Genomic DNA, 71681 nt, shown 5'->3' with positions numbered 1-71681 from the left:
CCAACCCAATGAGCCTGGGAAACACCTGCTTACTCAACAGTATCCTGAAGGTGAGACTCCACCCGTTAAAGGTAAAGGATTGTGTTTTTTTTTAATAGTCATGAGCAAGGAATCGATCGGAATGACCAAGTTGATGTTTTGTATTTCACATTCTGTTTCGTTTCTCCTTTCTGAGTTCTGACCTCAGAGAGGTCGCCGAATTCTTGGAGAAGAACAAATACGTCATTCTGAGCAGCAGAGCACCATTGCTCAACCAGGTACGTAACCTGGTTTCGGCTTAACGGTCAAGGTGACTGGCTTAACATCTCAAGGTCTTAAGTTTGAACTCCTGTCAGCTGTTGAATCAACATCGGGTGGGGTTCACTCAGCTTGACATCCTTCTGAGATCAGTGACATGAGCACCAGTGCACTGATAACAGGGGGGCATTGCGTTGGGTAAGCCCCTCGTGTTACGCCAACTTGTCGCCGCTGTCAGATGAGGTGGGACATCATTGTGTGCCCATTGAAGGTTCAAGTCGGGTATCAGACTTTGCTTCAAGCTAAATGCATGTAATTATCTTTACTCAGACGTCACAAAGTGCGGTTCAGAGTCCGAATCCAATTTACCTGACTCATCCCCGGTCATCCACACCGACGGCTGCTGCGTCGTGCACATGTGCAGGAACTTGGATCCGACGTACAAGGCAATGTGAACAAACACGTGCTTCTTTTCCCTTATTGTCAGGTTTTTTTTTTTCAATTGTAATTCAAAGGTTGCTCGAGGATTCCGGAAGTTGTGCCGCTCGTCATGGCGTCGTGCAACGCAGGGAAGCGAGTCCGAAAAGGAGCACGACGAAGGGGGGAACCGATGACTCCGAACCCCCACGGACAAGAGAAGGAAAACGTGGAAGGATCACGTGATGAGCAGACCTGCAGGAACAATGGTGAGGCAACCAGGAAGCCCGAAAGGAAGGGAAATGGCGGATGTGACGGATGATCAATGAACACACGAAACGATGATGAAAACCGTGCCGCACTGATGGGCCTTGTTTGCATTGATCGTGATGTCCCACTCTTAAAATATAAACACACAATGATGCACTTTTGTCCTTTGCTTGTTCCTGTTGTGATATTGATTGTGATTTCTCATTTTATACAAGGAAACGAGACGCAGGTGGAGGCCATTCAGCCCTTGTTGCCTGCGCCACATCAACACCGCAAGGATTCATCGACACAAGATCAGAAGAAGATGATGTTAAATTCATTATTTTATATTTTTAAATAAAGTGGTTTTTTTTGAAGTTTTTGTGTTTTTTTATTGTATATATATTTATATATTTATTTTTATCAGTGGACGTGGCACTGGCTTGGTTAAAACACACACACACAAACATCAACCAGTTTTTAAATTGCTAGGGGGGGAGAAGAAGAAGAATGGAGAAGAGGAAATATATATTTTTTTTGAAAATATTTGAAAATTTTGAAAATTTGAAAATAAAATTTATTTTTTGTAGTTTTAAATTTTACAAAACAAAAAGAAAAGGAGGGAATTAAAACGAGGGCAGTGAATAATGGGACAAGGGGGGTGGAAACTCGGTAAGTGGGTATACAGGAAACAATTGTGGGAAAAAGAAAAACCATGGAGGCCTAAAACTATCCGAGCCCGAGATGCGGGATTGGAATCAATAGAACGACCTGGAAACGGCTCCTGAAATGTTTTCATTTTACTTGATGTTTTATTTTTTTTAAATCAGTGAAATGATTTTGTTTCAATGAAAAATGTACATAAACTTTGTGTTTCAAATAAAGAACAAATAAAAAAAATTCTTCTTTTGTACTTTGCATCACTTGTCTTGATAAAGAAAACAAGCTCAAATGAGCTAAGATCCTCGTCCTCTTCATGATGACGTCATGAAAACGAATATGACGTCATTGTGATGTATCAGGTTTGCGATAAATTATCCGTGCTAATGCCCGGCTTGATTCCTGCAAACAAAATTCAAACAGCTTGCCCAGTTTCGGAAAATAATGGTATAGGCGATTTCTATTCGCGGCGATATTACGACGTCAACTTTTTTTTCTGGGAAGAATTTCCAAAATCGGAGATGGTTACTGCCTGCGCGTGGGCTTTCTGCATATACATGGCAAGTTTCACGAAGATCCGATGAAAACTCTGGGTTGTGATACAAAAAATGTCAAAAAATAGGAATGACGTCATAAAAATTGATATGACGTCATAGTGATGTATCATATGTGCGGTAATTCATCGCTGCTAATGTCCTGTTCGATTCCCGCAAACAGAATTCAAAAAGCTTGCCTCTTTTCGGAGATACTTTTTTAGGCGATTCCCATTAGCAGAGATATTTTGACGTCATAACTTTTTTTCTCGGAGGAATTTTCAAAATCGGAGATGGTTACTGTCTGCGCAGGGAATTTTTACATATACAGGGTGTCCCCAAAAATGTACTCACTCTTTAAATGATAATAAATGTGTTGTTTATTGACTTAGAAACAAGATTAATGGTTAAATGTATAAATGTATGTTTACAAATGTTTAAACTGACGACCATCACGTTCCAAACACAGCCCATAACGCGGACCAATGGATTCAACAGCGTCACGAATCATTTCATTTGGAACTGCAAGACATTGTCTTTCAATTTCCTCCTTCAGCTCATCGAGTGTTGCTGGTTTTGAGCCGTAAACCTTATTTTTGAGATATCCCCATAAAAAGAAGTCCATTGGAGTGAGGTCTGGGGAACGCGCAGGGAATTCAACACTACCTCATCGCCCAATCCATCTGTTCGGAAAAGTTGCTTCGAGATAGTCCCTTACATCACGGTGGTAGGTAATGGGGAGGTGCTCCATCTTGCTGAAAGTAAATCTCTTCGACACGTGGACCGACAGATTCTTGCAGCAAGTTTAAGTAAACATCCCCAGTGACAGTTTTGTCAAAAAAGAATGGCCCGAGGAAGCCCAATGCTGATGTCCCACACCACACAGTAACCCCTGGTAAGTTTAAATGGTGTTCATTAGTAACATGCGGATTTTCAGGAGCCCAGTAGGTGCAATTGTGTCGGTTAATTGAGCCATTTAACTTGAAGCTGGCCTCATCGCTCCAAACAATTTTGGATGGAAATGCTGCATCTTCTTCGCATTTTCCCAGGAACCACTCACAAAATTCAGCTCTCTGGTCAGGATCGTCTTCATTTAGAGTGTGGATTAATTTTGGAATGTAACTTTTCCAATTAATTCGCTTCAAAATGTGATGGGCACTTGATTTTGGGATTCCTGTCTCAAGAGCCATTTGTCGGACAGATTTCCGTGGGGATCGGTGGAGGGTTTCCAGCAATTGATTTTCCTTTGCGGGGGTGGTTGATGACCGTGGTCTTCCTGAACGCTCATTATGGATGTCATGCACAGTTCCATCTGTTTCAAACTTATCTCGGATGCGAGCAATGGTGCGTCGCGTTGGTGGATCTTTGTGAAAATGTTTTCTAAATTGTCTTTGCACTTCCATGATGTTTTCGTGCTTCCAGTAGCATTTTATGATAAATTTTCTTTCTTCAACACCAAGTCGTACTTCTGCCATTATTAAGGTCAATTTGATCTGAAAAAAAAAGAATAATTCAATGAGTTATGAGGAGTCAAAATGTGAGTATATTTTTTTGGGACACCCTGTATATATATATATATATATATATATATATATATATATATATATATATATATATATATATATATATATATATATATATATATATATATATATATATTGTTGTGGTTGACCAAATTCGCAAACCACCATTCAGGTCCCTTAGGTGAGATATCTCGGTAAGTATATGTGTAGTTAGGCCCAAACCCGTTGTCTAGAGGGAATAAATGTCATTCATGAGGGCTGCGACTCTTCAGGATAGCCGTTTTTCTTTTACTATCTTTATTTTGGACCAGCCGCCATTATTACCACCACCAACCACGTCTCAACAGCCATCACACAACAACCACCAAACACAACGCGGCCATCACAACAACAACCACCAACCACAACGCCGCTTCACCACAACCGCTACTACCTTTACCGTCACAACTCGCCACCATCACATCACCGTCATCTCGCGCCACTCGTGGACACCGATGCTGGACTCGTGTAGGGCGCGCACCGAGCAGCGTGTTCAAAAACATCACGGACTTTCCGAAGAAAAACGGATCAAAAACGACTCACGCCCACTTTTGTTCCGTCCAATCGGTGAGCGAGGGGCGATTTGGCCCCGCCTCCAGGGCGTTGGAGGGCGGTCGCTATATGCAAATTCATGGATCAAAAAGCATTCACGCCCACTTTTCCTCGGGCCAATGGGGAGCCAGCAAGAGAGGTGAAGGGTCGGAGGCAGAGGGTCAAGGGTAAAAGAGCGAAGCCACGGGGCTTATAAAAAGGACTGCGTTCGTCAGCAGTGGGCAGTTCGCAGTGGGCAGTTCGCAGTTGGCAGAGTGCAGTTGGGAGTTCGCAGTTGGGAGTTCGCGGAGTCGGAGTGAAGAGGACGAAGCTGTGGAGAGGCGGCGGCGGCGAAGGCGGTTGAGGGGGTGCTCGAGTCGGATTCGGGGAACTGCGGAGGGAGAGGCCGGCGGCGCGACCGAGGTCGTGGTGGAGACGCTCGTCGCGGGACCCGAGAGTTTGTGAAATCCTCCTTTCCCCGAGCATCAGCAACCCCCTCCTGTTTTCCCCCCGCGCTGAGATAGTGCGACAAAGGGGGCCCCCTTCCCACCCCCTACCAGACACTGTCCGCGAGGCCCGCGGAGTTGAGGCGCCACCGCCGCTCTGCGTCACATCATCAGACGGGTAGGCCCGACACGGTCTCGGCCCCAGGCCCGTCTACCCCCCTCATCCTGGAGGGTGGTTCTCTTTTCTTTTGCTTTGGGAATATGTGTTGTCGGCGCCGTCTGTGAAGTAAAATTGTATAAGTGTTGCCGTGTGCCCGGTAGTCGGTTAGATCTGCATTGTTGCATTTGCTTTTTGTGTAATATTGCATTGTCTTCTTCTTTTACATGTGATTTTGGTGGAATTGTATATGTGTGCTTTCCGTTCATCGCGAAATAAACACAGTCGATGTGTGCTTATGAAGTTTAACTGTTTTCCCGCTTCGCTTCGTCATTTCTTTCATTGAATCCCCATCTTGCTTCACGTAAAGGGTTGGCCGTGGGCTAAGAAGCCCGATAATTAATCGAACCGTCGAGGCCTGACAGAAACACTTACACAATGTTCGAAAGGTTCTGTTGTTAGCCCCCTGTTGGACTTGCTCCGAACCGGGGCTTCTGGATTTGGTGTGTGAACGACCGTTGAAAAGAGCGCACAAAAGGACCCTCGTCAGAACCTCCAAACGACCGTTGTGCAGAGCAAACTTAAGGTTATGTTATGGAACTGCACTTAATGCCTTGATTGCCTTACGTGAGTGTGGGAAGACATCGTGTGAAACGACAGTCTGCATTCAATAAAAGTGCGTGTACTTATGTGTGGTGTGAGAAAAGAGAGAAAGATTAACGATAAAGGGAATGTCAGGAAGGGATCGGCACACACCCCGCATCAAATGGTCGCCGACGCCTTGCCGACAACCTTCCATGTGCAAAACAAAAAATCCGGGGTGAATCCTCATCGACCCTTCCCAACGCAGTTTGGATCCCACTGACCCACGTGAAAAGGTCAGGGACTATTCTAAAACATTTATTACGGAAATAACTACACTCAAGGTCCGACGCGTCGTGAGTGCACATTCACAACAGTGGTTTCTCAAAACCGCAACATTATGGTTTTGTGTTTTCAATTCATTTTCTGAAATTTGTGGAATTTGTTTTTCACATGGAACTTGTGGGTTACGATGTGTAAATTCCAGGCTATAAGGCAACGAAAGGTGAACATTTTGAAAGGGGGTTGTACACTTTCTATCGGCGCTGTGTCTCGGGCGCCTCTTAATGTGAACTTTTCCACGTGATGACGAATGAAATATGTCATCCTCGGGTAACCGACGTATCCATGTGCACACTTCCCTTGGGGTAAGTTTCCAAAACCACAACATTATTCTTACCTCCGCCACCAAAGGTGGATGGACGTTATGTTTTGACGCCCTTCTATCTGTCTGTTTGTTTGTTTGTTGGTGACCAAAATATCTCAAAAAGTTGTGGATGGATTCGGACAAAACTTGGTGGATGAGTTGGTTGGTTGACAAGAAGAAGCCGATTGCATTTTAATCCAGGTCCGAATCCATATCAAGCCTCTCAGTGGGATACAAAACGTAAACTGATCCGCCTTGTGTAGGTATGTGCTCCACCGAGTGCCCTTCTCGTTTATACAGCATTTATCTTGTGACTTTCAACAACCAACTCTCCTCCTCTCATCACACCCCCTTCCCTTCCCTTTCCTCATCATTTTAAATCCCCTTTTTTCTTCCTTCCAGTGTCTTAATAATACTGAACAGTTTTGTTGGGCTTGTTATTTTGTCAAGTTATATTTTTTCGGAAACATTCTGGTGGCTATAATGCCTCTCGAATTGTACAATACAGGACTTGAATTAATAGGAAGTTAAAAAGTGCACGCAATACTTATGGTGATTTAATTGTTCCACACTTAAGCTGCTCCACACAGGACCTGGACCTTGGTTGGTGTGAGCAAGTGCAGGCAGACGGTGGCACTCTCAGTGAGATGGTGCGAGAGATGCCCAGACTACGCCGACTGGTGTTAACGGCTAACCGCTCCGTCAGCGACACTGACCTCGAATCGCTCGCCAATTACTGCCCTTTACTGGAACACCTGGACATACTGGGTATGGTAATTGAGGGGATTATGGCAACCGATGTGGATGGATCCAAGAGGATCACAGAGGTTTCTCGATGTGGAGGGAAAATCAAAATTGCAAGTAGAAACGAAAACGGAACTCGGTGGAGTGCGTACCTCCTCCTGGCTGAACAGTTTACATTTTATCGTCCACTGATAGGCTGGATCTTCATCAGGACCTGAACCAAAATCTCATTGGCTTGTTCTTGTCACCGACACAACTCATCCCCCGAGTTTCGTCCAAATCCATCCATATAACGTTTTGGGATATCGTGATATATATATATATATATATATATATATATATATATATATATATATATATATATATATATATATATATCTTTATATTCTTATCGTTTTGGCCATATCTCTCAAGGGTGAAGAATTACTTTGAAAAATTCGAGTATCCGGATCTGGATCTGGATCATGACCAAAATTGAATCATTTCGTCCTTATCACACACCCAACCTGTCTACCAAGTGAGGTCCAAATCCATTGATAACTCTTTGAGATATCCTGCTAACAGACAGACAAACAAATATGCAAAGAAGAAGGTGTCAAGCGTTTGCCCAACAGGTATGATGAAAATCATGCCTGTGACGTCACTGTCACCTTGACCTTTGAACATGGTTGCAATTTGATGACTATATCTTGAAGCATTTCCGAGTTATCATCTTTAACATGGGCGTCTTCGTTGTCATGGAAACGACGTTATACGTCTGGATTACTGCCATTTTGGAAACGCGTCATCTGTCCCCCATCCCCGACAGAAATCGTTATTTTTAATAATGATAGGATTCTCAAATCTGCTCAGAATTTGTAGGTGATGTTTTCCAACTCATTTGTCTCGTTTGACGTCACGTAGCGCAACCATTTTTGGTCACATCGGTTTTATACAAATTATGTCACTGTCACCTTGATCTTTGACATCTGTTGTCAAAAAACATTAGCAGCCTCCCTTTTGTACTTCGGGATCCTCTGGTAAAGTTTGACGAAGATATCAGAAAGTGTTCGCGAGTGATCGCACTCACAGACGTACATACAATACACACATACAAACAAATGAGACAGGCCGACATGATGAAGATTTTCAATTTTTCGTCAGAACAAACAGTGATGAAAACATAACCTCCGTTTACCTTCGTTGGCGGAGGTAAAAATAGACACGTGAAGGACAAATGTTTGGGTAATTGTCCTTTGTTTGCAGTTCTAACATTTCATTGTGATCGTGGTGAGTCTTCAATGTGTCTGCACTTCATCCATTTGTAATAGCTCATCGTTTGAAATCGCTGTGCCATTCCACGGTGTGGTTGTGCACGACCACACAACCATAACATGTATTTTGAAAAAATGTTCCACATCAACATGGTCTTCCACTCTCGTGTCAGACTCTCTAATGGGCCGTGCACACATTGCACTAACATAAAAATGGCAGATACCATAAAAATGGCGGATAACATAAAAATGGCAGATAACATAAAAATGGCGGATAACATAAAAATGGTGGATAACATAAAAATGGCGGATAACATAAAAATGGTGGATAACATAAAAATGGCGGATAACATAAAAATGGCGGATAACATAAAAATGGTGGATAACATAAAAATGGTGGATAACATAAAAATGGTGGATAACGTAAAAATGGTGGATAACATAAAAATGGCGGATAACATGAAAATGGTGGATAACATGAAAATGGTGGATGACATAAAAATGTTGGATAACATAAAAATTGTGGATAACATAAAAATGGTGGATAACATAAAAATGGCGGATAACATAAAAATGGTGGATAACATAAAAATGGTGGATAACATAAAAATTGTGGATAACATAAAAATGGTGGATAACATAAAAATGGTGGATAACATAAAAATGGTGGATAACATAAAAATGGTGGATAACGTAAAAATGGTGGATAACATAAAAATGGCGGATAACATGAAAATGGTGGATGACATAAAAATGGTGGATAACATGAAAATGGCGGATAACATAAAAATGGTGGATAACGTAAAAATGGTGGATTACATAAAAATGGTGGATAACATAAAAATGGTGGATAACGTAAAAATGGTGGATAACGTAAAAATGGCGGATAACATGAAAATGGCGGATAACATGAAAATGGTGGATGACATAAAAATGTTGGATAACGTAAAAATTGTGGATAACATAAAAATGGTGGATAACATAAAAATGGGGGATAACATAAAAATGGCGGACAACATAAAAATGGTGGATAACATTAAAATGGTGGATTTCACGAATATAAAAATGATAGATTTCACGGACATAAAAATGGTGGATAACATAAAAATGGTGGATAACATAAAAATGGCGGATTTCATGAACATAAATATGGTGGATTTCACCAACATAAAAATGGCGGATAACATAAAAATGGCGGATTTCACCAACATAAAAATGGCGGATAACATAAAAATGGCGGATTTCACGAACATAAAAATGGCAGATAACATAAAAATGGCGGATTTCACGAACATAAAAATGGCAGAGAATATAAAAATGGCAGATTTCATGAACATAAAAATGGTGGATTACACGAACATAAAAATGGCGGATTTCATGAACATAAAAATGGTGGATTTCACGAACAGAAAAATGGTGGATTTCACCAACATAAAAATGGCGGATAACATAAAAATGGCGGATTTCACGAACATAAAAATGGCAGATTTCACCAACTTAAAAATGGAGTATAAAACAACTATGGAGGTTTTTTCGTTTTTCTCCTTTTTTTCTGCCAATGAGCTGTATGTTGGAGCCGGCTGGGACTTTGGGAATTAAATATTTCCATTAATAATGGGAATAAAAAGGTTAACGGTTGTTGTTTTTTTATCTTGCCCGAATTTTTATGGTCATGATCGAGTTAAAGAGAATTTTACATTTTTCAACATACTCGACTGAGGTTTGGCCGACCAGGAGGAAATTGCCCTCTCGAGATAGCCGAGATTTCCGCTGAATTTACCTCATACCCCTCCAGGTTAAAGATCAAGGTCAAATGGCGATCTTAAAAAAAAAGTTTTTTTGTCATCGTTTTGCTAATCTCAGAAACCGGATATGAAAAGAAGACGAAAACTCCACAATTAGCACAAGTTTTAACACAAGACTGAAATGGAAACACACAGTAAACACAAAGATAACAAAATAACAGTTAAAACGTGACAAAAACGACCGGAAAACTTATCTTTGAGAAAGTCGGCGGAGACCCTGATGAGGAACCGCCATCATCGCTCAAGAACCGGAACTGGAAGGATGTGACAATTAAAAGTTTTTTTATTAAAGTGATTATCCACCATTGCGAGATGGGGCTAAAAAGCATATAAAACGTGATATTTCAAAAAGTTGTGGCAGAGTTCGAGCAAATCTTGGTGGATGAGTTGGGGAGATGACAAGAACAAGCAAATTCGATTTTGGAGGTCCAGGTCCAGATCCGACCTGTCATTGGGTAAACTGTTCAGCCTGGTGTATGTAAGCGCTCTTCCGAGTGCCGTTGTACTGTAGTTTACAACTGTGTTAACTGTATACAAAAGCTCCAGATGACTGAGCTATTTTCACCTTAGTTTGTCACTCATCGGAGCGATTATATCCACGTGCGTGTGGCAGGCACTCCGCTGGTGACCGCTGGAGGGGTTTTACACCTGCTTGATACCTGTCAGCACATGCGCTTCCTCGACATTTCATTCTGCCTCCAGGTGGATGAGGCGCTGGCCATCCAACTGACCAATAGCTTTCCACACGTCTCCATAAAGTACATCAACACCAGTGGCCGTCCAACTCACAGATAGCTTTCCACACGTCTCCATCAAATACACTGACAACTGGTGAGGTCACGTGACCCGTTCAGAGCTGCAAACACCTGAGCAGCGCTCTGTCTCTGATCCATGTATGAGAAATCGATTATATCATGTCGGTGAGGATCGTCGAATAAATGAACTTAAAGCCGAAGCTTCAAGTGTAATATTATCAGCGCGTTTATCAAATATAATAGTTTTGAGATTTTTTTTGTTTGTTTAATTGGAAATTCACTGAAAGGACAGCTTTTTGTCTATCAGTGTAATCGAGTGAATGTTCAAATAGGCAAATGTGCCAATAAATGTTACCAAACTCACAACACCGTTCTTGGAGTGTTATTCTTTCACCTTTCACCCCTGCAGCTTTTGACATCAGATGCAAAGGCTCTTAGTTTTATTTTCTACATCTGGTCCAAGGTTCGTGGAGAATCTGCAACACCAATCGTGCACACACGTGCAGACAAACACACGAGACAACACCGGACAATTTCGCACAAGCACGGCCACTGAGCTTGGGGTGAGTGACGTCACTTCCCGGGGGCACTGCCATCTTTTTTGACTTCACTTTACTCGCCGCACTCAGTGGGGCAGTTGAGGAGAGATTTCCTCCTCATCATGGATTCCAACCCACGGGTTTGTCCATGCTATATACTTCAAATGCCGAGCGTCCAGCATGGAAAGCAGAGCGTACCATTTTTAGTCGTGTGATTCTGCTACTGTCGGAATTGAACTTCCTACCTGCAGGACTCAGAGCTGATGCTCAAGCTATTATGACACAGAGTCTGACAGTGTTTGTGGGTGAGTCCATATTTCGTTGTGCATGTTGGTGAGAAATTAGCACGGGGGCACATCAAGGTTGTCCTGGACTGAGATCGAGGAGTCGCCGCTTGGAATACCAGGCTTGACTCAAACACACCAGTTAGTTGTGCTTTTAGATTAATTATGCAAATCTCAACTGTAGTCTGTTCTCCGGAAATGAAATAAATAATTTGCTGTTCTGATTGGTATCCAGAAAAATCCAGTATCCGTTGGTAATAGCTGTTATTAACCTTCATCTCAATCATCGAGTCGTTTTCGTGAATCAGTAGGTCGTTGGGGCCTCACGTGCTCCTTCAGTGCTGCTTTTCCTTGCAGTAGATCATGATATACATAGATCCTCGTAGATCTGAAAGAAAAATTGGATTCATTTACACTTGGTGATGACATGTCTGGGTTCATTTACACGTGACTGTGACCTGTGTGGGTCCATTTATACGTGACTGTGACGTGTTCGGGTTCATTGACTGGACGATAAGAGAGACGTTGACGACATTTTTCTCAGAAATGGCCGAACGGATCTTTGTCAAACTTTCAGAAGTTCATCAGTGAGTGATTTAGGGAAAATAATTGTTTCAAAATTTTGAAAAACGAAGTTTTATTTTTGGGGAATTGTTTTTTTAATCACTCTATTTAGTGCCTCGGCCTGGTGTTGGCTTAATGGTCAGGGTAGTGGGCTTGAGATCCTAGGATCCTGAGTTCAAATTCCCCCTGGCTGTTGAAGTAATACCAGGTGGGGTTGACTCTTCTTGTCATCCTTCCGAGGTCGGCAAAATGAGTGCCAGCTTGCTGGTGTCCTGTGTCGGAGTGGCGACCCGTCCAGGATTGTGTCCAACAGCCAAGGACACTGCTTCGGCAGCACCAACGCTCTGCACAGAGTATGGTCCTGATGGATGGATGGATGGATATAGTGCCTAAGCCTTTGTAGTTATATCAAAGGTAATTATTAAATGATCCCGACCCCATTCCTTAGTGGATGTGGGGATGTTTTTTTCAGTCCCCACAAAAAAATATTTTAAAAAGAACAAATTTTGTTTTCTTCAAAATGCCAACAGGATTGGAAGATAAATGTTCTAAAATAACGAGTTGGCAAACCTGCTGGAGCTTCTGATCTTCGATCCGCACAATTAGTGCCTCATCCATTTTCTATCCACGTGTGGACCACGGATTAAAATGTCTACTTCGCCCTTGCGGACGTAGTTCCTGAACAACTTACCTGGATGTTAGCCTCAGTTTTCTTAATGTCGCGCACAAACGACTTCATGCCATCGAACCTCGCGACTGAAGCTGAACTTTCACCTCGAGCCAACCGATCCAACAATTCCATTTCTTGACTTAAAATCATCACTTTCTTCTGTCTCAGTGCACTCGATTTCCCATCACCACTCACTGTACACTCAGGAGGCATGATTAAGGGAATTTTTTTTTACAGCAAATGTAAATAAATTACAAAGAGATCACGCTGGCGGACACCCGGGTACTTCAAAATGTGTACGTGGCAGAGGACGCGTTCCTTCCCAGCCGAGCAGCTCTGTTTTGCCGTGAAAGGACGGCGCATCAAGTGGTGTGCCAGATATACCAACAGATATACAGAGACTACACCTCGGACAAGCAGATCCGCGAGTGCTGAAGCCGTGGATGGTGAAGTTTTACTCCATCCTACGATTCATTTGAAATTGATCACTGACCTCGACACCAACACAATTTTTTTATTATGGACCCTCGGCATCAAAAACCTACACTTATCCAATAAACACTTTCAAATGGAGCTCCTCGCCGCCATTAGAGCATTTACATTGCATCAGATGTGGCAATAAATGCGAATCGTTGCTCCCAGCTTGCCGGCATGACGGAGGAGGCCTTTTGAATTTCCGCAGCGATCGCGGCAGCTGTCTCATACGCTGTTAGGGTTAGTTCTTCAACTTTACACAAGATTTTTACAATTTTTCTTCAACTTTTACACAAGAACAGTCAGGAGAATTATCAGTAGCTGAGAGTATCTATGAAGGAGGTGAGGAAGGGCTTTTACAGAAGATCGAGGTTGGAGTGGAGGAAGTAAAGGAACAGCTGGGTAATCTAAGAGTAGATAAGGCTCCGGGTCCAGATAATATGCACCCAAGAGTATTGATGGAGGTGGTTGAGCAGGTAAGCGAGATGTCAAGGGATATTTTCAACAGTTCCCTGGAGTCAGGACAGGAACCGGAGGATTGGAGAGTAGCTTGTAACACCATGATTTCAGAAAGGATCCAGAGAAGAATTGGGAAACTATATAATTGGCACTTAGTTTGACTTCGGTTGTAGGGAAGGTGTTGGAGACAATAATGAAGGACCAGATGAGGACCCATTTCAATAAATACAAGCTAATTAAAGGGAGTCAGCATGGGTTTACCAAAGGTAGTTCCTGTTTAACAAATCGTTTGGAGTTCTATGAAGCAGTGTCTGATTGGGTGATGAGGGAAAGGCAGTGGACATCGTAAATCTAGACTTGAAGAAGGCATTTGATCAGGTACCACATCGGAGGTTGTTCGCCAAAGTGAGGGCTTGTGGAGTGGCTGGTCAGGTAGCTACTGGATTGCAAACTGGCTTCTTGGTAGGAAGCAAAGAGTGGCTGTGAGTGGGAGGATGACTTGCTCGGAGGATGTAAGCAGTGAGGTACCTTAGGGATCAGTACTCGGACCATAACTATTCATTATTTACATCAACGATTTGGATAATGGGGTAAAGAGTAAGCTTTCCAAATTTGCAGATGACACAAAGCTTGGAGGTGAGGTGGATAACAGAGCGGGTGGTGATCAGATACAGGAAAGTATTGATACTTGTATAGATTTGACAAAAGATTGGCAGATGTAATTTAACCTGAGCAAGTGTAAGGTGTTGGGGATTGGAAAGAACAATGAAAATAGATATTACAGGATGTAAAGGGGTAATTTTGGAGCGTGTCACACAGGAGAAGGATCTGGGGGTGGTAATAGATTCAGGAGGGAACCAGATAGCACACAGTTCCAGGCAGCTTTCGGTCAAGCAAATCGGGTTTTAGGCTGTACAAGGAGGGGGATCAATTATAAATCAAAAGAGGTGGTGTTAACATTGTACAGGAATTTAGTGAGGGCCACATCTAGAATATTGTGTGCAGTTCTGGTCACCGCAACTCAGGAAGGACATAGATGCCACAGAGAGGGTTCAGTGTAGGGCTACTAGATTGATTCTGGGCGTAGCTAGACTCAGCTACGAGGAGCTACTGGAGGAGACGGCTTTATACACTAGAAAGGAGGCGGTTATGAGGAGATATGATAGAGATGTTGAAGATCGTGAAAGGTAAAGATAAAATAAGTGTCGGTTAATTATTCAACAGAGTGAATATTCCTGAGAGTAAAGAAGAGGAGAGTTAAGATGGTAGTAAGGCATGGGACTTTCACTCAGAGAGTAGTTAATGCATGGAATGGCCTCCCTGGAAAGGTGGTGGCAGAGCAGAAAGAGTAGATAAGTTTAAATTAGAATTCGATAGGTACCTGGAGGTTATGGAGATAGATGGGTGTGGGGATGTTGACAGGACTTTTGGGTAGTTTGAGCATTGATGGGTGATTGTGTGCGGAGTCCTGTTGGTGCGGGTCTCTTCAAGGGGGGTTGTGTGGTTGATGTTGTGCGTTTTTTTTACACAAGTCCATGCCCCCTCCCCTGAAAAGGAAGAAGAAAAAAAAACATTTTGTATTTTCTTCTTTTGATCTTGTGTTGATAAATGAAGTGTGGTGTTGATGCGGCAGAGGCATGACGGGCTGAATGGCCTCCACCTGTGTCTGGTTTCCTTGTGATTGGTTCAAGCGGTAGCTCTAGTCAGCCTAGTCAGCCACTCACTGACTCACTCACTCTCACCTGTGGACGCTGCTGGATCCCAGAAGCTCACATGGACTCAAATCCAGGTGATCTCAGAACTATAACATACAATATTAAACGTTTTTTTATTTTTATTGAAATGTCCATATATATATATATATATATATATATATATATATATATATATATATATATATATATATATATATATATATATATATATACAAATTAATAAATGTATTTTGAAAAAAAAACCCAAATCAAATTTTTGCAGCATCTCACAGCGTCTCGCGCAGCGAACACTGCTTGAAGAGAGCTCGGTGTTGTTGTTGTTGTTCTTCTTGTTCTTGTTCTTCTTGTGAAGACAAAACCTTAATCTCTTGGACTTGGCTCTTGTACAGGCAAGATCCGGATCTCCTTAAATACTAAACACATGTATACATCCTCGCATTCATGGTGCCTTTTGAGAGCGTCTATCATGAACTTTTGAATATATTCGGACATTTGCTTTAAAGTTTCGAAAAGTTCATGTTACTATTTAAAGATTATTCCATTTAATGTGTTGTAAATTCGTAAATACATTATTTATTTCGCAAGTACATGATATTTAGTAAATACGAAAATACACTCTGAAGGGTCTCGCGATTGGCTTAATCAAGGCACGTGACGAAATATCGGAAGTTGTTGTTGTTGTTTTTTTCGCCGACAAAACCTTGAGGACGCTGCTCTTGGACACATTTGTCCTTGTTTTTACACGCGTGACACTGGACGAATTTTTCCTTAAATTTAAAAAAAAAAAATCTTTTTTTTCGCTCAGCTTTGGAGAACATTTGGTCGGTCGATCCGTTCGAGGGTTGTATAAACAAGTTTATTCAGCGCAACTAGCGTTCCCCCGTTTCAAACTTTGAAGTAAAACATAATTCTAAATTAAAGACTCGACGTTAACACTCTACGTTTTAGTTCGACTGCATTCGATTAAAAAAAACAAAAATAGGCTTTTACTGCGAAAATAAAAGGATCGGTTATGAGTCGTCGCAGCACGCGCTTCACGGAGAAGAAAGGAAGATGGCGGATTATGCTTATCGAACGAACGGCATTGCTGGTCCCGTCGCCAGGTACGCGGCTCACCTCGATTTCACTGAAGATTATTATCAGCTTGTAGACCAAGGGGATGTTGATGGTGTCATGGCTCAAAGGGGGTCGGGTGCCCGTCCAGAGAAACATGGGTGGTGGTGATGGTGGTGGCTCCGGTGTTGTTGCCAGAGTCGGGCCTGCAGGAGACGGTGGTGGGCGAGGAGAAACTGGACACGACTCTGACGGAGCGAAAATCAACGCGAGTAGGGGACAGGATGATGATGGGTGAGGTTGCTGAAGGAAATGTGAAAACTCGGATTCGGTTGGAAATGTTTAAATTTTAAAAAAAATTGTTCAACAGATTAAATGTTTTGTTGAGGACGAGTCGACAAAACTCGAGATCTGTAGGTCGGAGTTTCAACATTTATTGTGCACATTGACGTCGTGTTCGTGTTTGAGCATTCTCTGTGTGCTCGCACAACGACAGGGCCTTGGGTTCCCGCCTTTGTTCTCCATTTTCTCTCTTTCTCACGTCACTTCCAGGTAGACCGTTCTGCGCATGCGCCCGTGGACGTACGACTGCTGCGCATGCGCGTGAAATAAATAAATAAATATATATATACATACATACAGTGGAAAATCGATATAACGCTCACCGGTGGGGTCCAAAGCGACAAGGGCGTTATAAATGATTCAGCGCTATACTGATGCAGTGAAAAATATTTTATATTACATCCAAACGAGAGCCAAAACACGTCGACATGTACGTCCGCCATCTTGGATTGTTGGGGTTGGTGACGAAGCGGTCGTTATTTTCTTTTCTTTTTTTTAAACAAGAAATAACACAGGAATTGAATGCATATGGAATATATTTTATTTTTTTTGATGTACAACAGAACATTACTTACAAAATAAAAAAAATACAAAATGTACATCATCACATAAATCGGTAAAATATTTTACGCTTCCTTAATCACAAAACGGATACGGAATTTATTTCTTGAAGAAATCGGTGATCTTGGTTGGTTTCAGGGATGCTCTTGAGAGTCTTCGGGTGTCATCCAGAAGGATTTTAACCTGGTGTATCTTCAAACGAAGATTGGGGCATTCCTGCTCATCCAAGGACTCCAACCAACGAAGACCATAAAGGAAAGACTGTTCAGCTTTGGAGTGGAGAGGCTGGAGGAGAGGTTCAACTGGTGCCTCTTCTTCTTCCGACTCCTCTCGGGTTTCCTCTTCCTCTCCAGTTGACAGCTGTTCTTCTCTGAGCAGTTCTTCAGCAAGGTCTCTTTCTTCTTCATCAACCCAGGCCTGGAGAGCATCAAGAGCTGATGTGCCAGGGGCGAGGTTGAGGGCCGTGATGGCAGACCTGCCCACCTCCTCCTTGGAGAGCCCATTGAAGTCTTCTTCATTATCAGACTTGGGAGGACCTCGGCCTTTCCTCCAGCAGTTAATGATGGTGTCCTTGGTGACCTTCTCCCAGGCTGGCCCTGCAAACTCCATCGTCTTCTTAACGTCCATGGCCTTGAGGAAGACGGTCATCTCTTTCTGCTCCCTGGCCATAGCTTCGCATAATTGATCTTTGTAGAATAGCTTGAAACAGTTGATGACCCCCTGGTCCAAAGGCTGGATCTTGCTGGTGGTGTTCTTGGGCATAAAGGAAGCGAAGATCTTCCCATCCTTGGACTTTAAGATGTCTCCTGATGGATGAGATGGGGCGTTGTCAATGAGGATAGCTTTCTCTTCTTGCCCAAGCTTTCTCAGGTGCTTCCGCACAGCAGGGCAGAACCTCTGGAAGAACCAGTCCTTGAAATAGGCTCCTGTTATCCAAGCCTTCCTGGTGTTGGTGTAAATGCAGGGAAGGAGGGATCTGTTGACATGGTGTAGACACCTGGGGTTGAGTGACTTCCCTATGACCAACGGGGTCATCTTCAGAGACCCTGACCTGTTGGCACAGAGAAGGAGGCTGACTTTGTCCTTTGGGTTCTTGTGTCCAGTCTTTCTTGATGGGTTGTCATCCAGGTCCATAGTTCTGTCTGGAGGGGTCTTGTCGTACAGACCAGTTTCATCTGCATTGAAAACCTGGTCTTCTGTGAAGTCGTTGTCTTCGATTAGTTCATTGAAGACAGAGAGGTAGTTCTTGGCAGATTCAAGGTCTGCAGACTTGGCCTCTCCATGTTGTTGGTTCATGTGGACCCAATGTCGATACTGCCAGTGTTGCAGCCACATCCTGGTTAAGCTGTAGTCAGCATCTTCACCTCTCTCTTCCTTGTGAAGATCCTTGTTGATCTTCTTGGCCTGATGAAGGAGGATGGTGCCTGAGATGGGCATGTCAAGCTCTCTAGACTTGCAGAACCAATTGAATAGTTCCTGGTCCAACTCCTGATCCCTCCCAAGCTTGACCCTCTTCCTCTTCATCCCTTCATTGGAGTTGACAGTGACGATGAAGCTCTTGATGTTCTCTTCATCCTTCAACCATCCTCTTAGAGTTGAACCGGCGATGCCTGTATCCTTGCTGATGGTCGCTTGAGTTTCACCATTCCGTATCCGTTTAATTATGTGTAGCTTCTCCTCTATGGAATAACACTTCCGCTTCGGCATGGCGGCGCTGAACTGAACAGAGCAAACAAAACTAACAAATTTGAAGATTTCTCGGCTGGTAGGTGATGAAGATGTCGAAGAACTGGTACAGGAGATGTAACGGGAGCTTAGATTTAAGTTGTTGACAACTCTTCCGAAAGGATGTGGGCGGTAGAGCACGCGAACATTAGTCGATCTTGTACAGTACAGTACTGTACTTACGTTGTGTACTGTGTTGTATGGTGTTAGAAGGGAACATGAACGTGAGTTACAGGAGATACGGATGCCATGATGATTTGAATTGAATTGATTTTGTTCATCTCAGCTTCGCCATTTATACGGGAAAGGTGCGAGAAGATGACAGCTCGTGAGTATTTTCACACCACATGTCAACTCAACACAGGGCGATGACAGCTTGAATTTTTTTCGCCACTTAGTGCTATTTCGGACTAACTTTGTCTCTATTTTCTCACTTTTTTGCCTTTAAACATGAAATAGTGGTATTTTTTGGGGTCCAAGGTGTATGAGCGTTATATCAGTACAAGCGTTATATCGATTTTCCTATATATATATATATATATATATATATATATATATATATATATATATATATATATATATATATATATGTACAGTAATCCCCCGTTTCTCGCGGGGGTTACGTTCCAAACCTCCCCGCGCTAAGTGAAAATCCGCGATGAATGGACGCCTCCTCAAAAAATCGATTCGTCTGGTCTGGTCGGTTTGGGTTTGAGGTGCCTGAGATCGACGAGTCTGGTCTGGTCGGTTTGGCAGTGATTGGGTTTGAGGTGCCGGAGATCGACTAGTCTGGTCTGGTCGGTTTGGCAGTGATTGGGTTTGAAGTGCCGGATATCGACTCGTCTGGTCTGGTCGGTTTTGAGGTGCTGGGTATGAGCAGTGCTCGTCCAACGGCGGCAAACCTTTTCCCTTCCCGAAGCATATATCGAGCACCTTGACCTTCTCCTGGAGCGTCCCAGGACCTTCCTCTGGCGCTTCGGTTCCTTGCCAGAAGCCTAAGAAGGTGCAGGGCATTTGGGCGGCATCGTGGGGCTTGGAGAAAAAAACGGAGAAAATATTCGAAGTTCACAAGCGAAACTTTGTCTCGTGCGTTGTGTGACTGGTCGAGCACCACGGGTTATAATTTATTGCTTAAATAATTTATATTTTATATATTATTACCACGAGGGGGCATGGGCTTGGTTAAAATCACATCAACCGCACAACCCCCCCCCTCTTGACAAGACCCCCTCTAACAGCACTCCGTACACAATCACCCATCAATGCTCAAACTGCCTAAAAGTCTCATGAACATCCCCATACCCCTCGATCTCCAAAACTTTCAGGTAACTGATTCTAATTTAAACTTATCCACTTATCTTAACATTTAACCTTGTGTTAACATTTCCAAGTTGTGGTTTTGGTCGTGATTTAGCCTTTTTAATCCTGAAGGGCAAGTCAGGAATCGATATGAGCCGTTTTTTTTGAGTGTTTGCTATGTCTATGGCAGAGTTCGAACCTTAGTGATCTCTCGAACTCGAACCAGACACACTCACCATTACACCACCGACTCGAGGAAAAACTATTGAGTGATCCAGGAGGAGACCATTCGGCCGATGCAAGTCCACTAGGCCTGTCATGTGTGTGCCGTCACTACATTCTCGAGAACTCGAGGCAATGATGCTATCCAAGATTTTTTAAAAGCAAAATGATATTTGTAATTTTTTATTTTTTCTTGTTTCACAGCAAGATGTTTGTTGGTCGCCTCGGCTGGGAGACTTCTAAGAAGGATCTAAGAGACTACTTTTCCAAGTTTGGCGAGGTCGTGGACTGCACCATCAAAGTGGACCCGGTCACCGGTCGTTCCAGAGGATTCGGCTTTATTTTGTTTCGCACGGCCTCTTCTGTTCATGAGGTGCATCATGGTGGGATGATAGAGATTTGAAAACTGGAACCGGTTCGCTCTTGTACTCGAGAGATTGTGGGGCGTCCCGGTATCTCTGGTTAAACGTGATTATGAACTGTGGTCGTTTTTCGTGGCCGGGTTGTTACCGCGCGTTGTTTTCCAACCGTCCTTTCTGATGCAGGTGCTGGCCCTTAAAGATCACCGACTGGACAGCAGAGTGATTGACCCCAAGCGTGCCAAAGCCGTGAAGAAGGAGCCGGTAAAGATCTTTGTGGGTGGTGTCAAGCCCGACACTGAAGAGGACAAGATTCGGGAATATTTCTCCACTTTTGGAAAGGTATAACGAGCAATTCTGGCTGGTCCCATCGGTCCTGATGCTCTTGTGGTCACTCGCTGGTGTCATCGCGTTGCCGTCGTGCTCGCACTTGTTCCATCAAATATGTAATGTGATGTCTTTGGTTCACTTAATGTCTGCACGATCCCGAGCTAGCCCTCTTGTTTGGCCTTTAACTCGAAGATCATCTCTAAAAGTTGTGGGTGGATTCGGATGAAACTTGGTGGACATGTTGGGTGTTTGACAAGGACAAATTGATTCGATCCTGATGAAGATCCGGATCCTGATCCGACGACTAGAATTTTTAAAAGCGATTCTTCACCATTGAGAGATTGGGCTCCAAAACGACATAGAGCACGATACCTCAAAAATATCTTGGGCCAGATATGTTCTCGTGGATCAGGCATTACGGGGTGGGGGTATGCGCTCCACCGAGTGCCCTTCCAGTTACAATTGTTTTCTCATCCCATTAACCTAGATTTAATGTCGTCACTGGTGGAAGAAGGAAGGGTTTTGCTGGGATTCTTTGTGGTTTAGTTATTTCCATTTGAGTGCCACTACAGAAACGTTTGTCAATTGTCTGCTTTCTTTTTCTATTTTGCTTTTTGAGAGGTTTTGGGTTCTCCTTGTGCATCTCCTTGTACTATTATTATTATTATTATTATTATTATTATTATTATTATTATTTATTTTTATAATCACCTTGCTTTTGCACCTTTTTCATGAAGGTGGAAGCGATCGAACTTCCAGTGGATGTCAAGTCTCGCAAACGCCGAAGCTTTTGCTTCGTCGTCTTTCAGGATGAGGTGTCGGTGAGGCGGGCCATGGAGAGGAAGTTTCACGACATTGGAGCCAGTAAGGTTTGTTTTTGAAATCGTACTCGGTTGTTTTTTATTTATTTACTTTTTGGAACGGCATGGCGATTCGATGATTTGGAAAGTTTCAATTTTTTTTTAAGTGATGTCGAGAGTTAATTTTTATCCACTTTGAGATATTTAAAAGTAGCAGCGTGCATTCCCGCCGTTTGTGCGGAAGTACCCTTTTAATTTTATCGGAGCCGGGGTACGTGCGCTGGAGGAAGGTTAAAGTACGTGGTCGTCAGCTTCCTTGGGCGGCCCCTTAAGGACAGTTTTGTGGTTGGAACCAGCAGTAGAGCTGGGTTTGGAGCATCTCTGAAGGCCCAAGAAGTGTTAAATGTCAGTTTTGGTGTTCCGGTGTCATCCATGCTTGCTCCATTTTCGGCTCTCGGTATCCATTGACTGCTATTAAAAAAATAACAATTATGTGTTGCTATATGATGTGCACGTCATTGACACGGGGAAATTTCTTTGTTTTCCCTGATTATGAGAACTGTTATTTTACTTTCAACTTGTTATCCGGGATATTGTAATCGTCCGGTTTGTTTGTCTGTCTGTTAGCAACTTTACGGCAAAACGGCTTTAGCAAACACTATCAAATTTAACCCACAGGCGAGCAATGAACCTTGGACGACCCCATTAACTTTTGGGTCCAATTGGATCAAAGGTCAAGGTCAAGGTCACGAAAAGATCAAAATCGTTTTTCGCTCATAACTTCATCAAAAATGATCCGATTTACTTCAAACTAAGCTTATAGTTAGCCTTATTATATTTGTCACTTATAATCCGACCCATTCCTATCGTGAAAAATGCATATATTTGTGAAGATCGGGGTTAAGAATGTATCAAATTTAAGTTTGATGCCCAAAATAACTTTATGCCTTAAATTGTCGGGATTTGTTGTGCCTGGCACCACTTGTATTATAAATGATTGTTGTTTTAAAGCTCGATCAGTCTTGGTCATCGGCATCTTGGTAATCCATCGCGATCGTGGATCACCGTACCGGTACGACTATCGCCGTGTCGGTAATCTACACAAGCTTTCTAAAGCACACCAGATTTTCATATAAAACTACCAATTGGCGATTGCTTGTACGGAGCTCGGATGCTGAGGGTTAAAAGTTAAAACCGACTGTACTTCCTTCCTCGTACGTCTTGATGTCATACGTTTCACTGTTCCAGGGGTAGCCGAGTGCATCAGAGGTTTTTAAAATCGTGTGCGGTGTTTAAGGATTGGAAACCTTCCTTCGATTTGTTGGTGATATGCCTGCTGGTGTTTTTTATTATTATTATTATTACTATTATTATTATTATTATTTTGGTGTTCCGATATATTCATAATTCGTGGTATGATCCAATACTGGTATAATCAATGTATTTCTGGACTCCATCATCGTAAGATTTTGGTATTAACTTTGTAAATATACAGACAACACACCTTGTCACATTTGTAAAAACCTGGCAATTTCATCAATGCTCGAAATGGTGGTCGCTGCCGTGACGTTCGTTCTAATCCGCATATTTTGTTTATGGATGGTGACTACCCCTTCAACAGGCATGTGGGGTCCACGTGTACCTCCTTGGGGGCTTTTTGTTTATCCTGTTAAATGTTTTTATTTTATTTATTACCTCTTCCACCAAAGGCGAAGGAGGTCGTTTTCACCTCTTTCTGTCTGTGTGCAGAATATCTCAAAGTTGTGGACGGGTTCAGTGTGTGACAAGGACGAGCTGATGAGATTTTGGTGAAAATCTGGATCCGACGACTAGAATTTTTTTTTAAAAAGTGGTTCTTCACCATTAAGAGATCGGGCTGAACCGATTATACAGGGAAGCCCGAAAGTTACTCGACCCCTGATAAATTTCTCGCACTTCCCTCCGTCCCTCCCCCTCTGCCCTCGCCCGCTATGGTATGCGGAAACACTGACTCGGAAGAATGATGGAGCACATACAGATACAATGACAAATTAATTATTGCAAGTATTGTACAATAAAACCTGTATATTAAAAGAGTTCAAGAACAATGCTTCACTGGGAAGGGGTAAAGTGACTTTCAGGCCACCCTGTATAACACGATATCTCAAAAAGTTGTGGACCGATCCGGATGAAATTTTGTGGGCAGGTTGGATGTGTGACCAGGACGAATTGATTCGATTTTGGTGAAGATCCGTGTGGTTTGGTGATGGTAATATTGCTGTTATGTCGGTGTTCAATGTGGGGTTTAATGGAGACCACCATGGCTGTTATGTGGTTTTTATTTTAGATTTTAAAGGCTGTTTTTTTTTTTTGTCTTTTTTTTTCATTTACAGTGTTATATAAAGCTGGCGCAGCCCAAGGAAGTCTATCAGGACCAGACTTGGGGACGTGGGGGCAGGGGCGGTATTATGGGCAGAGGCACTGTTGCAACTCCCGGAGGGAATAATGGAGGTAAGAGTTTATAATTTTATTTGTTTGGAATTCCAAATATGTATCCATATATTAAAGAGCAGGTTTTGGGTCGCTGATGACTTGGCGTGATTCGAAGGTTGAAAGCACATTTAATAAACGTGGGTTATTTATTTTCTTACATTTGAAACTCAAAATATGCTAAAATTCACTTTTAAGTCAAAATTTTTCTCGGTGATCGAAAAACAGACCGGAAGGTACCGAAGATGCTATGACGTCACGTTCTCCGAAAACTTCGTGAACATTCGGAAACAGCGTGTGAACAATGGCGAGATGCGAATCAGAGAGTGATTTCAGCGTCGATGAAATTGAGTGTTTTCATTCCGATATTGCCGAGGACGAGTCGGAGGATGATGGGAATTTATACTGTGGAGTTTCTGGCCCTTAACCATATAAATTTGAGCCACTTGTAAGTGCCAGAAAACGGCCGATTTTGACTGACTGTCCGGCAGTTCACACTGACAGACTCCACCAGACAAGATTGGTTTGTAGATTTTAATTTTCTTGTTCGATGTATAAAATAATGTAAAGTTTGATTCGTCTGTGACTTGATATAATAATTTTTTAACCCTTTAGTAGCCTGGTGTTGGCTCAGTGGTTAGGGTGGTAGCTTGGTATCCTCGGGTCCTAAGTTCAAGCCCCGTCGGCCACTGAATTAATACACCAGGGGGTTGACTCAGCTTGTCATCCTTCCGAGGTCAGCGAAATGACTACCAGTTCCAGTGTGTGGACTGGTAGAGGGGCACTACATCAGCGACACAGTCGTGTTTCAAGAAATGATAGCTACCCCGGCAGCAAAGCTGCCATACGACCACCACCAACCCTCTAGTCACTCAAGAGTCAGAAATAGAATGAATCAATAATGGACCCTTGGTGTTAGAAGTCTTTCTGACAGCTGAGCTTGACCCCAGTGAAAGTGATGATGGCGTGGCCGATGGGGAAGAGTTTCTCAGCCGCGTTCCCCATGACGGGTTACAACGTACGGACTTCCGGATAGTGATGACTGACTCTATTTTAATAATTTCTCGATTTCTTATGCGCATTTATAGATAAACACAATGCCCCAATCCTTGAGAGGTGACACAGTGTGAGAAGATGAAGCAGGAGCCAGCTGAGGAGGAGAAGGCTGAATGGTGGGCACAGCTTCACGCTTGTTTTGAAACCGAGCTCACTCATTGCGTTGCCTTCGTAATCATCGGCTGTGAAATGGTCACCACAAATGACAAGTCTATCCAAAGGGTCCTCAAAGAAACTTTACCCGTTTTCTTTGGGGGAAAATTCGCCCATTTTTTGTACAAATCTTATCCACTGCCGGCGAATGTTTGATTCCTTCGGGAATCGGTGGGAGCGATTACCCGTTTTCCAGCCATTTTCCAAAACATGACGACACACGTACAACGCATGATGTACAGATATCCAAATAACTTTGTTCTACAATAATTCAAAATAAAAACATAATATAGACAGTTGCAAGCTCAAAAAAAGTGAAAGAACGGCCCTGGACACTTCTTCAGTGAGCGAGTGAGTTCCGCTTTCTTTTGGAGAACGTGACGTCACCATCCATATATAGGCACGCGGCTGTTTTTTTCAATGGCCTCGAGAAACAACAACTTCGGAGTTAAATTTCATTAAGTTTCCCAATAGTTAGGCAACCACAATAGTTTGCATCGAACTATTTAATGCACATATAATCATGTTGATAAATTTTCAGAACATGTTTGGTGACCCACAACCTGCTCTTTAAGGTTTCCTCAATAATAAACGTTTTCAATGCATGCAAATTCACAAAGTTAATTTGCATGTTGTTGTTTTTTGTTGGGGTGACGTCACTTCCGGTTCTTGCATGGGGCTGTGCAGGTCAAGATGAGGGTTTTTTTTTTTTTGTTCGTTTGTTTTGTGTGTATTATTGAGATTTATCAGGGGTTGTGGGTTTTGTATATAAAGGTTGTAGTTGTTTCTAACAGTTTGAGTGGGTATTTGTGTCCGTTTATTGAAACGAGCAGGGTGACGCCTCGTGTTAGGTTTAGTGTTTGTCAGTTGGGGTCTTGGGAATATGGTGGGGAAAAAGGCTATCGGGACCGAAGGAGAAAGGAAGAGGAGTTCGTAAGATGTGATGGATGCTCAATGTGGGCTGCATCAAGAATAGGGGAAGCAGAGGGTACTCACTGTTGTCGGAAGTGTGAGGAAATGGCCCATTTTGAGATGGTTGTTACACGGTTGAAGGAATGGATAGATGATTTGCAGCAAGTAGCAGAATGTGAGAAATTTGTCGCTAATAGTTGTTGTTTATGGTTGTAGAGTGAGGTTGCTGAGGATATTGGCAGTGGTGAGGCTTCAGCAATAGCGATTGGAAGGACTGAGGTGTGGGAGATAGTTTGTGGAGGTGATGAGACTTAAATATGTGGATTCTTCATGCTGCAGGAAGGATTTATTCTCCCCGAGGACCGTTTTGAGATGGGATGGACAGACAGACAGACAGACAGCATGAGCCCTTTATCGATCTATAATTCTGGCAATCTGTGTGTGTGTGTCTGTGTGTGTGTGTCTGTGACCGCTGTTTCTCGACAACCGCTGGTCCGATCTAATTGAAACTTGCCAGGTATATTGCTGGGGACCTGAGGATGTGCCTTTTCAAGGTTTGATATTAATCGGACAAGTGCTTCCCAAGTTATGGCCATTTATTTACCAAGCAACGACATAACACGTTGCTGCGTCGGCGTGGCTGCGTAGGCCGGTGCGTGGCCGGCCGACGATGACGTCACGGGCAGTGCCGGTTACATGGCAGCGACTGTCATGGCAAGCAAAGACAGGGAGGTAAACTTGATTTTAATTTGGATTTTAATTAACTCTGTGTGTGGAAGTGTGGTTGTCGCGAGAACGCGAGAGCGAAGGAACGGCCTGTGCGGTTGTCGTTTCTGGCTCGCTGTTTGAAATTTTTTTTGTTTTTTTTTTGCACGTATGGCCACGCACGTACGGGCACGTGAGAGCGAAGGAAAGGCCTGTGTGGTTGTTGTTTCTGGCATGCGGTTTGAAATTTCTTTTGTGTTTTTTTTTTGCACGTACGGCCACGCACCTACGGGCATGCACTACAATATAAAAATGGATGATGGAATTGAAGTATCGATACTAAATGGATGTTTTGCTGTGATTCACCAATTTTATAACCAAGTCATCCAAACTGTCGTGAGTACTTTGTCTTTCTGTGATCAACAACTCCATTTCCCTCACAGCCACCTCACAGAGTTGGAATTCTGGTTATTGCAACCAGGGGTACGGTAGCTATGGCAACTATGGCGGGAGCTATGGCAACTATGGTGGATATGGAAGCTACCCCAGTGGATATGACTACTCGTGCTATGGCTACGGTGGATATGGAGGCTACGGAGATTACAGTGGTATGTAATGCTCTGTTAGACATTTTATCACAGCTGTACAGAACAAAGCCGTTGTCATTTATTTATTTATTTTTAATTATTATTTTTTTGAACATTGTCGAACTCAAAGGGAGATGACGAAAGTCATAAAACGTGCCAATGCCGTTACAGTAACCACAGTATATTGACACTCGGTCGCACTGCACCCGTGCCACCACTCTGTCAGCTTCCTGGTTCTATTTATTTTGCGTAAGATTTCATTCTCAACCGATGTCCATCGCTGTCGCGCAGTTGGACAGCCGGGCACTTACGGCAAAGCCCCACGGCGTGGTGCAGTCCATCAGAGCAACTACAGACCTTATTAAATCATCCTCGGTTCTCCACTTCATTTTCGATGGTATGACCGATACAAGACCCTCAGTGTGCCGTTTTCATGTCGATTGCCGTTCACCGCCCTGCCTCCCCCGTGCTTACTTTGTTCCGGACGTCGGTCGTTTTTTCTAACTTTTATCTCGTCTCGAGGTGAAGTTGAAGTACCTGTGAAAGTGGAAATCTCAGCGTTTGTACAAGATTTGTTTTGCAACGGATAGTTTATATTTAAAAGAGTTCTTCACTTTGGTTCGGTTAGTTTTGTGACAATTGCTGCAAATGCATACAGTGACTGGTGCTCGTGTGTTTTTACGGGTAAAATGCTTTTTAAAATTTTTAATCCCCCCCCCCCCCATTTTCAGATGAACCTTGTGAAAGAGAATTTGACGCAAAAAACACCCAAGGTTGCTAAAATTGCTTGAATAATGATTTAAATGAAAGGTGCTGCCCAGATTTGGGAGAAATTGAGTCTGAAGCATCCTGAGCATGTTCAAACGAATGGAAATCCCTCCCCAGGTGGTATCACATCACAGCTACCATCTTGACGTATCATGTAGCTGGGTTGGTGCTTCCTTCCTTCTGCTTCTGTGTTCAGGTGTGTTCTCTAAAGTGGACTTTTAGAAACGTCATCGTTCATTCGGAACCTGAGAAGGGCACTCCATCTTGCTTTTTGCTTATGCCTGCAAAGGTGAAAGAGTATTCTTAACACGAAGACGTTGCAATGTCGTTGTTGAAGACCGAGGTGAGTGGCCTGTATTACATCCGTTATTGAGGGTTCTCAACTTTAACCTTGAGCTCGACGAGTTAGTGGGTCGGGGGAAAAAATAAAATCGATCAATCCAAGTTGATGAAGCCTCCTGACTGATTTATGTTGTAAACCCATGCAGGCTGGTCTGAGTTGTGCAGTCTTCGAATCCTGAACCTGTAGATTCTGCTGTCGATGTGAAAACGGTCCTGTGCTTTGCTTGGGGCTTACCGGATGTAAATGACAAAGCGAGGCAACCATTGGCGTCGCTCGAATTGTTTGCCTTGAATGTAAAATCAGGGAGTTAATATAGAGTTAAACTCCTCTGTCGGAATGGGATTAAAAAACAAAAGAAGAAAAAAAAAAGGCAAGACATTTATTTATTTTCTTCCTCCCTCCAGTTTGAGGCCATTAATACTGTTACGGCTGTGGAAATTCGCAGACCACCATAAAGGACCTGAGATCAGTTATGACGATAAGTAAATGTGTAGTTAGATTTCCCCACTGTTGTTTAGAGGGATTTTCCGTGTTCACAGGGCTGCGATCCTTTGAGATAGCCATTTTTCTTTTGCTGTCGTTATTTTGGACCAATCATCCCCCAACAACCAAATCGCCACCACCAACATCATTCCCAAACAACTACAACTCAAACACCACCACCTTCGCCTCTTTACATCCACAACACCACCCCGCAAACATCGCTTCACCGCCATTCTCAAACGACGCCCGCCAACAACCAAATCGCCACCACCAACACCCTTCCCAAACCACCACAGCAAACTCCCACCACCTTCGCCTTTCTACCGAACGTCGGGCCATGGGTTGTGAATGAGATCCTTTCGAAGGAGAAATCGGATCAAGAACGATTCACTCCCACATTTCATCCATCCAATGGCTGAGCATCAGGTGGTGTAGCCTCACCTCCAAACCCGCTGTGATCCACAAATTTGCATAAACGCTCCTCCCCCGGCCTATATAAGCACAAGCACAACGCAGCTCGAAGCAGTCTGGAGTCGGGAGAGTGGCAGTCAAGTCGGGTCTGGAGAGTGGCAGTCAAGTCGGGTCTGGAGAGTGGTAGTCATGTCGGGTCTGGAGAGTGACAGTCAAGTCGGGTCTGGAGAGTGGCAGTCTGGAGGGGTCGGAGAACAGGACGGAACTCGAAGAGGCAGACGGCGGCAGTGTCGGTGGGGCAGAGTCGGGAGACGGAGCTCGAAGCTAAAGTCTGAAGGCAGACGGGGGCCGATCGACGGAGAGGAAGGAGCTCGGAGCTCAGGTCGAAGTTGAGGTGCGAGGAGGGAGAGTTGCTGAGTGGAGCAGGGACACGGAGGAGGGCTCAGAGGCGAACCAACACGTGGAACATGTCTTTCAATCCAGACAAATCTCACACTCTCACTATGTCTCTTCAAAAGGACCGTTTACAAAACCCCCCCATCCACTTTCTCAACAATCCTCTGGAAGAAGTCTTTTCTTTCAAGCTTCTAGGTCTCACTATCTGCCATGACCTTTCCTGGGAAAGTCACATTTCCAACCTCGCCTCAAAAGCCAGTCGCCGACTGGGAATCCTCCGTCGTGCTAAGTCCTTCCTCGGCCCTCTTGAGCTCCTGACCACTTACAAAGCTTTTGTCCGTCGCCTGATGGAGTACTGCTCTCCCCTCTGGGCTGGTGCTCCTGCCTCCCACCTTTCTCGGCTTAACGCTGTCGAAACCAGGGCATTTAAGATCATCGGCATCTCCCGCAATGAAGCTGAGTCTTTGGGCCTCTCACTCAATCACCGCAGGTTGGTCGGTGGTCTTTCTGTCTTCTACCGACTCCTCTCCAGCCTTGCCCCCCCTGCTCTCTCTGCGATTTGTCCCCACCACATTTCCATAGGGCGCTCAAGGTCCGCCAACAACCCCCTTCTGGTAAAACTACCAAAATCACGAATCACTGCTCATCTTCACTCTTTCATTCCTCTTTTTTCCCGCCTTTGGAATAAACTTCCTCACTCTATTCTTTCCCATTCTTCCCTCCAGGCTTTCAAAACAGCTGTTCACCACCACCTCTTATCTTCCCCCATCCAAATCCTCGATCTTTTCTACCCCCGATAATCCACCCAAGCCCACTTCCTTCATTTCTCCTGCTTTCCTTCCTGAAAGTCCCTGAAATGTCCATCTTCTCTTCGCCATGTTCCCCGTCCCATCCCCATCCCTCTCCCTTCCACAGTTCACCTAATGTGTCTGTTCCCCACTGTTTTGTCCCTTCCACTCCCGCCCCTCTTGTCTCATGCCTCCTTGCTGTGAGTTGTGTGTTTGCTCTCATACGAGCCTCGACCAAGGTATACAAAAAAAAAAAACAAAAAAAAAAAAACGGAGGACTGAGTGGGGACCGCCGCCGGAGAAGGGGCGTAGTGGAGGCCACAGCCAAGAGGAGTTCGCCAGAGCCATGCGGTCCAGAGCGTCAACTCGTTGGACGGAGCGTCAGCAATTCCCCTCTCCCTTACCAAGCTCCGCGCTAAGAAAGCGCCGGTAACCCCGTCCGTTCCCCTCCCCAACCGTGGTGCCGACGGTGAAACACGTGCCTGCGCGGAGAACGCCGGAGAGAGCTCACCGGCCACGCCAGGGGCACGAAGCCAGGCACAGCTATGCTGACATTGCGGCTTGCCCGCCATCGCGCAACGAGGGCGCGGGTAAGACCCTTCGGTCTAGTGGACCTGGCCGCTCATCCAGGTTCCACGCACATTTGGTCCACGGACCTGTCTGCCACCCTTGCCTTTGAGGGTGGCTTTTTCCTTTGCTTTTGTGTAAATGCTTGTGGTGGCGCCTTCTTATAAGTAGAATTGTCTAAGTGTGCATGTGGAATAAAGACACTTTATTCGGTTGTAATTCTTCATTTGCTTGCTTGACTGTTCTTATACGTGCATGATTTTCTGTATGGCTGGAAAATACGTGCCTTGTCTGAGTGTGCAATAAATGTGCTTGTTGAATTGTTCCCCGTTTTGTTGCGTCATTTCCCTTGTTTGAAAGTTCCATCTTGCATCACGGAAGGAATTGCTAGAAGGGTGTAAGCACCCGGTAAATAATCACGTCCGTCGGGGCTGGCGATAACACCGCTCGGTTATCACTGAAGCACGGAACGGACCGCTTAAGCGGTTCGTGTCCTCGGCCGGCCAGTGGCGAGGTACGATCGCCCGGTTAACTACTCGCGTAGGTACTTAGGTAGGTCGAGTTTGGCGAACAACCCTATCCTGCGCGGGTGGCCGATTGGCACGATTGTAGTGTGGTCGGAAGACCCACCCGTGACTAGCTCCTGGCGGTAGTTCAAAGGAGGGTCACGACTGAATTGTCCGTTCCGGCGGGCGACGCGGTTGCGATTTGAGTTACATGGCCGATCGCACGCCGGGCGGACCGAAATTCGGAACAATACTTTCTCTATGGTACTGCGCATCAGGGCTTTCAAATTGCGAAATGTAATGAAATGTTGTTACCCAGATTAATGCCTCCCTTTCTGTGGCAATTCCCTTGTTGGCTTGTGGGTAACATCGTGCATTGCAAGCATTGAGATGTACAAAACTTTGGGGAAAAAAAAACAAAACAAACTCGCATCACATAGTGTTTGTTGCAGTGCGAAACATTCATTGTGTGAATCGATTTTAAAAGAATGAATTTTTTTTTTTTGCAATTGCTTTTTCCATAACCCTTAACTTAACGTTCTGCCTCGCTGTGGCCTGCGTGAAGCTTTGTTGTGATAATCTTTGCAGGAAGGCATTGATGTGTACTGTTGGAGGGATAAACTACCTGGATGAATGGATGTCTTTGTTGTAGAACCTCAATGCCCCCCCCCCCAATTACAAGATCAATATATTTTGCTAACCACAGCAAAGCTACTTGCTGTTCAATCATCTTGTATAAGACAAACGATCGTAACTTGATTTACTTTCTTGTGCATCAACATTCGGCTCAAGTTGGAGATCGTACACAAATCACACACAGGAGAAATTTGCGGTCAAGATTGTACTTTTTTGAATGGGAATGCAAGGAGTTACTATCTGGATAAAACATGTGCATGCACCATGTGTGGGTTCAGCTGGGAACACCAAATGGGCCAACCCAGATTACAACCCATTTTGGTTTCGTTGCACTCTCGACCAATCGTAACTGTCTTGTGGCAGCAATATAATTGTACACATTGTCTGTTGTTTAAAAGCGGCAGTCATCACGACGGTAGTTGCATCATTCCACAGACTTTGAAATCTTGCGATGGAGTGTCGAGGGTTATTTTTTAACATTTGCTGATAGCATGCTGTATTTGGCACATTTGTTTTCGACATGAAATCTATAAATTGGAATTGATGATGGAAGCGCCCTGATTTAGTTATGATTGTTTCTTCCTGCAGTATTATTATTATTGTTATTATTTTGTCATGTAAACTTAAATTCTGATTACTGTTTTAGCAATTGCCGTTTGTACAAGTGGACATGATGGAGACTGTACGGCAACGTATATAAATTGCTAATTTGTAACAGCAGAAACAGCACAAAAAAAAATAACTAAAGGGGTCTGACCTCAGGAATGTCCTTCATTTCCTTCACCCATCCTAACTTTTTGACCCTTCCCCAAGAGGGCAGCCTTGAGCCAAAGGTCGTGACCCAAAACGAGGTTACGGTCTAGGTAGCGGCTGCCAATCGAGCATGCGCAGCGGCGCATGAGTTTGATGAGCACATCCTTACCCCTTAACCTTCTCCCCTTGCTCAATGCTAATAATTAAGTCATTCATATTGAGATTATTCATGTAAAGGTTGACTTCATCTAAAAGGGTGGGTTTTCTCATCAAATTTGAGTTTGAGTCATAAACTCAGTGGTAAAAGGGCACATCCCCAACCTCACCCCATCCCTTCCAACAAATATCCTGACTCGTTTACACTCGGTGCGCCTTGCTTGGCTTCCCCACACGATTGCAACAGAAGACGAGTTGGTTGTCTGGTGCCCACGTCCTCAGGCCTCATCCTCTGAGATTGAGACACCCAGGCCCTCATCTGCAGGTGCAGTGGATAACATCGTCATTTGCCAGAGAGTGAACAGGTTAACGACCTTAACTCGAGGCTTGTTAACAGTTTTTTTTTCCTTTTTTTTTTTTTGTGGTGTAACTGCTAATGGTAATGATAATTTCTGAGTTCTCTCTACAGGTTAAAGGTAAAGTTTAAAGGGTGCGGAGAACTTGATAATACGGCAAAGTCCTCTTCTCTTGCCATTCCTCACTTCCCTTCCCTTCTTTATTGCACTTTTTGTTCTCTTCCTGCTTTGCCATCCACATTTTTTTTTTTGTGCATAGCCTCGACACATCAAGTTTATTCTACCCTCCCTGCTTTCCATCCTCTGTCTCCCCGACTTTCCGTTTCCCCCCTGTTTAGATAACCATGTTTGGGAGGAAGACCTGCAGGAAGTGTCAAGAAGTAATATTGAGTGGGGAGTGAGAAAAGGGTGAATTTTGTCAACTTGCTGGTCATTCCCTCCCCTTTGCATTCCCTTCCACCACAACCTCCAGTTGTAGTCCTCAGCCTTGTTTCTGACTGTTCTTAGCGGTTTTGTTTGTTTTTTGTATTATGCAGTAGTTGCATTTATATATATTTTTTGTCGTTTTCAGTTTTATCAATAAATGTACAAAAGAGATCATGTTGTTTAGTTTTCTTGGCTATCTGATTTTGATTTGGTGTGTAATTCTCATGCATGACTTTCAAAATGATATGTGTCTGGTTTTCTGGGGTTTTTAAAAAAAAAAAGTTTTTTTGTTAACCGTGATATGGTTCGTCTCTTGCAGGGCACTTTTAACCTGCCGTTGGTAGCATGAAATATCATTCAAATTGTTTAAACATTTTCAGCATTTTGATGAAGGTGGCTTCAAGATGGTTAACCACAATTTTTCTGAACTTCTGAATGCAAATTGGACTCCTGGAAATGTAGGAATACGTGAATGCGTCTGCTATGTGTAAAGGACATCTCAAAAAGTTGTGGATGCATTGAGATGAAATTTGGAGAGCTTGGGTATATTGCACGGCTGAAATGATTAAATTTTAGTTCAGGTTCGAATCAAGATCTGGCCCATCGATGTGATAAGAAATGTAAACTAATCAGCTTGTTGAGGTATGCATTCTACGCATTGGCCGTTTGAGTTTTATATGCATGCGTACACAGAGATATATGTATATAAATATATATATATATATATATATATATATATATATATATATATATATATATATATATATATATATATATATATATATATATATATATATATATATGATAAGATATAAAAAGACAATATAACCCAGGAAAGATGGAAAGAGCGTCGAGGTTTACCTGTCTCAGGAGCTTAAACGAAATGTCTCGTTTCTTGCGCACCTGAGTCAAACAAGCTCCGCCTCAAACTCCTCCTCCTCCTCCGATGAAACTCCGCCCACCCAGGTGGGTTTGTACATCTTGTGTCGTTGTTGTTCTGTACATCTTGTGTCGTTGTTGTCCGTATGTCCACGTCAAACCACGAAGACAATATGCACGAAACAACCTGACTCACACAGTAAAGGTGAGATACCTGTCAGTGAAATCATTATCATGATTATTACAATCACCATCCACAGTCATCGAGACCAATTACAATATCGCTGAGTTTCGTGGACCGTTGATGCTTCGTCTCGTAGGAGAAAACAAACACTGAGCTCCATTATCTTGAAGATTAAAATGTAAATTAATTAAGGGGTTATAAATTTTGTAAATATGAGGGAAATCATTTCACTCGTTCAGTTAAACATTCAACATTTACATCTTAGTTTTTAACAAATAAAACAAAACATTGGTTGTTTGGGATCACAACAACATCACACTTTGCAGGTCAGGGCCTGAAGAGGCACACAGTTGAGAGGATGGATTGGGATGTCACGTCCCATGAGATTACTTTATGGCTGCCTGTTTTCAGAAGGTGAACATTCCACAATCTGATATGCAACAGCCAACAAATCCACACAAAGGTATTTCATATATCCAAACAACCATTTCATCAAACACCATCAACTATTCATTTCACATATTAATTCATGCATTATACGGGATTTGAACCAAGGACTTTGAATGTGATAACACTCACCTGTACCACTCACCTGCCGCAGGAACTGTTAATCAATCTTTTAAACTCATCTACAAACATGGAGGAGTCTGACAGAAAGGGATTGGGTGGCACGACAGGAGATGAATGTGAAAAGAGATCAAAACTCCACCATTGTTTGTGTATGTAAATTGTAATATGGAGATATTGGGAAGCTGTTGTGGATAATTTGTTGTTCTATTCAATGCGTACCCATTGTGGATGATTTATCATGTTTGATCGTTGATTTATTTGTTAATCTTTGCGATGAGGAAACACCCACTCCCAACCGGAGAGGAAGGAAGAGTCGTGTTGTTCTCCTCTTCGGGGTATATACATTACAGTAGATCTCGGCACAGAAGGGACACCATGGAGAGGGACACTCAGAAAACGGGGACACCATGGAGAGGGACACTCAGAAAAAGAGGGCACTCGAGAGCGTGCACCTCGTATTGCATGGCCAACACTCGGCGGCACGTGATGACACTGGAATAGCACCTTGTGAGTATGTATTCAGATAATTTCAGGAGTGAGGAATTTCCAAATATATGTGGTATAGAATGGGCCGAGAAACCAACAACCCAATATGAAGTGTCACCTCTAACCATGCATGGACTGCAGCAAATTGTAAAGAAAGCTCGTAACAAACCTGTCCCAGGACCGAATGGTGTCTCTTGTCTGATATATCAGCCGTGTCCAGCCATATTATCCCAACTTCACCGGCTCATAAGAGCTGCTTGGAGGAAGAAGCTCATACATCATGAATGGCAAACTGCAGAGGGAATGTACATTCCTAAAGAATACCAGTGGAAGCATCTCAGGCAATTTCGACCAAGACCTTTCCTTAACGTCGAAGGCAAGATATTTTTTGCAGTGCAGTACCTGCAAAAAGGTTAATACATCGCTACGTCTCAAACTCGTCTCTTTCTGTCGTCTTCCCTCTCCTCACCGGTCTTGCCCCCCCCCCCGCTCTGTCTGTGATATGAGGTGTCATAACCTCACCGGTCTTGCCCCCCCCACCCCCATATTTCTGCAGGGTGCTCAAGGTCCGCCAGCAACTCCCTTCTGGTAAAACTACCAAAATCAAGAACCACTGCTCACCTTCACTCTTCCATTCCTCTTTTTCCCGCCTTTCGAATAAACTCCCACACTCTCTTCAATCCCATTTTTCCCTCCAGGTCTTCAAAACAGGTGTTCACCACCATCTCATATCTTCCCCCATCCAAATCCTCCATCTTTTCTACCCCCGTTAATCCACCCCAAACCCATCTCCTTCAAATTCCCTGCTTTCCTTCCTGAAAGCCCCTGTGGTGTCCATCTTGTGTTCCCCATGATTCTTCACCATTGAGAGATCAGGCCAAAAACGACATATCGCACATCTCAAAAAGTTGTTGACGGATTCAGACGACACTTGGTGGACACGTTGGGTGTGTGACGAGGACAAATTGATTCGATTTTGGTGAAGATCCGAATCCGGATCCAGATAGGAGAATTATTTAATTTTTTTAAGCGATTCTTCACCATTCAGAGATGAGGCCACAAACGATATATGCACACACACACACACACACACACACACACACACACACACACACACACACACACACACACACACACACACACACATACATACATACATATATATATATATATATATATATATATATATATATATATATATATATATATATATATATATATATATATTGTTACGGCTGTGGAAATTCGCAAATCACCATCCAGGTCCCGTAGGTGAGGTATCTCTTAAGTACATGTGTAGTTTGCCCCAAACCCGTTGTTTAGAGGGAATTAATGTGATTCATTCAGGCTGCGACACTTTGAGTCAGTCGTTTTTCTTTTTCTATCTTTTATTTCAAACAAAAACCAACAAGGACCCTCGGTGGGCTTTTCCCACCTGTTTTTCGCGCCATTCTTCTCCGCGCTTGGTGTGAGGGAGGAGAAGCGGGGTGGGGCAGCTGGCGCCCGATTGGTGGATGCGCGGTGTGACACGGCCAGGGAGGAGGAACGCCCCTCTTCGAGACCTTTCTCGAAGCGCCTCGAAGGGGGGGGGGGTGGAGCAAAGAACGGGGCGGAGCAACAGGGCGGAGCTCCAGGATATAAAAAGTTGGACACGGGCGGAGCGGTTTTGTGGTTGCTCTTGCTCTCTTCCTGTCTTCCGGCTCGCTCGTCCTCTTCTCCTCCTGGTGGCCGCTGGCCTGGTCTGCGGTGGTGCGGTTCCAAGACCCCGCTGGCGGGAAGGAGCGTCCGTCATTCCCCCCTCCCGACCTCGGGCATCCACGTCCCCCCCCCCCCTTGGATCTTGTGGCGCCGTGTCTTGTAAAGTAAAACTGTATCAGTGTTGCCGTGTGTTCGCGTATTCGGTCGTAGCTCTGCATTGTTGTTTTTGTTTTAAATTGATATAGGTGCATTCTGACTGTTTGGCTGTATATGTGTGCTCTCCGTGTGTCGTGTAAATAAAGTGCATTATGTTGAATTGTTCCCCGTTTCGCTGCGTCCTTTCCTTCGTTTGAATCTCCATCTTGCTTCACATAATGGGTTTGTCGTGGGCTTAATACGCCCGATAATTAATCGGAACCGTCGAGGCCGACGATAACACCGCTCGGTTATCCCAATAGCTTAAGCGGTTCGTGTCCAGAGTCAGCCTGCGGCGAGGTACGATCGCCCGGTCGAACATCCGCGCAGGTACTTAGGTAGATCGAATTTGGCGAGCAACCCTATCCTGCGCGGGTGGGCAATTGGCACGGTGGTGGTGGGGTTAAACCCCCACCCGTGACTGGCTCCCGGCGTTGTTCCTAGAGGGTCACGACGGAATTGTCCGTCCGGTGGGCGACGTGCCGCGATTCGAGTCACGTGGCTGATCGCACGCCGGCGGGCGCGAATTCGCAACAATATATATATATATATATATATATATATATATATATATATATATATATATATATATATATATATATATATATATATATAATGATATCTCAAAAAGTGTATTAGGCCTGATTTGTTCTGTTGGATCAGGCATTGTGTGGTGGAGGTATATGTTCTACCGAGTGCCCTTTCTCGTTTATTTTGTAATTAGAATGCCACGCATTTGTGGAAGGACCTATTAAGCTGGTCTTTTCACCTCAGCATGTCGAGTGTTTAAAACATGGGAATTTTTCCGGTTTATTTTGTCATTAATTAGCCTAATCAACTCAGGAGATCATGACGTTCATTTTGGTGTGTCACATTCCACATCAGAACGCTCCAGGAGAACTCCACAACAAACATGACACACACACACACACACACACACACACACACACACACACACACACACACACCTAATCCATTTGTGGTCGATACGGTTAAAGTGACCACATTTGCTTTTCTCGGCAAAATCTTCAGGTAAATGACGCGGAGAAATCATAACTTTGTCATTTATATCTCGTTTCAGGCCGACGTTTGCCATATGATATACTTATTACATACTTAACATTGCGTGACGCTTTAGACTGCAGAACAGAACATTCTGTACTCCACAACATGATGTGCACCATTTTCTGGTTCATTAGTGTATCTACTGCCAGTACTGGCACTGCAGGATCAAGCACTAGTGGAGCAGCATTCACCACTACCACTGCAGTATCTGCTGCGAAGAAGACAGCAGGGACAGCACCAAAACCAATGCTGAGAGCAGGTAGCATCACCGGCCCTTCATCACGTTCATCTACAAAGCAGATCCCTTCAGAGTCGAGAAAGACTGTGATAGTCCCATCTACAGGCAAAGAAGGACCCAAGTTAAGTTCTGCTTTTGCCAAATCACTTGATAGAAGCTCAGCAAAACCTTCGAATCAGAGGTCTTCTTCCTTGGCTGCACCTACCTCAAGCTCTCTCCTCAAACGTAAAATTGGATCTGGTACTACGAGTCTGACCTCTTCTGCTGGCAGTAAACGCAAGTGTGATCGCCCTGCGGCTAAGTGTACTACGAGTTCTACAACTAAAAGCGCATCTTCCTCAAACACTGTGCAGGAATCTAGAGAAAAACGTGTCAACAGGATGTTCTTGTCTCCACAAACAAAACTCTATTGTTTCTTCCTTCGATATGCTAACAAGCTTTTTGAGAAGGGGAATCTTCTGCTCCAAAGAGACGAACCCTGTATTCATCTCCTGCACGGAGAATTGAATGGTCTTCTGAAAGATATCTTCGTACGGTTTTTGAAACCATCGGTGTCATCGGTTGCTCTGGTAAATGTACCCTTCTCTGACAGAAATCATCAGAAGAATGATGAGGACCTCATGATTGGGAACGATGCCAAACTGTATATAAGGGAACAAAGGAGTCTCAAGAAATCCACCTTCACTCTGAGTGAGTCAGACATCCAAGGTTTCTTCAGTGCAGTTCGCTCATATTATGTGAAAGCCTGCAATTACATCTTCAAAACCTGGCCGCTAGATGATGAATTAGCCAAGCATGCTCAGGTGCTGGATGTTAAGCTACACCAAGAAGTGGGGTTTGACTGTGTGGAGTTTTTCATCAAGAAATTCCCGTCTGTTCAGTGGCGGTGATAGTGACATAGACAGTCTTGAGAGTGAATTCGCTCACTACGAGGCAGACGCCTCCATAGCTACAATTGCTACTGAGACAGTGAGAGTGGATTTGCAGTGGCATCGGATTTCACAGCTCACAGATCCCTGCACTGGTGCCAAGAAGTATCCTAATTTGAGCAAAGTGATGAAGGGAATCTTGGTCATTCCTCATTCGAACGCATCATGTGAGCGGGCACTCAGTCTTGTACGGAAGAATCATACTGAATTTCGTCCCAATTTGAGTGTCAAAACCCTGGAAGCTCTCTTAATTGAAAAACTAGCTCATAGCACCCCTTGCTACCAGAGAGAATACAGCAAAGACATAATCAGAAGGGCTAAAAGAGCCACACAGCTGTCACTCAGCAAAGCTGCCATGGAAAAAGCAAGCAGCAGTAGTACCAGCCAGTAAGGTAAGAAAAATATTGCTTCTTTTGTGCTTTTTGTTAATCTTTGATTGTCCCCTAACTTACTAATATTAACATACATGTAACATTAAAAAGTGCACAATTTTCCCCTTTTTTTGTTCAAAAAGTGGGAATTCTTAACATGTTAAATGCTCCAAAATAGGGCTCAGAGGGCACTAGAGAGCGTCTAGAACCCCAGAGCTTCCAGGGCCCTAAGGCGGGCCCTGGACCCCGGCGCAAGGGTCGAGCGCTCCGCGCTCGAGATGTGCGCTTCGCGCACATTATTTGGTGTCGAATGCAAACCCTCCCTAATTCTGATTTCCAAAAGTTGGCATCTCTGCGTTACGTGAGGTACTGGATACCGGGTAGTTGTTACAGAGAAAATTTCCTGAGGTAGTGACGTCACTTTACCATAGCTACTGGATACCGGGTAGTCGTTACATAGAAAATTTCCTGAGGTGGTAACGTTACTTTACGTGAGGTTCAAGATACCACGTAGTCATTACGTAGAAAATATCCTGAGTTAGTGACGTTACGTTACTTGAAGTACTGGATACCGGGTAGTCGTTACAGAGAAAATTTCCTGAGGTAGTAACGTTACATTACCTGAGGTACTGGATACCTGGTAGTCATTACGGAGAAAATTTCCTGAGGTAGTGACGTTACTTTACATGAGGTGCTGGATACCGGGTAGTCGTTACGGAGAAAATTTCCTGAGGTAGTGACGTTACTTTACCTGAGGTACTGGATACCGGGTAGTGGTTACGTCGGTCTCCTCGGTTGGCCATCGCACCGGCCTGCCACCGTCCATGGAGGAGGCCCCGATCGAAAGGACTTGGACCCCCGAGCGATACCGAGAGGTGCGAGCTCCTGTACGCCACAACTCCACACGCTCGTAGTGCGGGCGGGGATTCAGCGCTGGGCTTTTCCCTGTTCACTCGCCGTTACTGAGGGAATCCTCGTTAGTTTCTTTTCCTCCGCTTAGTAATATGCTTAAATTTGTTAGGGTCGTCACGTCTGATCTGAGGTCGCAAACATCGAAGTGCTCCCGGAGAGGCACGCAGCCACCGCAGCCACGAGAGCGACGCGCTCTCCGTGTCCGGCCACCGGTCCCCGTCGCAACTCACACGGGAGACGCGGACACTCGGATCTGGCTCTCTGCGCTGTCTCTCCCTCTCTCTATACGCCATGGTCGCCACACCGACACGGAGCCGTGCACGCACGCGCGACGAAGTCGAACAAGTCGAAATCGAAGTAGGCTCACTCACTCACCGGAGGGCAACCGACGACCGCACGCACGCCATGGCCACGGCGGCGGCACGACCAAACAACACAAAAACAACAACGGTACTGCATTTCGAAGAGCCGCGACCGTCGAGCGGCCTCAAACTCCCATTCGCGGGAACGGCGCAAAGCGCGATGCGCGATGCGAGGCCTGGCCCACCGAAGGAAGACCAGGACACCCGTGCTCCCGATCGATAATCGAGCGACCCTCAGACAGGCGTGGCCCCGGGTGTGTAGCCCGGGGCCGCAATGTGCGTTCAACGTATCGATGATCAGTGTATCCTGCAATTCACACCAGTTCTCGCAGTTGGCTGCGTTTTTCATCGACGCACGAGCCGAGTGATCCACCGCTGTGAGTCGTTCCAAGACGATGCTTCACGAAACACCGACGACGAAGTTGCGCGGCAGCACGACCCCGCGCCTCCTCTCCCGTCGGTGGGACAAAACTTCATCGCTCCATCGGCCTCGCCAGGGCGTTCCCTCGACGACCGAGTCGTCTCGATGGATGCATCACCTCGACCGCGGTGCAGCGAGAAGGAAGAGGCCCTCGCCGCCGCGGCGCAGCCGCACAAACGACGACGACGACGAGCGCTCTTCGACACCGCGGCGAAGACACATCAAGGGGGAAAAAAACAAAACATCGTCGCCGACGCATCCATTTTGTCAATTTAACTAACCCACTAACTCACTTTACACTGACCCCGGGGTCCCTTGGGCGGGAATCACTCCTCCCCCCAATCACTCATCGCACCATGCATTCCAAATTCGCTCCACTCACACAGACCCGCTGGCCTCACTCACTCAACATGACTCCACACAACTCACCAACTCTTCAACACGCACACCGCTGAACTCTGCCATCCTTCTCACTACATCCCCTAACTAACTCGTGCTCCCACGTCATCCCTTACACCACCGCACGTTCCTTTTAACACTACGTAGCTAAGCTACGTCCCCTCTACACATTCACTGTCTGTCACTGTCCCCAAATCCTTATTTGCAGGGGGGGATCTCATCCCTCCCTACTGGGCTCGTGAACTCGTTGCAAGGCTCTGCGTGAGTGGCTGTTCCAGCACCGACTCCTCCGATGGGGTGATGGTGGGTCTGGGGGATGGGATGAATGGGGTGATGGTGGGTCTGGGGGATGGGGTGAATGGGGTGATGGTGGGTCTGGGGGGAGGGGGTGAATGGGGTGATGGTGGGTCTGGGGGGAGGGGTGATGGCGGGCCTGGGGGATGGGGTGAATGGGGTGATGGTGGGTCTGGGGGGAGGGGGTGAATGGGGTGATGGTGGGTCTGGGGGGAGGGGTGATGGCGGGTCTGGGGGAGGGGGTGAATGGGGTGATGGGAGTTCTGGGGAATGGGTACTTACCCACTTTTCCCGTTGTGGTGGAAAAACTCACCCCAGACGAGTTTTCCCGTTCAGTTGAATTCATTTGTTGTTTTAATGTGCGCCTGGAAAAAGAGATACAGGAGAGAGGAATGTCCAAATCCAAATGTCCAGTCCGTATTTTGCGACTCGCCCGCTGTTTTGACACCACGTGATCCTCGTCACACTCACCACTTCCGCCATTTTGCGAACGGTGAAGTTTTGTGCATCACTATCTCTGCGTGGCCACTGATCGCGACGAGCCCTCAATGAACGGGCGGGGGACGAGAGAACGGAATGTTTGGTGGTTCGTTTTCCTGAGACCTAATAACGGGGTTTCGACCCCGGTCTACACTCGAGGAGGGGAGGGATGAGCGAGCACGGATTTCTCTTGCGGAGGTCGAGGCCTCAGGAAGCGAGTCCATCGCAGATCAAAGGAAATCGGTCCTTGGAGGGAGCTGTGATGGAGTGGAGGGGGACACGGGGAACCCCTGAGATCCGGGATCCTCCATTTTAATAACCCGTGATGTACATCATGGACACGTTACTGACCGCAGCACAATTCCTCCACTGTCAGGATCAGCACAGTCGGCCCGGTGAGCAGAGAGGGATCTGGGAAGGCGTGGGGGGGGGTGAGAAGTGAGGAGGTGGGGGGTTGGTGAGCTGGGGACGGGATATCACCCTCGGTATGACGTCATCACGGTGTCGGGTAACCCGTGCTCCTCCCTCCTCTTCACACATTGTTGTTCCCTCCACCACCCAGGTTGGACAGACGTTGTGTTTTCATCCATGTTTGTTTATCTGTGAACAGGATATGTTGAGAAGTTGTGGATGGATGTGGACCGAGTTTGGTGAACAGGTTCTGTGTGTGATAAGGACAAATTGATTCGATTTTGTGAAGATCTGATCCGGATCCGGATCCGGGAATTATTTAATATCGTAAGTAGTTCTTCACCATGGAGAGACGGGGTTAAAAACGATGAACATCATGATATTTCAAAAAGTTGTGGATGAGTTACGTTGAAGCTCGGTGGATGAGTTGGTTCGGTGACAACAACAAGACGATTCGATTCTGGTTCAAGTCCGGATACAGATCCGTCCTATCAGTGGCAGAGAAAATGTTACCTGTTCCACCTGGTGGAGGTGTGTTCTCCACCGAGTGCCGTTCCGTGTTCCCAGGTGTCGCTCCAGGAGTGATTTTACATTTATGACTTGAGAATTTTTTTAATTTGTTGATCATTCTGTCTGTTTGATTGTTAATCACCGACAGGTCACAATTCTAAACCGATCGTCATGGAACTTTACCAAGTTGTAGAATGTAGAGGGAGTCTCATCTGAGAAGCCGATTGATTTTGAGGTCAAAGGTCAACCTGAGGTCAAACTTCTAAAATCATAAATTTCAATCTGAAAAATAATTAATTTTCGTCAGATTGACCTGAGCTTTGATTGAGATTGTCAATTTAAATCTTCATGAAATGGACAATTTGTTGTATCCATGGCAACCTTTGGAGATGGGATGGAATTTGCAAGTATCGTCCTCTGCACGACGTCTTTTTCTTGTTTGTTTTTCTGTTTGCTTGTTTGTTTGTTTGTCTCCACAGAACGTATGTGCATGGATTACATTGGATCCTTATGTACCCCAAGACCTTCGAAGACCCCTAAAACCCCCCAGACACTTTATAAGACCCATTAAGACCCATGAGGACTCCAAAAAACACGAAAGCTCCAAATATCCCTAAAACACATGACTCCGAAAACCCTTTCTCGCCTTTCAAACCCAAAGAACCTCTGACACCCCGAAGACCCTTTAGACCCTTTATAACCCTAAGTCCATTTCAAAACCCGAACACCCCGAAGACTTTCAAACCCAAAGACTCTTAAAGATAACTTTGAACCCGAAAACCCTTTAAGACCCCGATGATCCCAATTGCCCTTTCGACCCTTAATGTCCTAAATAACCTTGAAGACCCTTTAGAGCCTTTCAGACCTTCGACCATAAGACACTTTTAGAAGCCAAAGAACCTGCAGACCCCATAGACCCCGTTGCACTCTTTAGAACCTCTAATGTGTAACCCTAAGTTCATTTAAAAACCCTAACACCCCTAAGACTTTCAAACCGTAAGACCCTTTAAGATCATTTCGAACCCGAACACACTTTGAGACCCTGAAGACCCCGATGACCCTTTAGACCCTTAATATCCGAAATAACCTTTAAGACCCTTTGGAACCTTTCAGACCTTCGACCCTAAGACTTTTTAGAACCCTGAAGACCCGTAGACTCCTTTCTACCCTTTCGACATTGAGGCCTTCACATCTTTCAGACCTTTTAATACCCTGTGGACCCCTTTGACCTTGAGATCCTTTCATACGCTCAGGACCCGTAAGACACCTTCAGACAATTCTGACTCTTTGACCTCAAATTACACCCTTTAGACCCCTTTGACCTTTCAAGACCCTTCAGACACTTAAGACCATTTGGACCGTTTATATCCATTTTGACCTTTGCAGACCTTTCGACCTTCTCACTATTTGACCTTTGCAACTTTTCAGACCTTTGACCTTTACACATTTACAACAAGACCATGTATACCTTTCATTTGCAATCAACAACCTTTCATTTAGTACATCCTGTCATTTATTAACCAAACAAAACACACCACACCAAACAGGTCCTGATGAGGGTCTGCAATCTCTGATTGTTCTTTCTTGTTATATTTGATGTTTTATTGTTGTGGGCCGGGGTAGGTGGCGAGGAACGGCCGCCAGGTGGAGCAGTAGAGCCGTCTCCCATCGAACACCCGGAATTGCAGGTCGTCACTCAGGAGAACTCCCAAGTCAACGGGTCACTTAAGGACTGTGCTCGCCAATTCTATGACGGCGTGGGGTAGGGTTAATAGCCAAATTTCAATATACCTAAGTACCCACGTCGTCAAATTACCGGGGAAGTCACACCCTCAACGGACTTTGTCGAACAGGGTCGGTCTAGTGACCTCGGTCCGGTGTGACCGAGCGGAATTACCAAAGTCCGTCGGTCCAAACGACAACTTACAGCCCAATCGGCCTCCCTAATTCCCAATACCCACCGTGCTAAACCAATGAAAGAAAGTGACGGACAACGAGCTGGTACATTAAACAATCGGGGGTTTATTTATAATAGGCAATAATCGGGAAGGGAGACACAGAGCAGAGGTACAATCGAATAAAAGCAATGCAAACAATGTACAATGAAAAACACTTAATCAATTCTACTTAAAGACGGGGCCCACGGACACACACACACACCCAAAAAGAACTGGACCCCGTCGGGTCTTTATTCGGCCCTTCAGCTCGGAGGGAAGGCGAGCTGGGGACCAGGTCTGGTTGGTACCTGCCCGCCTCGTGCGGTCTTTACCGATCCGCGCTTGTGGAGCTCGGATTCCGTGGAAGGAAAACGGGATCCTCAGCTCGCTCGCTCCCACACAAACCCCCTCGGTGGGACTCGAACCCACGCCTCCAGAATCCAAGGAGCGACTTGGCCAGCCGCAAACGACGATCGGTGAGCCGAGCACCACGAACACGAACACCAACCAGGACGAGCGCCAACTCCGATCAGCACGACCATTGACCAGGAGCCACGAACTCAACCAGCAGGAACCAACCAACTTCTCTCTCTCAAGAGCAGCTCGCGACCTTTCTTATCCCTCCCCCTCACGGGGGTGGAGGTTCTGCTCTGAGGTAACTCGTCTCCGGATTGGTCGGGGGCGAACATCCCATCTGGCTGGACGGGGTCGCCCTGAGGTAACTCGTCTCCGGATTGGTCGGGGGCTTCTGAGGTACTCCTATCCCTCAAAAAATTGGTGGATGAATTGGTCAGATGACAAGAACAAGCCAAATAGATTTTGGTCCAGGTCAGCAGATCTGGCCTATTAGTGGGATACAAAACGTAAACTGTTTAGCCTGGTGGAGGTATATGCTCCACCGAGTGCCGTTTCAGTCATCTCCATCACTGAAGGTGGAAGGAGGTGATGTTTTCACCCCGTCTGTCTGTTTGTTTGTTTGTCTGTCAACCGCCTGCAGGTCACAGTTTTAAACCGATCTTCACAAAACTTCGCAACATGGTAGAGTTCGTTATAAGCAAGAATCCTATTGTTTTTGAGGTCAAAAGGTCAACATTGGACAAATGTCAACAAATCTGTCAAATTTCTAAAATCCTCAATTTTCATCTGATTGACTAGGAATTTGAACAGGATTTACAGATAAGGTCACTGTATTCAGCCACCAATTATTTTGAGGTCAACACAGACAAAAAGATCAACATGAGCCAAAGGTCAACAACTGAGGTGAGATTTCTAAAATCCTCTGTTTTAAAACCATTGACTTAAAATGTGGAGGATTTGCACGAGATTACTGAATTCAACCACTAATTATTTTTGAGGTCAACATAGGCTAAAAGGATCACCTGGGACGTACCAAAGTTTGTTCATGGCATTCAAAAAAAATCGGGCTTTACGGGGGGGGTTTCCTCCCAAGTGACGTCACTGCCCATCCCACAAATAAACTGTTTATATCCAAAGAACCGGTGATTTCATCAAGGCCAATTCGTCAGCCGGCTTGTTCACTCATTCTGCTTCATGACGAGTCTGTCCCCACCCCACTTCACCACAACAACACTTCCACTGTGGTGGTTGAGGGTCCGAACGTGGCTTTTCGCAGACCATTTGATCGTTCTTCAGAGGGAAATTTGCGGTCTGCGAACCTGAGTTTTTGACATGGCGAACCACCTCGGGGAGGCTGCAAATCACCGGTCATGCTCCTTATGTGACCTTCCTTATGTGACGTTCTCCGAGCCCGTGTGCCGAGGCTATGTGAACTATGAGGGCGTGGGCAATATTGAGGGCTTCTTGAGGAGGGCACGTGTGGTCAAGCATTTAGTGTTGAACCGATTGCCGGAAGTGAAGGACGAGGAGATGAATGGCTGTTTAAACACCATTTGCGAAACAGTCTCTCGACCGTTCCAGCCTGGAGGAGGAGCGTGAAGACCATTCGCTCACATTCCCATCACCAGCGGCTGCGAGTCGTGTCTCCAACATCCCGTATGTGTCCCCGAATGTCACCAGTTCCGTGAAGTCCGATGAGCAGCATCAGGGTCCAAATCCGGGATGGACGGTCTCGGTGTCGCGACCAAGAGCACTCCTTACACTCCAATCCCAACCCACCGGAGAGTAGACTGCCCTCGTTGACCGAGCCTACCGTTTTTGTGACGTCCAAGGTCACTACTTGGCTGCAGCTATGATCGCTCTTCCACCGTCGAGTGCGGTGCTGGATGTGGTGACCAGGATAGCACGTGGTTTATAGCGACGGACACGGCCCCAAGCGACGTGATGTGAACATCCCAGCAGAGATGTCGAACAGTCCACACAGGGGTGCCCAAGGGTGGACCGGGAATGAAGACTGCTCTCACACGATTGTCCAATATTTAGGGCTGTTTTTACTTCTCAGACTGATAACCTTCCAATGCAGTCAAGAGAAAAAGAGTCGTTTAAAATGTTGAATATATATATATATATATATATATATATATATATATATATATATATATATATATATATATATATATATATATATATATATATATATATATCTCAACTGGATACATGTTCGAGCACATCAATGCCATCATCATGTTGTATTTGAATGCATTTCCCATGAAAGAGATATAACAATGATCTGTCGCCATCTCTGTAAGAAAAAATCCAAATTCATACACGTTTTATAAACAAGCTCGAATGAGCTAAGATCCTCGTCCTCTTAATGATGACGTCATAAAAACGAATATGACGTCATTGTGATGTATCAGGTTTGCGATAAATTATTATCTGTGCTAATGCCCGGCTTGATTCCCGCAAACAAAATTCAAACAGCTTGCCTCGATTTGGAGATAATGGTATAGGCGATTTCCATTAGCGCGATATTATGACGTCAACTTTTGTTCTCGGAAGAATTTCCAAAATCGGAGATGGTTACTGCCTGCGCGTGGGCTTTCTGCATATACCTGGCAAGTTTCACGAAGATCCGATGAAAACCCTGGGTTGTGAAACCAAAAATAGGAATGACGTCATAAAAATTGATATGACGTCATAGTGATGTCTCATATGCACGGCAATTCATCTCTGCTCATGCCCTGTTCGATTCCCACAAACATAATTCAATAAGCTTGCTTAGTTTCGGAGATAATTTTTTAGGCGATTTCATTAGCGGATATATTTTGACGTCATAACTTTTTTTCTCGGAGGAATTTTCAAAATCGGGGATGGTTACTGTCTGCGCAGGGTATTTTTACATATATACGCCGAGTTTCAGAAAGTTTCGATGAAAACTGTAGGTTGTGAAAGAAACCAGTTTCGGAGATAATGGTGTAGGCGATTTCCATTTGTGGCGATATTATGACGTTAACTTTTTTTCTAGGAAGAATTTCCAAAATCGGAGATTGTTACTGCCTTGGCGTAGGCTTTCTGCATATAAATGGCAAGTTTCACCAAGATCCGATGAAAACTCTGGGTTGTGAAACAAAAAATGTCAAAAACTAGGAATGACGTCATAAATATTGATATGACGTCATAGTGATGTATCATATGTGCGGTAATTCATCTCTGCTAATGCCCTGTTCGATTCCCGCAAACAGAATTCAAAAAGCTTGCCTAGTTTCGGAGATAATTTTTTCGGCGATTTCCATTTGCGGAAATATTTTGACGTCATAACTTTTTTTTCTTGGAGGAATTTTCAAAATCGGAGATCGTTGCTGTCTGCGCAGGGTATTTTTACATATATATGCCAAGTTTCATGAAGTTTCGATGAAAACTGTAGTCTGTGAAACCAAAAAGTCCACAAGAACAACAACGTGAGTAAGACAGAGATCCTCCACGAGCATCTAAAAAGTCAGTTTTCTTTCGGATTTCACCGAAACACAATACTGATATTGGTGAGGTGGTTTCCTCCGATCGTCAAATATGGCACCAAATGTTTAAAATAACTGTTAATAAAGACGTTATCATGTTCAGTAAGATCAGCGAAGAAGCAGTCATGTGACCTGTCAAATACGCGACTCATTGAAAAACCGAAAATAGAACAAACACAACCCACACCTCGATTTGAAGGTAATTTTACTGCTCATGTAATGACATAACTCTTAAGGGTGAAAAAGAGGTTGTAGAAAAAAAATTTACCATCTTAGCTAACTTGACCAAATATACACCTCCAAAGAAACATACATCATAAAGTTTAAAAGAACCAAGTCAACATCGTGATTTGTTTTTTGATCGTAGATGTTTGATTAATTTAATCGTAGATGTCTCACCTCAAATGAGGAAATACTTGGGACTGTGTATTGTTGTTAGAAACAGGAATTCAAAGAAAAATTCACTGAGGAGATATCATTGTGGGCCAGCTGGTAACCTTGGCAACCATTATTTTTTTTTCGAATTTCAAATGGTTTCTGGTCACTGTCGAATAATTCTCAATTCCTCCTGTACATTTGAGGACAACAGACAAACACAAACATATCGATATGGAGAATTCAGAGGAGATTCAATAAGCAACACAGTCTTCCTCTGATTCTGCAGTACATGGACTTTGTGAGTTCTTTAATAATATGCAGGAGAAAAATGAGGGCATGGGGGTGGGGGGGGGGAAGATGATGAGAATGTCTGGTCATCCTCAAGACAGAATGGCGCCAAGACTGCAGCTCTTTGGGTGCTGGAATAGATATAGATATACTGAAACGCAATAGAAACTTACCACCTTTTAAACGTTCAAATATCAACAATAGCACTGCGTGTAGTAAATGTGTGAACTTATTTGTGGACAATAGTGTCCTCACTGTCAGACAAAACGGTCACGGATGGTCACTTGAACCTTCAATGGTCACTTCATAGCACAGCTGTTGAACAGCCGTTTTGACTGTCAGTGATTAGCCAAGGGGTACGGGATGATTTTAATGAGCTGCACGTGGTCTTGATATTGGCTTTAAAAAGGCCAGTGCAAAATGGGCATTTCAATCAACATGCCACGATTGTCAAGGGATCAGCGGCAGTGTGCCTTGGGCATACTGCAAGGCGGATTGAGCTACCGTGAGGTGGCACGTCGCCTTGGCTGTTCACACCAGACGATATCGGCCCTGGTGGACAGAGACACCCTCTACAACTTTGCAGATGACAGACCTCGATCAGGGAGGCCAAGAGTCACCACTGCAAGGCAGGACAGGCAGATGGTCCTAAGTCAGATGGCTTCAGACATTGAGGACTGAGTGGGACAGAATCCAGCAGCAATCCATCCAAAGACTGGGAGGCAGTATGCGCCGATGATGCACTCACTGCCTGTATCCAAAACAATGGTGGCCACACACGCCATTAAAAGGGGACTGACATTGCACTCTGTGCTGTTCTGTGCTGTAGAACAAACTTATGAGATGGTGTATCTTGGTCAAAATTTGACATGCCATCAATAAAATGCCAATGTTTCAATTTGCAATTGTTGGTTTGTTTTATTTTGAACTGTTACAATTTTATTACATTTCAAACAAGTGGTAAGTTTTTTTTTACGTTTCAGTATCCATATATGTATATATATATATATATATATATATATATATATATATATATATATATATATATATATATATATATATATATTGTTGCGGATTCTCACCACTCCGGCGTGCGGGCGACTGCTTTTAGCTAATTGTGGCCGCGCGTCCACCGACCGTGGCAATCCAGTCGCAGCTTTCGGATCAACAACGAAACCCAGCTTAGGGTGTTGTTAACCACACCATAAATCAGCCAACTCTTCTGTCCACGCGTGACAGGGTTGATCGCCAAATTGTCGATTTACCTCATTATTCGCGCAGACAGAAATGCCAGGGATTTACACCTCAACGGGACCCGTACAGACACGAGCCGTTTTAAGCAGCTCACTCCGTTTGCGATTGCCGAGCGGTTTATTATCGCCAAGCCCAGTCGGATCCGATTATGTTATCGGCTATTAAAAACCAGCTATTATTCCAAACGCAATTATGGCAGCTCAATGGAAGAAGGGACGCAACGAGCAGGTGAATATTCCAACAATGCGGACATTTATTTGTACATGCACATATACAAGCAAGGCAAATAATGGGGGTAAGGGACAAGACACGAGCAAAAAGACCCTACAGCCATTGTCTATTTATTCTGTACATGCACTTCAAAACAATTCTACTTATCGGACAAGGCACCACAGACTTCCATGCAAAAACCCCAGGAAAGAAAAAGAGAGAACAGGGCCCGTAGGCCTTTAATGTTCCGTGGAGCTGTGAAGACCGAAGGAGCTCCGCGAGACCGTGCAGGTTACCTGCCACTCTCGTGGTGACTCGATGGGTGACCCTCGATGTCTCGTCGTCAACACGGCAGCTGGTGTAATGGCGACTTGGTTGGTCCAGGCCAAGCCATGCGACCTGGTCGATCGGGCCCGGCCGACGACGGCTCAGAGGAGCGAACGGGCCTTGCTCTTTTAGAGTTGATGCTCTCTTCAGAGCCCGCTCACTCCTCAGCGCCGCTCGGACCGTCCCGGGGCCTGATCACTTCAGACCGTTATGTCGCTGGCTGGCGACTTCTCTCCGGCTGCCTCCACCGACCCACGAGTCTGCACGGCACTGCAGGCTTGGCTGGACTCCAGGCTCTAAACTCCGAACTGCAGACTCCAGACTGCCGACTCAACTCGGTACCCAACCTCCACTCAACTCAACTTCGACCTCGACAACTTCTCGGCGTCTCGGTTCGGCCTTTTATCGGGTTCGGGGGGGGGGGGTGGTGTTTGGTCTTTTACCTCCGACCTTTCACCCCCCCTGGCTCCGCCCCTTTTGTCATTCTGATCCGAACTTGCCGTGGAACGCGGATGTGGTAGAAATCACCGGCTTTCGCTCCAACGAGGAAGCCGTCGTGTTTGTTGGCGGAGGTGCCGTTCGTTCGTGGACGCCGTTGCCGGCGAAAAGATGGCGGCGTTTGTGGAGATGAAGGTGAGGAGATGTTCGTTGTGGCGAAGGTAGTGATGAGATGTTTAAAATAACGATAGGAAAGAATAACTACCTCAAAGATCCATAGCCCGTCACACGAATAATACTCGTTAGACATCGGTGGGGAAATCTAATCTGGACACACACTTATCAACTGGATACATGTTAGAGCACATCAATGTTATCATCATGTTGTATTTGAATGAATTTCCCATGAAAGAGATATAACAATACATTGTGCTACATTATAAAAACTTTTACTTTTTCAAGTTAATTATTAATCAAGTTTAATTGGCAACATTTTCAATGTCTTTTTATCACCCTTAATCCCATTCAAACAAAATCCTTTTTGATAATACAAGTTGAAGTTGGAAGTAAAATAACCGTTCTCATCATGGGGAGGGGGGGGGAGGCCCAAGTCAGAATACTTTGAAAAATTACCGTGTGTCAATGACGTGTCCGTCATATATGAATACAGAATGGACCATTGGACCATTGCGTATTTTTGGAACTTACATTTGAAAAATGAATGACTTAAATTTTTAATTTTTTTTAAACAATATTGAAATGTCGGTAAATACCACCATAACCCCAAGAGGACTTGGATATAGAAAAAAATCGACATCGACAGAGCCTATTTGCTTTCTTCTCCGAAACCACACACACAATTTCAATGAAACTTGACCACAACATTCGTCACTTGTGATGAACCAAAGTTTATCGACCACATCAAAATCTGCACTGATTAAGAAGGTCTACTGGGGGGGGGGGGGTGCGGGCTCTGATGATGCATTTTTCGATACTGTCCAGTTAATTTTGTGTTTCATTGTCTTTTCAGACAAAGAAATGAAAATCATTTCTTTTATCAACTCTGCCCCGTTCGACACAGAAGATTATTTCACTCAGAAAATGCCTTCTTGTCAGGACAATGACAAATGGAGTGGCGTCTCTTTCAACAACCACAAAAGTTATTTAAAGGCGATCAAGCAGGTCCAAGGAAACGAGAAACTCAACAAGTATTCCGTGTCTCACAAGGCCTTCACGACTTCATCAACTTTATCTCAACTTACAACACTGCATACCAGGAGGAAACCCTTCAAATGTTTCGTTTGTGACGAGGTGTTTACCACTTCTTCAAATTCACTTCGTCACCAAAATATACATTCCAGGGATAAACTCCACAAGTGTTCTGTGTGTAACAAGGCATTTGTTGATTCATCAAATTTACATCAACATGAACGAATCCATTTTGGGGATAAAACCTACAAGTATTCTCTTTGTCACAAGGCTTTCAATCATTCTTCAAGTTTACATCGACATGAACGAATACATACGGGGGTTAAACCCTACAAGTGTTCTCTGTGTCAAGAGGCATTTACTGATTCATCAAATTTACATCAACACGAACGTAGACATTCTGGGGATAAACCCCACAAGTGTTCTGTGTGTAACAAGGCATTTGTTGATTCATCAAATTTACATCAACATGAACGAATCCATTTTGGGGATAAAACCTACAAGTGTTCTCTTTGTCACAAGGCTTTCAATCATTCTTCAAGTTTACATCGACATGAACGAATACATACGGGGGTTAAACCCTACAAGTGTTCTCTGTGTCAAGAGGCATTTTCTGATTCATCAAATTTACATCAACACGAACGTAGACATTCTTGGGATAAACCCCACAAGTGTTCTGTGTGCTCGAAGGCCTTTTTCTCTTCATCAGGTTTAAATTATCATCAAAAAATACATGCAGGGGATAAACCCCACAAGTGTTCTGTGTGTAACAAGGCGTTTCCGACTTCATCATCTTTACATCAACACGAACGAATACATTCTGGGGATAAACCCTACAAGTGTTCTTTTTGTAACAAGGTATTTGTTTTTTCATCAAATTTGTCTCGTCATCAAAAAATACACACGAAGATACAACAGAGGTGCGAGGACACAGCGACTTCGGTGTGAATACCGTGTTATCAGGGAAATGTCCAAATACCGGAATCTGGAAAATGAAGTCATAATAACCTGGAAGTTGAAATCAGTGATATTTGCAGCAACAGGAATGATGAAGAAGGGCCTCACTGAGATCTAAAAAAAACATCCCTTGGAATGAATATTACGACAAACGGAGACTGTCTGGGGTTCAGTGACGATCCTGAAAATATCCATCGGGACAAAACTCTGAGAACAAGAAAACTTCACAACTTGCTCGAACAAACATGACTCTTTACCAAAATGGAGGTGGATACACACTCAAACACACACACACACACACACACACACACACACACACACACACACACACACACACACACACACACACACACACTCTCTCAAATACATCCACACACACATCCACATACAATCACACACATGTGTACCGTATGTTTGATATCAGTGCTATTACCAACCTCAATGAAGCCCTGGTATGTCACTCTTACTTGAGAAATGGTGATACTGTGAACACATGTCCATTAAAACAGGTTTTTGGAATGCATTGTCGAGGCTCGTACAAGAGCTAACACATATAAACATATTGTTGCGGGGCCGGACGTCAGCCGCGACCACGACCGCTTGATGGAGCAGTGGCGTCGGCTCGACCGATCGCCCGGAATTTATGTCGTCACTCCAGAGAAGTCCGGAGCCGACGGGTCCTGACTGGATCGAAGATCGCCAACAGGTCACCCGCGTGGAATAGGGTGAATAGTTGAATTTCTCTATACCTATTAAAGTGTCCACGCGGGGAATCTACCGGGGAAATTCACCCTCGAAGGAACTCGTACGAAAATGAGCCACTTCCGTGTGCGATCCGAGCAGTTTAATCGCCAAGAACCGTCGGTCCAAATGTCCCCCTCGGGCCGTAACAGCTTTTACTAATTCTCAAACACGCAGCACGCTCAGCCAATGAAGGAATGGACACGAACAAGCTGAAACATTCAACCAATGGGGATATTTATTGAAAAGTAATGGGGAAATGAAGGGAAGCACGGCAAGAAGCAGAGTTAAACCGATTATTATTATTATTCACGTAAATACAGGCAAAAACACTTATACATTTCACTACTTATCAGACGGGCCCACGGACACACACACCCAAAGAATCGGACCAATGGTCTTTATTAGGACTTTCAGCTCAGAGGGACAGGCGGGCTGAAGACCAGGGTCGAACTTGGACCTGTCTGCCTTGTGCGGTCTTCAAGTCGGGAGGCGAGACGAACCCGGCCTCCTTGACTCCGCTCGGCGCCCGTCCTGGCCACCAAACCTCGACTCCGTAGATGACACGCAACCCTTCCGGCTCCGGCGGCGGATGGTCTTTCTCAAGCTCAATCTTCAGGAGAGGAGGAGGAAGAAGATGCTCAAGATGACGACGACAAGACCAGCCCAGACTTCTCTCTGCGAGGATCCTCTGTTCCTTCTTTATACTCTCCCACACCGCGCGACTCCTCCCCCACTCGGCACGCTCCCCAGCGCCTCGGTGGGTGGGGGCTTTGACCTTTCCCCCACTGAGCGCGCAGAGAATCTCGGGGCTGTTCTCTCCTATGAGCACTGCCGCAACGCAACCGTCATTTCTGTTGTCGTGCCCCTCCCCCACTCGGTCGGCGGAGAATCCCGGCGCTGTTCTCCTTCTCTGCAGCACTGCCGTAACGCAACGGTCGTTTTGTTACTGTCGTTGCGGAAGATGAGGTTTTCCAACAAAGGGAAATCCAAACTATAAAGATAAATCACACGCATGAACGTTTATTTACCCATTAGACAAGGGAAAGGAAGCTATCTATAAAGCACATACTTACTGATATAACTAATCTATAGGACCTGAATGTTGTGTGCGATGGGTTTCCAAATTCGTAACAATGTAACAAGGGGAGCAGGAGACAAGAGGGGTGGGAGAGGGAAGGACAAAACAGTGGGGAACGGAGACATTAAATCTGTGGAACGGAGAGGGATGGAGTGGGGAACACGGGGTAAACAAGATGGGCATTTCAGGGACTTTCAGGAAGGAAAGCAGGGAATTTGAAAGAGTTGGGTTTGGGGTGGATTCACGGGGGTAGAAAAGATTAAGGTTTTGGATGGCGGAAGATAAAAGATTTTGGTGAACAGCTGTTTGAAGACCTGGAGGGAGGAGTGGGATTGAACAGAGTGTGTGAGTTTGTTCCAGAGGGGGGGGGGGAAGAGGAATGAAAGAGTGAAGGTGAGCAGTGGAACTTGATTTTGGCAGTTTTACCATAAGGGGGTTTTTGGCAGACCTTGGAACGCCCTGCGGAAATATATGGGTGACCGAGCAGGGGGTGGGGGCAAGGCCGGATAATCCATGGTGGAAGACAGAAAGACCACCGACCTACCTGCGGTGAGAGTGAGAGACCCAAGGACTCAGTTTCATTGTCGGAGACACCAGTGATCCCAAAAGCCTTGGTTTCCAGTGTTAAGTCGAGCTCGGTGAGAGACAGGAGCAACAGCCCAGAGGGAAGATCAGAACTCCATCAGACTGCGGATGAAAGCTTTGCATGTGGTTAGAAGCTCAGGTGTGCCAAGGAAGGACTTTGCAATAACATAGGATGCCCAGTCTTCGACTGCCTTTGGAGGCCAGCTTAGAAATGTGGCTTTCTCAGAAAAGATCATGGCAGATAGTGAGACCCAGAAGCTTGAATGAAAGGACTTCTTCAAGGAGATTGTTGAGAAAGTAGATGTGGGGTTTTCCAGACAGTCCTTTTGGAGAGACATCGTGAGAGCGTGAGATTTATCAGGATTGCAAGGCATGTTCGAAGTGTTTGACCAGTTTATGATTTTACCCAGGTCTGTGGAGAGTGAAGAGGCTGCTGCCTGCTGATCGGAGGGATGAGAGATGGTGCAGCAGAGGGTGGAGTCATAAGCAAAGAGAAAAAGACTTCCGGTTATGCACATTCCATTTTCATATATTATAGATATATTTTATATATTCTATTCCAGTTATTAATCCACAATAATATATTGTTGCAGCCCCGGGTACCGAGACACCAGCTTGTCACTCAGGGGGATTAATTCCCGGTTGTCTTTGGAAGAGCCGGACCTGGGGCCACCGCTCACAATTAACGTTGTGGTACGGTAGGTTGTTTTAAAACCACGAACGCCACCCAGTCAACTACGAGTTCCAGTGTCCAACGTCTAATTATTCAGTTTAAGTGGAGGTCACGTGGTTACCTGAGCGGGGAGCATGCCCTCGGCAAAGCACCAATGTTGTCTCGATTACATTTTAATTAGGGCGGCCGAGCGTTTTAACCTCTGGTGCATGCCGACGATTTTTGGTCAAATCTGTGGTAATTACCTCCCAGTCTATCTCGGTTCGGACAATGCTAGATGGACAATGGGGGTGGACAATGGAAGGAAAGGACAAACACGGACAGGTTAGAAATCGACAAATAATTTATTAATAACAAAATAAATAAATAAAAAGAACTTTTCATTTGATGAGTAAATGAAGAACGAATTTCAAAGCAAAATCAATCAAAATGCCAGGAAAGAGACAAAGAGCAGATGCTTATCGGGGGTTGACTTACAGCTAAACACAGACAAGGTTACCCAACGGATCATTCAGGGGGAGGGTGGTGGGGGGGTGGAAGAATCGTCTCGCTCACCAGAAAGTCGTCCGTGAAGCGAAAACGTCCTGAAATGTGTGCGTGCGTGTCATGTCCGTCGCCAGCACCCAGCTTTGCCGTGCACCCTCTCGCGGGCCAGCCTTGAATGCCAGTCGATGTCTGGAGGGCACCGAGATCGTCCGTCGCGGGTTTAGACCCTGGTGTTGTTGGTGACCGACCTGTGCCTCACTTGTTGGCAGTGCTGCTAACACACACACGCTCACTTGCCGAAGCACTGGGAAGGACGAATTGTCTCGTCGGTGCTGATCAGACACCCGCTTCTTGCTCGCTTCTCTCGCCCTTTGCTTTTTCCTCTCTCCTTTTGCTTTTTCTTTTTCCTCTCGCTTTTCTCTCCTCATGCTTTTCTCTTCACACTTTTTCTCCTCACGCTTTTCTCCTCATGCTTTTCTCTCCTCACACTTTTCTCCTCACGCTTTTCTCCTCATGCTTTTCTCTCCTCACACTTTTCTCTTCACACTTTTCTCTTCACACTTTTTCTCTTCAGAACGTACTTCTCGCTCGTTTTTATATCTCCGGGCCGTCTCCTTGGGGTGCCATCCGCCCCAAGCTCACCCCGCCCTACTGGAGCACGGTTGCCATGACGACCCGTGCACTCTCAATAAAGGTGGGCGTTGGAGCTCACGAAGATGGTTGCTGAGGAAGAATGGGGTGGGCTTCAGTGCTCGTAAAAGAAATGTGTGTAAACGTGTCTGTCGTATTAAAAAAAGAAGCTTCCCATAAGAGAGGGGATCTATCCTTTACCCTTCTTAATGCATCACATTTAAGATCCCATGAGACATGGGGACGGAGCTAATCTGAACATGCATTGAAGGAAATAACTGTCTGAGGACCTGGATGTGTGGATGCATTCATCAGACCGGATTCTGAAATCCGTAACAATATTATGCACATTCCATTTTCTTTATTTTGCAGTTCAATTTATTTTTCTTTTTTTTTTCTTTTTGGAAGCTGGGAAAGAGGCCTCAGATTGCTTATTTAAAACAGTTGGATGATACGATGCGTTTTCTTTTCAAAAAAGAAATGGAAGTGAAACACATCACGGCTGCAAGGGTATTCCCTTCGTGTACAGCCTTTTTGGCTGATGGTTGCATCATTGGTTATGTGCGCAGCTGTGCCGCTGATGCACCACCCCGATCACCAGTACTCTGGTGCTCATTTCGCCGACCTCGGAAGGATGGCAGGCTAAGTCAACCCCCTGGTGTTAATTCAGCGGCCAACGGGGCTGAAACTCAGGACCCTTAGATCTCAATCCACCACCCAGACCGTAAAGCCAACACCAGGCTGCACATGGGTAATGCAATATTCGGATTACATTTAAAATCCTGAGGTAAATTACTGGTATATACATGCTGCATATACATATATATATATATATATATATATATATATATATATATATATATATATATATATATATATATATTCATTTAATAGTGTTGCTTCAAGTTTTTTTGTAAATGCTGTTCTTATTTTAAAATGATTGTGGTCATGTGTTTTGTTTGTGTGATTGTGTTTGTCAGGTTAGTGATGTTATGCAGGCAAACCCTGATTTTGTGTAAATGTGCCGAGCGGTTGGCTTCACGTTCCACAACATCCGTTGTCACGTTCGGAGTTTATTTAATAAGTGAGCTGTGTTTTCATTTTCCGTGTGTTCGGGTATTTCGGTTTTTCCTTTCTTGTGTCGTGTTTCCTCAGGGCTGTTTGGGTTTGGGTTAATCAACTTTTGGTTTAATTTGCTGTTGGGGTTGTTTTAATTGTTATGGTGTTTGTGTTTTTTTATTTTGTTTTGAAAAATAAATTTTTGAAATGGAAACGTGTCGTGCATGCATTTTCCTGTAATATATCGGTGTTAGTTTGTTATTCCTTGGTTATTCCATGTTATTCCTATACCTGTTGTTGGCATAGTGGTTAGGGTCGCGGCTTGGGATCCAAAAGGTCCTGAGTTCAAGCCCCGTTGGCCGCTTGAATTAATACACCAGGGGGTTGACTCAGCCTGTCATCCTTCCGAGGTCGGCGAAGTGAGTCCCAGTGTACCCAGCCCGGTGTATGCCCCGGTTAGAATAGGTGTACCAGATCCCTGTGTCGTAAGAGGCGACCAGGGTTGCATCAGGAAGGGCATCCGGCGTAAAACCTGCGCCAAATCATTAGGCGGATCATAACGGATGATCCGCTGTGGCGACCCCTAACGGGAGCAGCCAAAAGAAGAAGAAGTTTGTGTTATTCCTGTTTTTAGCCGCGTCTCGCGTAGCGAACGCTGCCTCTAGGAGAGCTCCGCGTTGTTCTTCTTCTTCTCGTTCTTCTTCTTCTTCTTCTTCTTCTTCTTCTTCTTCTTCTTCTTCTTCTGGTGAAGAAAAAACCTTTAGGACTCGGCTCTTTTATATACAGGATCCGGATCTCCTTAAATACTAAACACCTGTACACATCCTCGCATTGAGGGTGCCTTTTGAGAGCGTCGATCATGAACTTTTAAATATATTCGGACATTTGCTTTAAAGTTTCGAAAAGTTCACGTTACTATTTAAAGATTATTCCATTTAATGTGTTGTGATTTCGTAAATACACGATTTTCTCGTCATGAAGGAGGAGCCTCCATGATGGCTCTCGTTCTTCTTCTTCCTCTTCTGGTGAAGACAAAACCTTAAGGACGCGGCTCTTGGACACATTTGTCCTTGTTTATGTTTACGCTGAACATTTTTTTTTCGCATTTTCATTATAAAGTGCTGTAATGATCCTAAATAAACCATTCATGATCGTGGCTACTGTTCGGGTTGGAGATATCAGGGAAAAAGTATCCATTTTAGGTGTCTGAAAATCATATTTTTTTGCCAATGCATGCTCGGAGGCCATTTTGAAATTATAATACTTACAGTCCTGAGCTTTGTACACAACACACTACACGAGTTGATGGGTTTGCATTGAAAGTTTCAGATTCCTACACCCTTATTACCTCCATCTCACAGTCTACATCCTTCTTAACTAGATTTAACAAGCTCTTCAAAGTGGCCACAATCACCCACACCACATGTTGCTTAAAATGTGTGGTTTTCCAACCAAAATTAATTTTATTTAAAGTACCAGCTTTCTCCAATTTTAGCACATGAAAGAGATTCTCATTTCGAGCTTCGGAAGTGTTCACTCGTTGTTGTTGCAGTTATACTTTTAGAGATATCTGCGAAAATGTGTCCATTTTAGGTGTCTGAAAATCGATGTATTTTGCATATGCATGGTCGGAGGCCATTTTGAAATTAAAATACTTACAGTCTTGAGCTTTGTACACAATAAACTACACGAGTAGTAGAGTTAGCAAGCAAAGTTTCAGCTTCCTATGTTGAGATCAGGTGAGCTCCGCACTGATTGAGATCAAGTTCTGTCCACACCGATCTTGGTGGAGAAGAGTTTATTACACACCAAAGACATATGCGCATATGGAGAGAGGCGAGGAACACACAGTGGTCCTCATAGCCCAGCTTTGGCAAGCTCAGTTCAGCTCTGCCTTATATACGACTTTACTCTGACCCTTGCATGACCGCCTGTCAACATTATTTATCTTATGTGCTTCATTAACTTCCTTCAAAGTTGTATTGTTAAGAAGAAAGTACAGAAAGTACATCAGTTCTTTTCCTTTCATTATCTGGCAGCACCTTTCATTACGTTGAAATAGCAAGGTCTCTTTTCCTTTCATTATCTTGTCAGAGCAAGGCCACCTCCTACATGTTTTGTACCCCAGTAAGTAAGGAAACTCAGCTCATGTCATTTCCTGACTTGTCAACAAGGCCAGCTGTTTAAACAAAGCAGTCTTTTTGGCTGGCAAAGCAATCTCTTTGACAGTGCAGAAAAAAACAAACAAGATTTATCCTTTCCCTGAACCTCCAGTGCGAGGATGTTAGCAAGAACAATGATGACTGCTTGGGACATATGCAGTGCCTCCACACCTGCACCCTTATTAACCCAATTTAACAGCCTCTTCCAAGTGGCCACAATCACCCATCTGACATGTTGCTTGAAATGTGTGGTTTTTCAGCATATGTGAAGGATTACATGTTCATGCATGTTTCCATTATGTGAAGGATTACATGTACATATTTGTTTCTGTCATGTGAAGGATTACATGTCCAGGGTCCAGACTCCAGAGGTTTGCACATTGGTCTCTGAACCGTCCAGCTTGAGTTTGAATCTCGGCCTGCAATGACACTTTGAGACCCGACCAACCTGCAACGACCTCCACTTCGGGTAAGGTGCCTGGATGCTCACTGTCCCAAGGGTTCAGTTTGGCTAGAAATTGGGACATGCTTAATTGGATGAGAGCGAGGGAGAGTGAGTGAATCAATGGTCGGAAAAGGGATTGGTTTGGAAACCAAAATTGTCCGTGGAATTGATGTATGTGATGTGTAATGAATTGAATTGTTTCAAGAATGAATGCCAGTTATAACATGTAAGCAGGCCATGGCAGCAGAGGAACACGATTACTAATTTTGCATTGCATTGTTTGGGAATTGAATGACAATAGGGGAAGAGATGAGATGTTGGACTGTGTGGGTGGGGAAGATATGTGGGACAGCAGGAACAGATCAAGCTCTGGAGGAGCGATGACTGCGCCCACACCTCCCTCCCCCCACCCCGAGGTAATTTGTCCCTGGCAGCCGGTGGTGTCTGGAAATGGAGATCCGTATGGGGAGGTCTGGTTGGGCGACCAGTGGGTATGGGGGAGGGGTGCGTGGGATGATGGTGGGTCTGGGGGAGGGGTGTGTGGGGTGATGGTGGGTCTGGGGTGAGGGGTTTGTGGGATAATGTTGAGTGTGGGGGAGGGTTGTGTGGGGGTAATGGTGGGTCTGGGATAAGGGGTGTGTGGGGTAATGGTGAGTCTGGGGGAGGGGTGTGTGGGGGGATGGTGAGTCTGGGGGAGGGGTGTGTGGGGTGATGGTTGGTCTGGGGGATGGGTGTGTGGGGTGATGGTGGGTCTGGGGTGAGGGGTGTGCGGGGTAATGGTGAGTCTGGGGGAGGAGTGTGTGGGGTGATGCTGGGTTTGGGGTGAGGGCTGCGTGGGGTGATAGTCGGTCTGGGCGAGGGGTGATGGGGGTTCTGTTGGATGGATACTTTAGCTCGCTTTTCCCGTTGTGGTGGAAAAACTAGCTCAGACGAGTCTTCCCGTTCAGTTGAATATATTTATTGTTTCAATGTTCGCCTGGGAGAACAGATACCGGATAAAGCTCGCTCCGAATCCAAATAAGCTGTCCGTATTTTGCGACTCGCCCGCTGTTTTGGCACCACGTGATCCTCGTCACACTCACCACTTCCGCCATTTTGCGGACACTCCGGTGAATTTCCGTGCATCACTATCTCTTTGTGGTCACTGATCGTGACGAACCCTCAAAGAACGGGCGGGGGACTAGAGAACGGAATGTTGGGAGGTTCGTTTCCCTGAGACCTAATAAGGGGGTTTAGGCCCCGTTCCGCTCTCGAGGAGGAGGGGAGGGATAAGCGAGTACGGATTTCCCTTGGGGAGGTCGAGGCCTCAGGGAGCGAGTACATCGCAGATCAAAGGAAATCGGTCCTTGGAGGGAGCTGTGATGGAGTGGAGGGGGACACGGGGAACCCCTGAGATCCGGGATCCTCCATTTTAATAACCCGCGATGTACATCATGGACACGTTACTGACCGCAGCACAATTCCTCGACCGTCAGGATCGGCAACGTCGGCCCGGTTAGTGGAGAGGGATCGGGGTGGGGGGTGTGGGCGGGGTGAGAAGTGAGGAGGTGGGGGTTGGTGAGCTGGGGAGGGGATATCACCGGCGGTATGACGTCATCATTGTGTCGGGTAATCCGTTCTCCCTCCTCTTCACACATCGTTGTTCCCTCCACCCCCCAGTTTGGACGGACGTTATGTTTTCATCCATGTTTGTTTCCCTGTGAACAGGATATGTTAAGAAGTTGTGGACGGAGTTTGGTGAACAGGTTCTGTGTGTGATAAGGACAAATTGATTCGATTTTGTGAAGATGTGATCCGAATCCTGATCCGGGAATTATTTAATATCGTAAGTAATTCTTCACCACGGAGAGACGGGGCTAAAAACGATGAACATCATGATATTTCAACTAGTTGTGGATGAGTTACGTTGAAGCTCGGTGGATGAGTTGGTTCGGTGACAACAAGACGATTCGATTCTGGTTCAAGTCCGGATACAGATCCGTCCTGTCAGTGGCAGATAAAATGTGACCTGTTCCACCTGGTGGTGTGTTCCCTACCGAGTGCCGTTCGGTGTCGCCAGGTGTCGCTCTGTGAGTGATTTTACATTTATTACTTGAGATTTTAAAAATATTGTTGCGGTTCTGGAAACTGCATCCCTCCAAAGCAATGGCACCCAACATACAGTGTTCCCCAGAAAGTTATTTCCTAAATATACATTCAGATAGACCCTTCCTTCTTGCCCAGTGGGACAACGGGACAGTGCATTGTGTGAATCCCATGGCTCGGTCTGATTTAATCTCTGAACTCATTCCTATTCTTTTTTCTCTATTCCTGAGGTAAATCCAAGCAAGGGGTCCTCCCGAGTCCAGCAGGAACTACGATTTGTTTGGGTCTGCATGGGTTTACCATAGCATCTTACCGTCGGTCTTCGCTGACCACCACGGTCGCGGGTATCTCACGAGGGTGGTGAACGTCCTCTCGCCTCTCCGCCCAGCAAGGCTGCAGCCAGGCAGAGGCGCGCTGTACGGCTCAGGCCGCGTGGCTTACAGACAGGCAGCACATTGACCTTTCCCTACTTGGCACTCCGCCAAGCGAATGGGTGGGTCGGGGCATGACCCTTCCCTTCGTGAGCGTGTCGAGAATGCCGGGACCAGAGGGTTTCTGGTCGTTGTTTTATTGGGAGCTGGAGTGGTCCGCAGCTGTTGTTGTAGTTCATGTTGGTGGAAAAATGTAAAAGAAAAACACTAACTGTCAAAATAACTCCACATAACAGCGCATGAACATTTAATTACCCATTAGACAAGGGACGAGAAGCTATTTATCCACATTCACTTATCGATATAACTGAGCTATAGGACCTGAATGTTGTGTGCAGTAAACTTCCAAATTCGTAACACTACGAGGGGGAGGGGAGGGGTTCTGATGATGCATGTTTCGATACTGTCCAGTTAATTTTGTGTTTCATTCTCTTTTCAGATAAAGAAATGAAAATCCTTTCTTTCACAAAATCTGTCCAGTTCGGCACAGAAGATTATTTCAATCAGAAAATGCCTTCTTGTCAGGACAATGACAAATGGAGTGGCATCTCTTTCAACAACCACAAAAGTTATTCAATGGTGATCAAGCAGATCCAAGGAAACGAGAAACTCTACAAGTGTTCCGTGTGTTACAAGGCATTTGCTGATTCATCATCTTCACATCAACACGAACGGGGACATTCCAGGGATAAACCCTACCTGTGTTCTCTTTGTCACAAGGCTTTTACTCAATCATCATCTTTACATCAACATGAGCGTAGACATTCCGGGGAGAAAACGTACAAGTGTTCTATGTGCTCGAAGGCCTTTTTTTCTTTTTCAGGTTTAAATTATCATCAAAAAACACATACAGGTGATAAACCCCACAAGTGTTCTGTTTGTAACAAGGCGTTTCCTACTTCATCATCTTTACATCAACACGACCGAACACATACGGGCGATAAACCCCACAAGTGTTCTGTTTGTAACAAGGCGTTCCTTACTTCATCATCTTTACGTCAACATGAACGAATACATTCTGGGGATAAACCCAACAAGTGTTCTGTTTGTAACAAGGCGTTCCTTACTTCATCATCTTTACGTCAACATGAACGAATACATTCTGGGGATAAACCCTACAAGTGTTCTGTTTGTAACAAGGCGTTTACTGATTCATCATCTTTACGTCAACATGAACGAATACATTCTGGGGATAAACCCTACAAGTGTTCTGTTTGTAACAAGGCGTTTATTGATTCATCATCTTTACGTCAACATGAACGAATACATTCTGGAGATAAACCCTACAAGTGTTCTGTTTGTAACAAGGCATTTGCTTCTTCATCAACTTTATCTCGTCATCAAAAAATACACACAAAGATACAACAGAGGTGCGAGGACCCAGCGACTTCCGTATGAATTCCGTGTTATCAGGGACATCACCAAATACCGGGATCTGGAAAATGAAGTCAAAATATCCTGGAAGTTGAAATCAGTGATATTTGCAGCAACAGGAATGATGAAGAAGGGCCTCACTGAGTTAAAAAAAAAAAAACCCCATCTCTGGGAATGAACATTACTACAAACTGACGTGGATTTTTTAAACCCACCTTGTTGTGATCGTTGTCCTCCTGAAGGATTCTTTCTGGCCGATTGTGGAATCCTATTTGACTTCAGACAGAGTTTAACGTTTGTCCGATTTGATTATAAAATCCTGCATAAAACCCATTGACACTGATAACCGATGTCCACACAAGTCCTTCCTTGTGAAACAATTTATTTTCTAATTATACACTATACACTTCTCACCCTCGTACAATGAACTTAAGAATCCCCATTGATTGCAATATTATTTGGTTCAATTTCATTTATTCTTACTTTAGTGAACAGTTAGACCAACCCGATTCAATTCACTTCTACATTACATCAGAGAGTTTTATTCTAACTTGGTACTTGGTCAGTTCCAAGGAGCACAAGCCACTGAGATACTATACTTCCTCACGTGCTTGCACTGAAAACAAATTTACATTTCAAAGCATTTTATACTTTCATGAGAGAGAGGTTGGGGGATATTCACCCAGACTGTAGACGTGTCCTTTAGACGAAAAGCCACTTCGTACATTTCTAAGCAAAGGTTCATTTATCAGCTCGGTCACTCTGCTCCAGAACAACACATTTCTTATCATTTAGGGCAAAAGTCTTTTGGCCAGAAATAACAGCCAATTCAACTTGCAGCATAAAAGTTACATTTCTGAAACTCCATTTGTTACAATTTAAAATACATTAATATAAATTTTTCCCCCACAAAACGAACTACAGTTGGAGACTGTCTGGGGTTCAGTGACGATCCTGAAAATAACCATCGGAACAAAACTCTGAAAACAAGAAAACTTCACAACTTGCTCGAACAAACATGACCCTTTACCAAAATGGAGGTGGATACACACACACTCACAAACACACACAACCACACACACACACACACACACACACACACACACACACACACACACACACACACACACACACACACACACACACACACACACACACACACACAGGATTTTATGTCATTATAATATTTTTAAAATCTCGACATCATATCATAGTTTGATACATTTTTCATGTGTACAGTATCATTGATATCAGTGCTTTTACCGACCCCAATGAAGCCCTGGTATGTCACTCCAACCTGAGAAATGGTGATACTGTAAACACATGTCCATTAAAACTGGCTTTTTTGTATGCATTGTCGAGGCTCGAAAAGAGCTTATACAAATATACATTTCACAAGGGGAGCAGGAGACAAGAGGGGTGGGAGAGGGAAGCACAAAACAGTGGGGAACAGACATTGGATCTATGGAAGGGAGAGGGATGGAGTGGGGAAAACGGGGTATACAAGATGGACACTTCAGGAAGGAAAGCAGGGAATTTGAAGGAGTTGGGTTTGAGGTGGATTAACTGGGGTGCAAAGGATGAAGGTTTTGGATGGGGGAAGATAAAAGATGGTGGTGAACAGCCGTTTGAAGACCTGGAGGGAGGAGTGGGATTGAACAGAGTGTGTGAGTTTGTTCCAGAGCGGGGAAAAAAGGGGAAAGAAAGAGTTAAGGTGAGCAGTGGATTTTGATTTTGGCAGTTTCACCAGGAGGGGGTTATTGGCGGACCTTGGAACACCCTGTGGAAATATAGGAGGAACAGAGCAGGGGGTGGGGGCAAGGACGCAGAGTAGATGGTAGAAGACAGAAACACCACCGACCTGCCTGCTTTGAGAGTGAGAGATCCAACGACTCGGCTTCATCGTTGGAGACACAGTCATCCCAAAAGACTTGATATCCACAGCGTAAAGCTGAGCGATTTGAGAGGCAGGAGCAACAGCCCAGAGGGGAGCGCAGAACTCCATCAGACTGCGGATGAAAACTTTGTATGTGGTTGGAAGCTCAGGTGTGCCAAGGAAGGACTTTGCAATGACACAGGATGCCCAGTCGGAGACTGCCTTTGGAGGCCAGCTTGGAAATGTAGCTTTCCCAGGAAAGATCATGTCAGATAGTGAGACCCAGAAGCTTGAATGAAAGGACTTCTTCAAGGACATTGTTGAGAAAGTAGATGTGTTGTTTTCCAGACGGTCCTTTTGGAGAGACATCGTGAGAGTGTGAGATTTGTCAGGATTGCAAGGTATGTTCGAAGTGTTTGACCAGCTTGTGATTTTACCCAGGTCTGTAGCAAGTGAAGAGGCTGCTGCCTGCTGATCAGAGGGATGAGAAATGGTGCGGCTGAGGGTGGAGTCATCAGCAAAGAAATACAGAGGATTTTCCAGACTCTGAGAGATTATTGATGAAAACCAGAAAAAGCACAGGGCCCAAAACACTGCCCTGAGGAACTCCAACCTCTACAGGAAGAGGAGATGGGAGAGAGCCATTAAGAGCCACACCTTAACTGCGACAGGAGAGGAAGTCCACAGATGGGAGTGGAGATTGCCTTGGATACCTAAGAAGAGAGTTTGATGAGCAATGTGAGATGTCAGACCGTGTCAAAAGCATGCGATATGTCGAGGGATGTGGCTCTGATTTCATTTCTGACATTGAGGACCTCCATCCATCCTCCAGGAAAGCAAAAGCAGCATATCCATGGTAGAGTGGCCTGGTCTGAAACCAAATTGATGATCGGAAATCAAGCAATTGGAGAAGAGAAACAATTTAATGTCTGAAGCGATGATGGATTCTATAACATTGCTGATGATTGGGAGAAGGCTGATCGGTCTGCAGTTGCAGGGATCTGTTTTTGCACCTTTTTCAGCAAAGTGGTAACGTTTGCTGATTTCCAAGCAGACGGCAGTTGACCTTGAGCAAATGAGAGGGTAAATTGAACAGAAGAGGGTGAGCAAGAGCAGAGGAGCAGGTTTTTAGGACACGTGGGCTGATGCCATCTGGACCGGTTGCAGTATCTGAGTCGAGGTTTGACAGCAAACTCTCCACTTTGTCAGAAAAGGACACAGAGTCCAGGGACAGCTGGGTGTTACTGGGTAAGGTGGGTACAGAAAGCGATGGGTTTGGGACACAAGATTTAGAAGGAAACTCGGAGTTGAGGCATTCAGCCTTTTCACGTGCAGTGGCAGCTGTGTGGCCATTTGAGGTAAGGGAGGGGGAACATACACCAGAAACAGACAATGAGATGCCACCAGGATTTGGAGGAGGGAGACAGGTTTGAGCTGGCAGTGTTATAACCAAAGGGTTATACGTTGGAGGCGAACATGTGATCCTTTTCTGCTTGCGCGCGCGAGACGGGAGGGCGACAAGGGCGTGCACCAGAGGCACTCACCAGGATGGAAGACAAGGGTTTATACTGGAACCCACAACAAATAGACAGACACAAGCAATCTTTAATAAATAAATAGGGGTTTAAGGGACATAAATCAAAAATTAAAGCCTAAAGTCGAGGCGCCTCTACACAGTTACAAAAACAGACAAGGGGAAATATAAAAGAAAAATTCATCCTTTATTCTGGCACTGAGCTTCGGATCCAGAAGTGATCTTCGAGTGCTTGATGATCCAACTCGCGTCGTCCTGCGCGGGAAACCGCACCTGAAATGGCACGAGCCGCTCTCTGGGCGGGAAACGTACATGAGGTATTCTTGTGGTTTCAAAATCGATATGAAACGTTATAAGGAATGGAAACCCACGTTTGTATCATTTCAAACGTGTCCAGATCAGATGTCTGAGTGCAACACCTGGTCCTTGTGGTGCTTTCTGTGGTCTCTCGACATGCACTGCATGGCTAAAAGTATGTGGATACCTGCTCGTCCAACATCTCATTCCAAAATCATGGACATTAATATGGAGTTGGTCCCCCTTTTATGCTACAACAGATGATAAGGATGATTGGTGGGGGGGGGGGCACGTTCTTACTATCCACTGAGTCTTCCTGGATGCTGAGCGATGGAAGTGTTAGAGTGGTCACCTTTTGATAAATGTTGTACCGTTGGTAGTCGTAGCCAGTCGTCGGATGATTAACTCGGTTAACCGCATTTTCAGGGTTAACCGGGCAGTGGTGGTGGGGTTTGTTGATTTACCTGTAAAAATGATTTACCTGTATCTCTGGGGTGAGGA

The 71681-nt window shown here is 44.8% G+C and overlaps 4 protein-coding genes and 1 non-coding gene across 23 annotated transcripts in view; 4 read left to right on the top strand and 1 right to left on the bottom strand.

The window, feature by feature from the left end:
* LOC147007954 (ubiquitin carboxyl-terminal hydrolase 1-like) overlaps nt 1-10942 on the top strand; it is an 18052-nt gene extending 7110 nt beyond the window's left edge. For 5 of the 10 annotated variants that reach the window (XM_085866035.1, XM_085866030.1, XM_085866027.1 and 2 more), the window contains 3 exons: nt 1-257; nt 753-923; nt 1140-1280. The exon at nt 1-257 is cut by the window's left edge. The gene's annotated coding sequence lies outside the window, so the exon portion shown is untranslated. Of the gene's footprint in view, nt 258-724; nt 924-1139; nt 1281-10435 lie in introns of those variants that run through there. The other 5 variants (XM_085866033.1, XM_085866031.1, XM_085866032.1 and 2 more) reach the window with 4 other exon arrangements.
* Nucleotides 10943-16229: 5287 nt separating this feature from the next.
* Nucleotides 16230-34615, top strand: LOC147007953 (heterogeneous nuclear ribonucleoprotein A/B-like). 5 transcript variants are annotated; one of them, XM_085866151.1, is made up of 9 exons: nt 16230-16385; nt 16534-16629; nt 20689-20857; nt 21030-21185; nt 21911-22042; nt 24346-24463; nt 27712-27876; nt 28147-28252; nt 34357-34615. In XM_085866151.1, the coding sequence occupies exons 1-8, from the start codon at nt 16336-16338 to the stop codon at nt 28218-28220; spliced, it is 960 nt and encodes a 319-aa protein (XP_085722277.1). In that variant the 5' UTR covers nt 16230-16335; the 3' UTR covers nt 28221-28252; nt 34357-34615. The 5 variants fall into 5 exon arrangements, with proteins under 5 accessions (XP_085722277.1, XP_085722279.1, XP_085722280.1 ...); XM_085866153.1 differs by having other exon boundaries at nt 16234-16385; nt 16487-16629; XM_085866154.1 differs by lacking the exon at nt 16534-16629 and having other exon boundaries at nt 16264-16385.
* A 1238-nt stretch (nt 34616-35853) lies between these two features.
* Nucleotides 35854-56069, top strand: LOC147007951 (uncharacterized). The gene is made up of 2 exons (XM_085866148.1): nt 35854-35970; nt 54586-56069. The coding sequence occupies exons 1-2, from the start codon at nt 35901-35903 to the stop codon at nt 55710-55712; spliced, it is 1197 nt and encodes a 398-aa protein (XP_085722274.1). The 5' UTR covers nt 35854-35900; the 3' UTR covers nt 55713-56069.
* LOC147007952 (5.8S ribosomal RNA) lies at nt 42562-42717 on the bottom strand. The gene has a single exon (XR_015053817.1). It is a non-coding gene; the product is annotated as a 5.8S ribosomal RNA (ribosomal RNA).
* On the top strand, nt 43855-67819 carry LOC147007950 (uncharacterized). 6 transcript variants are annotated; one of them, XM_085866163.1, is made up of 4 exons: nt 43855-44322; nt 63480-63607; nt 65899-66161; nt 66539-67819. In XM_085866163.1, the coding sequence occupies exons 3-4, from the start codon at nt 66158-66160 to the stop codon at nt 67495-67497; spliced, it is 963 nt and encodes a 320-aa protein (XP_085722289.1). In that variant the 5' UTR covers nt 43855-44322; nt 63480-63607; nt 65899-66157; the 3' UTR covers nt 67498-67819. The 6 variants fall into 6 exon arrangements, with proteins under 6 accessions (XP_085722289.1, XP_085722287.1, XP_085722291.1 ...); XM_085866161.1 differs by lacking the exon at nt 43855-44322 and adding an exon at nt 56216-56446; XM_085866162.1 differs by lacking the exon at nt 43855-44322 and adding an exon at nt 59843-59981.
* The last annotated feature ends 3862 nt before the right edge of the window (nt 67820-71681 follow it).

This window comes from Eptatretus burgeri, chromosome 23, assembly GCF_056783735.1.
Source record: "Eptatretus burgeri isolate ZD-2024b chromosome 23, Ebu_testis_v1, whole genome shotgun sequence".
In the NCBI taxonomy this organism is placed as follows: domain Eukaryota; kingdom Metazoa; phylum Chordata; class Myxini; order Myxiniformes; family Myxinidae; genus Eptatretus; species Eptatretus burgeri.
The sequence above is the reverse complement of the archived record's forward strand: the minus strand, read 5'-3'. Positions and strand labels throughout refer to the sequence as shown.

Coding starts and splice junctions, on each gene's coding strand:
- LOC147007953 (XM_085866150.1), top strand. CDS start 16,442: ATGTTGATGGTGTCATGGCTCAAAGGGGGTCGGGTGCCCGTCCAGAGA. Junction 20,858..21,029: donor CGGCCTCTTCTGTTCATGAG/GTGCATCATGGT, acceptor TTTCTGATGCAG/GTGCTGGCCCTTAAAGATCA. Junction 22,043..24,345: donor ACGACATTGGAGCCAGTAAG/GTTTGTTTTTGA, acceptor TTTCATTTACAG/TGTTATATAAAGCTGGCGCA.
- LOC147007951 (XM_085866148.1), top strand. CDS start 35,901: ATGGCTGCCTGTTTTCAGAAGGTGAACATTCCACAATCTGATATGCAA. Junction 35,971..54,585: donor GCCAACAAATCCACACAAAG/GTATTTCATATA, acceptor TTGTCTTTTCAG/ACAAAGAAATGAAAATCATT.
- LOC147007950 (XM_085866160.1), top strand. CDS start 65,008: ATGTACATCATGGACACGTTACTGACCGCAGCACAATTCCTCGACCGT. Junction 65,078..66,538: donor GGATCGGCAACGTCGGCCCG/GTTAGTGGAGAG, acceptor TTCTCTTTTCAG/ATAAAGAAATGAAAATCCTT.